The sequence below is a fragment of the Haliotis rubra genome, unplaced genomic scaffold, assembly GCF_003918875.1.
Source record: "Haliotis rubra isolate DU_JTF1 unplaced genomic scaffold, ASM391887v1 Scf205, whole genome shotgun sequence".
NCBI lineage: Eukaryota > Metazoa > Mollusca > Gastropoda > Lepetellida > Haliotidae > Haliotis > Haliotis rubra.
The window spans coordinates 89,613-161,701 of record NW_025766059.1 but is presented as its reverse complement, the minus strand read 5'-3'; the positions used below and the strand labels follow the sequence as shown (position 1 = coordinate 161,701).

At 39.4% G+C, this 72,089-nt stretch overlaps 2 protein-coding genes across 3 annotated transcripts; one reads left to right on the top strand and one right to left on the bottom strand.

Annotated features, from left to right (window-relative positions):
• The first annotated feature begins 13,047 nt into the window (after nt 1-13,047).
• LOC124276026 lies at nt 13,048-24,806 on the top strand. The gene is made up of 8 exons (XM_046711668.1): nt 13,048-13,465; nt 16,366-16,478; nt 17,760-17,845; nt 19,492-19,616; nt 20,187-20,330; nt 21,284-21,419; nt 21,988-23,957; nt 24,554-24,806. Exons 2-8 carry the CDS (start codon nt 16,401-16,403, stop codon nt 24,592-24,594), a joined length of 2,580 nt encoding a protein of 859 aa, XP_046567624.1. The 5' UTR covers nt 13,048-13,465; nt 16,366-16,400; the 3' UTR covers nt 24,595-24,806.
• A 20,624-nt stretch (nt 24,807-45,430) lies between these two features.
• On the bottom strand, nt 45,431-67,810 carry LOC124276046 (mitochondrial ornithine transporter 1-like). Of its 2 annotated transcripts, none has more exons than XM_046711690.1 (7): nt 67,687-67,810; nt 60,053-60,106; nt 52,547-52,650; nt 50,452-50,863; nt 49,782-49,954; nt 49,152-49,327; nt 45,431-47,627 (listed from the first exon to the last, which is right to left on the bottom strand). In XM_046711690.1, exons 3-7 carry the CDS (start codon nt 52,641-52,643, stop codon nt 47,517-47,519), a joined length of 969 nt encoding a protein of 322 aa, XP_046567646.1. In that variant the 5' UTR covers nt 52,644-52,650; nt 60,053-60,106; nt 67,687-67,810; the 3' UTR covers nt 45,431-47,516. The 2 variants fall into 2 exon arrangements, with proteins under 2 accessions (XP_046567646.1, XP_046567645.1); XM_046711689.1 differs by having other exon boundaries at nt 45,431-47,646; nt 49,166-49,327.
• Nucleotides 67,811-72,089: the final 4,279 nt, after the last annotated feature.

Sequence of the window (72,089 nt, the reverse complement as noted above, 5' to 3'; positions counted from 1 at the left end):
CGTTATCAGTATACCCAATAGTGACGTTATCGGTATACCCTGATAGTGATAAAGGTGTTCAAACCTGTAACCAACAAAGAACATGTAACCTTTGAGTAACAACCACATTAACAGTCAAATTTGTAACTTAACACAAACATGATAGCAGGGCCAAACTGTACACACTGGTCCTGACACTTTACATATATGTTCAACAGTTCAATATCTCTGATGAAACCAACTCCAGAAATACTTGACCACCAGGCAGCTTCCTTTAAAGGTCACATGCAACGTAAAACACAACTTTGCAGATTCTGATACCTTTCGGTATTGACTTACCGAACAAATCATCAAAAGTGCAAATTCAACTTATAAAGTTGAAATGGAGAGTTATTCAAATAAGCCATCACGGCTTGTTTACCAATCCTAGTTCAATTTATTTTGAATAAAATATGTTTACACTATATATCGTAAAATCAGGCAGATTTGACGCCCTTTTCTCAAGATAATGATTGTTTACTCTCAACCTATAATGTCGACATACCTCTCTTCTTTCGGACTATGTACAGCGTATACATGACTAACAGCCAAACTATGTAATTATTATTTGTTTTTGTAAGGGAGAGGTGTTCATATAAGCTTACAGCGTGTTCACCGATCCCTATTCAATTTAATTAGAATAAAAATATGTTTAAACCATAAAGTTGAAATATAACGCGATGAAAAACGATGGAGTTCAAACGATTCACTAATTTTCCCCCAGCGCTTGGGGGAATTGAAGTGGTTTCAGCAGCTGGGCTGCGCTCATAGCACATGCGCAGTGAAATAGGTTCGCGCGGCTTTGAAGCGGTTGTCCGGTGAATACTCGGTGAAGGCTTTGGTGTGAGCTATTTTTCTAATGTTTTGTTGATATTTCACAGGCGCGAGCTTTTCATATGTTATTACAGTAGAAAATCGATTTAACTGTTTATATAATTTGTCTATTGCACCACACGTTCTTCTTACCGAGTCATTTTCTTAGTTCTATACTTAAAAGCAATGTCATTATTTAGCATTGACAGAATTTCTAACTGTGATATAGATATGTCGTTGTCACAGACAAAACTCAATGTCTGTTTTATTGACACCTATGTGCCTGCCTGCCCGTCTGCTAATGACAATATTCAGCACACAACTTCGATCACTGACCACATGCAATTTGAACTTAACACCTATCAGGCTATACGCCATAAACAAAACGCATTGATTTATGGCCCGAGTTCTGTCACATTACGTAATTACACAGACAAGCAGGTGTGATACTTGTACACATGACATGTTATGATGTCTGTTGATTGCATAATGTTATACACAAAAAATAAGCATGTATTTACAAAACCCAACATCTCTATATATACACAGACAATGAGCCGTGAGGGAATCTGCAAATGAACCAGCCGTTACACTTGAGTGCACCCACCCGCTCTGACTGGGTTCGGTATCCCGGCTGCTTAGTTTCTTGGGAAGTAACCCCAAGTACAAAATATTGCACTTTTGATTTGCGATTGTACGCTTATAATTTTGTTTATATACTTTTTTATAACCAGCAATGTATATTATATGTCATGAATAAGTGATAGGTGTGTTTTAATTATGTTTGATTTTTTGGTTGCATGTGACCTTTAAATACAGTTTCAACTGTATCACTACTGATGACGTATGTGCGTATTATTATTATTATTATTATTATACTAAGAACGCCATTGTCTTCACACAACCTACTTGCGTTTTGCTATACACAGCATTCACGCTGGTTTTCACGTTTATTCCCCAATAGACCTAACAGATGTTGAGGTTTATTCTTAAGAGATTCAACACTAGAACACACTTCTTAATTGCCGTCTGTATACGCAAATTATGGTGAATCCTTCCTTATGTTATGTCATATTGGCCGCGCTCCTCCGTGACAATATGACCAGTAAAGATCCGGGTTAGAACTGGTCTTCAGCAACCGATGCTTGTCGTAAGAGGCGACTATCTAGTGGTGAGGCTCGCCGACTTTGTTGACACATGCCATTTGTGTAGATCGATGCTCATGATGCTGATCATTGGATTTCCTTATCCAGACTCGATTTTTTACAGAAAGGGGACATGTAGCTCGAATATTGCTGAGTGCGACGTCAAAAAGCAAACAAACATCACTGACAATTTGACGTTAGCACTTACGGCCGCACAACAGCGTGCATCAGACTGATAGAGGCAGTAGTAGGCCTAATGTATGCTTTCTTCTTTCAGCTAAGTAACTCTAATAGTGATTTTCTACAGCCAGGAATCCCGGGGTTGCATGGATTTTAGCGCCCGGGCATAAGGGATAAACTCTCCAGGTTTTCTATGTCCCCAGAAGAATATCACAATAGTTATTACCCTGAGCACTGGTCGGGGAGTGGCTGTGTGACAAGCATAGCAGTAGCCAGGCAAGCGGTAAATATATCTCCCCATGTTCCGTTCTTGAAGTTTGAAGACGCGTACTTAGGATTGTGCATATATGTCCTTAATGGCCTAGTCGACACGGCTTCTGCTGCTACAGAGATCCATGCATACTTAAATCAGAAAATGCATAGGGCAGTGACGTAAACGGGAGTGCATTAAATACAATAGTGACACAGTCAATGGTAAAATGTTTGTACTGAGAATGGGAATGTTGAATAACCGATGTGATATGTATCATCTTAACCTGACTACTTTGGGAGACATCGCTGGTGTGTGATTATTATTATGTGTGTGTGTGTGTGTGTGTGTGTGTCCAAATATAATCACTGACCATTGTCTCATCGTATAGATTACTGTGGCAACCAAATGGCATCACTTATCTCTCTGACACTAAAGTTAGTCAGCTGTGCTTCTAACATTCAGTACACTGTTTATAATTGTTATAACTGACAAGAGGTGGAAAATGATTTGGGAAGACTGACTGACTGAGTTTGGTTTGACGCCGCTTTTAGCAATATTCCAGCAACATCACGGCGGGGGACACCAGAAATGGGCTTCACAAATTGTACCCATGTGGGGATTCGAACCCGGGTCTTCGGCGTGACGAGCCAACGCGTTAACCACTAGGCTACCCCACCGCCCGATTTGGGAAGAGTCCCCTAAACCCCAGCCTTGTGCCTTTGAACATTAAATATATCTGCACTTCTAAATAAAAGTTTTAAAATGTTTGATAAACCTGAGAGTTTTAAACTGTTATCGACTTGTACAATATATTTGATATCAAAAGAGCGATACTCATGATGTTAATCACTGGATTGTCTGGTCCAGATTCTATTATGTACAGACCGAATTAAGCCATATAGCTGGAATATTGCTGAGTGCAGCGTTAAGCAACAAACAAAGTGATATCAACAGAAACAGGGTGATATCCTGTACATCTTCAGAAAGCTTGCTATTGAGCGGTTGACAGTACAGGCATAGCTTCACGGCAATACATAAAATACTTATTCCCTACCACTGAGATTCAGCCATGATTTAATTAAGCTGACATCTAACGTGAAACAACTCATTTCAGCTTTGAGAAATTAACCTCGTACACCAAATCATGGCAAAACGTATATTTCGACATTATTTCTGATGTTTTGTTTTGTCTTGTTTTAGTAGGCGATGTGGTTTCAATGTTTAATAGTTGGCGTTATTTCATTGATTTAATTAGAATTGATTCATATTCTTATATTTTGTTTAATTCATGCTGCAAAGATTCGGAACGCAAGTCTGTACAATCTGATCACGCACACGACACGATCAAGATAGAAGTAATTTAGTACCAGGATGATTGTCCCTGAATTAAATCTTAAAGAACCACTAAACTTTGTTTTTTGTTACTCTTTTAACCATTACATATGAAAGATTTGTGGTTAGTCTTATGCGGAACACCAAATTTATTCTTTAAAAACTTGTGGTTAATTAATACCGAGCGATTAAAAGTGGCCAAAAAGTCGCCTGCTTCCCTCTCGCCCGCCAACGAAACCACAGACAGGTTACGTAACTCTGTCGCCAGAGCACTGCAGTGACGTCATATGAGGAACGATTTTCAGTTAGTTGTATAGAAAGTGTGTAGCACGCTCATCATTTTGATGATTTCTCGACATGAACGACGACATGCCGAATCGTTGCGTTGTCGTCAATTGCTCCTAGGGGTCGGGTGATGGTGTCACCATGCACAGATTTCCACAGGACCCCGCAGTTCGTGCTAAATGGGTTATGTTTGTGAGTGCGAAGCGAGCGTTGTGGAAGCCTGAAACGATATCTTACTTGTGTTCAGATCGCTTCACGGAAGTTAAAGAATCAAAACTACTTACTAGTTATAGTAAAATATGTATATGATTGATGACCATAAAGATTTTCCATAACACAACTTGTAACATAACGATTTCTTCCTCGGAAGTGAGGTTGTGGTCGAAGTAACAATAATATTGTAAAGTAGTATTATATTGACACCCACCTCGCTGCCAGGAGAGAATTGTTATGTTATACGCTATGTCATGCAAAATCCTATTGGCCATCAATAAAATACATATTTTACTACCAGTAGAAAGTAGTTTTGATTTTGTAACTCGGTGAAAACAAACCTAAATAGCATTTATCCTCAGACTGGCGGATGTTCCCGACAGAGTCGCCGCCATTTTGAAAATCGTAAAGTCTGTTAGAATTAATGAGATTATAGTTTGTTTTCATCAAGTTAGAAAATCAAAACTACTTTCTACTCGTAGTTAAATATGTATTGGAATCATAACCAAAAGGATTTTGCATGACACAACTTATAACATAACGATTTCTTCCACGGAAGCGAGGTGGGGGTCGAAGTCACAATACTGCGCGATAAATTTCTTGCTACATTCACATGGTTAATGTCCACTCACCAGTATGTAGATACTAGTCAATGTGCGTCTTTATATTTGGTCTTATAATCCTAATTAGTTTATTATCATACTTTTATGCATTTTGAAACTAAATAAAAAGCAGACGATCTGCTGATACTTATAGTGAATTTAAAACAGAACTGTAATATCTAGACATTTTATAGTTTGCCAATGTGAATCATAATTCGCACACACACCCTAGTGTATGTTGTCTGTCTCATTACACTTCACGGCGAAAACAATGATTCTGTTGAATGCTACGACAAATGAATAAAAACAAAATGCAAATATTAAAATTAAAACAGATTAAAGTTATAGGAACAATATCAGGCCATTACCTTGTTTGAGGAATGTATCCATCAATATCCACAAAACTGTTCCAAATGATGTGTCTTTTAACAGTTTAATATACGAAAAAGTGATAAATCTTTTCAGGTATTGGTGTATACTCTCATTGGTCACCCAAGATAGCACACCTGGCAACTAATTGCATAATGTCCGCCTTTCATTAAAAACAGTAATTTAATTAGCCAATAATGGGCAATCAATCAATGTATTGCCGGTTAATCCTTTGAAAGAAGGACGTTGTTTTTACGCAGACACCGACACGGCAGAGTGTATTCAGTATAGATTAGTAAATCTACATACATAAACACTACCTTTTGATAAATCCGCTGTCTAAGATAAAAGTAATTAATCAATCAGCGTGTTATCGGTTAATCCTTTGATCGATGTTTATAATGTTGAATATTTACTCCAGACACAAGAAATGCCAAATGGGAACCTTTGTCGGGTAATCTAAGTGTGGTACCACTAATTATACCTGTTATAAATTCATTAACTGACCATCAAGTGAATGATGACAAATAACATGTGTAGGTTTATACCACCTAACACGGGTTACAACAAGGGAGTATTAATTGCTGTATTGCATGTGAAAACTTATGGGCCGACACTGTTTTGAGAATACAAACAGATTTTTGCATGACATGATTAAATATCGAGGTAAAAAATCACAGAAATGGGATCAATTTGGATCAGTCATTATACTAATAGGGCCTAACGACACCAATCAATTGTGACAGAAGCGTCTATGAAAACAAGTTGTAACTCGGAAACTAGGCAAAGCAGGAGACAAAATTAAATGCCAGTAGATTGTGAGAACATATAGCTTTCATTTTCCACAACAATTGTCACGATTTCAGGTTTATACAAGCCTGTAAACAAGATAATTTACCCCCTAAAATGTAGATGAATTCTGCATCGGCCCTCAAAGCTATTCCTCATATGACGTAACAGAGTCGCGCCGCTCTGATTGGTTGAAATTTCGTTCGCGGGTGAGAATTGTGCACTGTTGTCAAAAAGGTCGATTTAAGTCAATTAAAGGTCGAAATGAGTAGTTTTAATGACGGGGTTTCATTTATAACGATGCCAGTTAGTGATTTATGTATTTTTACCCCCTAGGGTTTATGTGACCTTTAACAAATAAAAGTTATTGTCCTTTGGTTGAATACACAAGCTTCTGCCTCCTCGTAATGCCGTACTATACTTGTTAGAATACACAAGCTTCTGCCTCCTCGTAACGCCGTACTATACTTGTTAGAATACACAAGCTTCTGCCTCCTCGTAACGCCGTACTATACTTGTTAGAATACACAAGCTTCTGCCTCCTCGTAACACCGTACTATACTTGTTAGAATACACAAGCTTCTGCCTCCTCGTAACGCCGTACTATACTTGTTAGAATACACAAGCTTCTGCCTCCTCGTAACGCCGTACTATACTTGTTAGAATACACAAGCTTCTGCCTCCTCGTAACGCCGTACTATACCTGTTAGAATACACAAGCTTCTGCCTCCTCGTAACGCCGTACTATACTTGTTAGAATACACAAGCTTCTGCCTCCTCGTAACGCCGTACTATACTTGTTAGTCTCTTGCGCGATCAACTACGTGGAAATCTGATGAAGATTTATGGAAACATGAAAGGAGCGTACAAAGCAGTTGACAAACCACCGCTTGGAACTTCTGACCACAATACAGTATATCTCCTACCGTGCTACAAACAGAACATCAACACAGGAAACCGTGAAGTAAAGACGAACAAGTCCTTCGATCCAGATTCGATTCAACAACTTCAAGGCTGTTTCCACCGGTGACCGGACAAAATGATGCATGAATGATTCATAAAAATTTTGGTTGTTTTTGTTATCGATTATGAATGACTGATATGAATAAAATTCATTTCTGTGACTAAACATGTCATTCGGTTTTTTTTCTTAGGGTGGAATTTATTAGGGGTGGATTTTGTCCGGGTGGATTTTGTCCTAGGCTGCAATTTTGGGGTGGATTTTGTCCGGGTGGACTTTGTCCTGGATTCGTTTCCACCAGTGCACGGACTGGGATACACCGATGGACCGGTAGCTTTGACCCTGATCAGATGACGGACACGATTACAAACTATATCAATTTTTGTGTATATTCTGTAATGCCATCTAAACCATTTAAGATTGTTCCCAAAAACATAAACCGTGGGTAACAAAAGATATGAAAAGCCATTAAAACAAGAAAAAAATAGCGTATTGTAAGAAGGATCTTTCAGCGGTAAAGAGTATCCTAAAAGATATTTCGTTACAAATTAAGAAATGTAAAGACAATTTCAAGCGTAATGTAAAGAAGAAGTTTTATTGCGGTAATTCTCGGAAAATGTGGAGGACGATGATTGGAAGTGATAAAAAGAAAGAAATATATATGAAAATTTTCCGGACTCCACCAAAAAATTTCTTTAAGAAACTATCATTAAAATTTTGACACAGTTCACTATTTGTTACGAGGGAGGAGTGCAGAGAAAGGGACAGCCAGGTGTGCGAGAAAGGATGGAGACGGCACAGCACAAGCTAAAGAATCAATAACTTGGTGGGGACTTGTGCATGTGCTTCTCTAACACCTGGCTGTCCCTTTCTCTGCACTCCTCCCTCGTAACAAATAGTGAACTGTGTCAAAATTTTAATGATAGTTTCTTAAAGAGTGAGTGAGTGAGTTTAGTTTTACACCGCACTCAGCAATATTCCAGCTATATGGCGGCGGTCTGTAAATAATCGAGTCTGGACCAGACAATCCAGTGATCAACAGCATGAGCATCGATCTGCGCAATTGGGAACCGATTGTGTCAACCAAGTCAGCGAAACTGACTACCCGATCCCGTTAGTCGGTTTCTTAAAGAACTTTTTTGGTGGAGTCCGGAAAATTTTCAAATATAAGAAAGCTGTTGGGTATTAGTAAATGATAAACGTGTGTTGAACAATAAAGTGACCAAATGACATGTGTGTTGCCAGTGTTTAAAACTCCCAAAATTCCAAGCCAGACCGTCGGACTGGTAACTTTAAAAATTACTAGTCCTGATACAATCTTGCCTGTCCGGTTTTCAACAATAAAAACAAATAAGGTTTCTAAACACTTGTAGGCATCGCAATGACCAACATAGCAGTAACATGCAATGCACCGAGTTTAGGTAAACTGAAAGTACATGTGTTGTGATTAGTTAGTATAAAATGAATTGTCCAATCGTGAATAGTTTAACATAATTATCATAATAACTTAAACACCTCAAACTGACGACAAGAGAACCTGTCTGATATTATGAAATATTTACTGTTAATGGTAAAAACATCTACCAGACCACCGGACAGGCTACTTTTGAAATTTGACTGCCTGAGATAAAAATAGACCGTTCCAGATGGTCGGGCAGGCGTGAATTTTAAACACTGGTGTTGCATGCACAACAAAAGAATGGCATATGCAGCGTCTTATGCAATGCATAAATTTGTGTTCATTATTCACAAATGTTAAGAATGGATGCAACAAAAAAATCGCTGTGTACAGAGGGACAATATAATTCATTGTACCCACAACACATCTATGACTTTGCTAAATGTTTGGTAGTTTCTTTCATAGCAGTTACGTGCATCATTTCATGGCGGATCAGATCAGATCGGCGATATGTCATATTTTTCACACACCTCAAATAAACCCTAACAATTTATTAAAATTATAAAACTATCACTATTACTTGCAAACACCTTTCACCTGATGGTATATTCCCCTCATAAAAATTAAAGGTGTATGTGAAAGAGGTTTTTAGAATAATAACTAGACACACTCAAACAACGCCCTGTAGTATTTCAATGGGAGATCGGCGATATGTCATATTTTTCACACACCTCAAATACACCCTAACAATTTTTTTAAAGTTATAAAAATATCACTATTACTTGCAAACACTTTCCAACTAAAGGTATATTTCCCTTCTAAAAATTAAACGAATATGTGAAAGAAGTTTTTAGCGGTAGAATATAGTCTTTCTTCGCTGTGTACCGAGAATTGAAGCCAGTGAGCTATAACATGCCGACTTGAAACTTTACTACAAATCTACTGTACTAATACCGACACTAATAACAATTATTTGACTTAAAATGAAGTGACAGAATAGGTAACTTGTCTTCTACATATAGAATTTCAGTTGTCACAACACTCAGCGAATGTAATCAGCTGTTGAAAATAAATCGGGCTCAATCTTAAAGAACCACTAAACTTTGTTTTTTGTTACTCTTTTAACCATTACATATGAAAGATTTGTGGTTAGTCTTATGCGGAACACCAAATTTATTCTTTAAAAACTTGTGGTTATTTAATACCGAGCGATTAAAAGTTGCCAAAAAGTCGCCTGCTTCCCTCTCGCCCGCCAACGAAACCACAGACAGGTTACGTAACTCTGTCGCCAGAGCACTGCAGTGACGTCATATGAGGAACGATTTTCAGTTAGTTGTATAGAAAATGTGTAGCACGCTCATCATTTTGATGATTTCTCGACATCAACGACGACATGCTGAATCGTTGCTTTGTCGTCAATTGCTCCTAGGGGTCGGGCGATGGTGTCCCCATGCACAGATTTCCACAGGACCCCGCAGTTCGTGCTAAATGGGTTATGTTTGTGAGTGCGAAGCGAGAGTTGTGGAAGCCTGAAACGATATCTTACTTGTGTTCAGATCGCTTCACGGAAGTTAAAGAATCAAAACTACTTACTAGTTATAGTAAAATATGCATATGATTGATGACCATAAAGATTTTCTATGACACAACTTGTAACATAACGATTTCTTCCTAGGAAGTGAGGTTGTGGTCGAAGTAACAATAATATTGTAAGTAGTATTATATTGACACCCACCTCGCTGCCACGAGAGAAATTGTTATGTTTTACGCTTTGTCATGCAAAATCCTATTGGCCATCAATAAAATACATATTTTACTATCAGTAGAAAGTAGTTTTGATTTTGTAACTCGGTGGAAACAAACCTAAATACCATTTATCCTCAGACTGGCGGATGTTCCCGACAGGGCGCCGCCATTTTTAAAAATAACAAATCTGTTAGAATTAAGGGAGATTATAGTTTGTTTTCATCAAGTTAGAAAATCAAGACTACTTTCTACTCGTAGTTAAATATGTATTGGAATCATAACCAAACGGATTTTGCATGACACAACTTATAACATAACGATTTCTTCCACGGAAGCGAGGTGGGGTCGAAGTCACAATACTACGCGATAAATTTCTTGCTACATTCCCATGGTTAATGTCCACTCACCAGTATGTAGATACTAGTCAATGTGCGTCTTTATATTTGGTCTTATAATCCTAATTAGTTTATTATCATACTTGTATGCATTTTGAAACTAAATAAAAAGCAGACGATCTGCTGATACTTATAGTGAATTTATAACAGAACTGTAATATCTAGACATTTTATAGTTTGCCAATGTGAATCATAATTCGCACACACACCCTAGTGCATGTTGTCTGTCTCATTACACTTCACGGCGAAAACAATGATTCTGTTGAATGCTACGACAAATGAATAAAAACAAAATGCAAATATTAAAATTAAAACAGATTAAAGTTATAGGAACAATATCAGGCCATTACCTTGTTCGAGGAATGTATCCATCAATATCCACAAAACTGTTCCAAATGATGTGTCTTTTAACAGTTTAATATACGAAAAAGTGATAAATCTTTTCAGGTATTGGTGTATAGTCTCATTGGTCACCCAAGATAGCACACCTGGCAGCTAATTGTTTTTCTTTAAAAACAGTAATTTAGTTAGCCAATAATGGGCAATCAATCAATGTATTGCCGGTTAATCCTTTGAAAGAAGGACGTTGTTTTACGCAGACACCGACACGACAGAGTGTATTCAGTATAGATTAGTAAATCTACGTACATAAACACTACCTTTTGACAATTCCGCTGTGTAAGATAAAAGTAATTAATCAATCAGCGTGTTATCGGTTAATCCTTTGATCGATGTTTATAATGTTGAATATTTACTCCAGACACAAGAAATGCCAAATGGGAACCTTTGTCGGGTAATTTAAGTGTGTTACCACTAATTATACCTGTTATAAATTCATTAACTGACCATCAAGTGAATGATGACAAATAACATGTGTAGGTTTATACCACCTAACACGGGTTACAACAAGGGAGTATTAATTGCTGTATTGCATGTGAAAACTTATGGGCCGACACTGTTTTGAGAATACAAACAGATTTTTACATGACATGATTAAATATCGAGGTAAAAAACACAGAAATGGGATCAATTTGGATCAGTCATTATACAAATAGGGCCTAACGACACCAATCGATTTTGACAGAATCGTCTATGAAAACAAGTTGTAACTCGGAAACTAGGCAAAGCATGAGACAAAATTAAATGACAGTAGATTGTGAGAACATATAGCTTTCATTTTCCACAACAATTGTCACGATTTCAGGTTTATACAAGCCTGTAAACAAGATAATTTAACCCCTAAAATGTAGATGAATTCTGCACAGGCCCTCCTAGCTATTCCTCATATGACGTCACAGAGTCGCGCCGCTCTGATTGGTTGAAATTTCGTTCGCGGGTGAGAATTGTGCACTGTTGTCAAAAAGGTCGATTTAAGTCAATTAAAGGTCGAAATGAGTAGTTTTAATGACGGGGTTTCATTTATAATGATGCGAGTTAGTGATTTATGTATTTTTACCCCCTAGGGTTTATGTGACCTTTAAAAACTAAGCTGCCGTCATATTGGCTACACTGGTCACGTGACGAGCCGAGGCATACGCTTAGGGGCTTTTCGAGGAGTGACCACTCCCCCTTATAGTTGTTGTTGTTGAGTTAGATGCTTTGGAGGTCGCCTTCGCCGGTTGGCATGTCGGCAGACCTATCCCTCCTTGGGATGCGTGGGGTGTCCCTCCTTGGGACTCGTGGGTGTGGTGGCGGTGTCCCTCCTTGGGACTGGACCGGGTTGTCTTCGTGGCGTTGGGTCTGGGCGTCTCTCCTGGGGCGCTTGGGTCGGAGTGTCCCTCCGTGGGACTCTTGGGCCTGGACTGGAGCGTCCCTTGGGGCTGGTCTGGTGTGTCACACCTGGTGTGGCTGGACATGGCTGTCCCAGCTTGTGTTGACCCTCTTCGGGTCGCATGGTTGTCCCTCTTTGGGACGCGTGGGTGTAAGTACACGAGTGTTTGTGTGTACATACACTATATATATATATATATATTTTTTATTTTATTTTTTTTTTGGAGTGGACACGGCCGCTCCCCTGCTTTCACTCTGGGGAGCAGACACGGCCTCTCCCCTGCTCACACTCACACGTTATATAGTCTCCCTGCACATATATAGTAGCTGAGACATTTTTTGGCATCCATTTTGAATCCGGATCAGGGGCGGATACAGCTTTTTGAGAAAGGGGGGGTGCACACTATTGAGAAAAGGGAGGGTGCACACTATTGAGAAAAGGGAGGGTGCACGCTTCATTTTCACCCGAGTTTCAATGGTCATTTAATAAAATTTCAGGACAAAAGGGGGGGTGCGCACCCCTGCACCCCCCCTCTGGATCCGCCTATGCGGATGATGAAACCATCCACTTGTTTTAAAACAAAACAAGTAGAAATTCGTTTCACTTTGAAACCATGTATCCGAAACCATATGGTCTTTGCCGAAACTGGACACTCGTTTATAACAGGAGAAACCAGTTTCAGAAACCAAAACCCGCACACTCCGGCACAGCGATGACTTATGCTGGCTTGCCGCATGGAACTCTGGGTAGGAGAGTGCAAAACCAGTTTCGCAAAAGGCGCTGAGGATAAAAGAGACGGGGCCCAGTTCAGAATGACCCGCTTTGTCCCACCTTGTCTGCACGTGGCGGATTAATTAGTTTGTTTACAATGAGAGCATGAAACGTTAATCTAACTTCGGTTCCCACCAGATATATACGTATGACCTATAATCTTCACGTAGTGTATTGGTGCAGCCGTCTTCATAAAAATGTGCGTTTTCTTTGCCTCTGAATATCAACATGGGGGACATGGGCAGTTCAAGTGCTAATGTGATATCAATGCAGTGACTATCTACCAAAGTTGTAGAACAGCGGTGTTGGAATCACCTCACATTATCTGAACACATTCGCATTTAGTCTAGCACAAGCAATCCAGGTATTCCTGTCCTGCTGTCGTCATAGCGCGGGAGAATGGCGGAGAGGAGAAACGATTGAGTGAGTGTTACATTCTGCTTTTGTCTCCAGAGAATATAATTCTTAGTGCTCATCTCGCACTGAATGCATAAGTATAAATCCGTTTCGGTACTGCAGCTAGAAAAAAATAGGTTGTTTTTTTCTTTATTAATGGGGGTCGAAGGGACGGTGGTGGCAGCCACTGGCACTGATCTTCTTTTTTAATTATTTGATTATTTTATAACATTTTTACAGGGCAATGTGGAATTAATTACTTGGAAAGCCTAGGCGCACCCTCCTTTTGTCCTAAAAGTTTATTAAATGACCATTGAAACTCTCGTAAAATGAAGTGTGCAAACAAACCAAACACCCCCACACACACACACACCAAACAGCTGTATCCGCCCTGGAGATTGTGTGTGCCCAGCCAGTGGACCTAGTTAGGGAGAATACTTATGTGCCTCACCACGCTGAAGGTAACTAGATTTACATCAAACTGCATACACTGTTGTGTTTTTGAGAGATGCCCTACCCCATTTGTTTACACTTTTCCAATTCATCTTTGATATGTTGAATATACATAACCACAATTGGTTTATGTGTATTTGCATTTGAATGCATATGATCATGTTGCAAGATGAGATGTCAAAAGACCGATACAGGACCCAACCATCAATGTTGAACAATAAAGTGACCAAATGACATGTGTGTTGCCAGTGTTTAAAACTCCCAAAATTCCAAGCCAGACCGCCGGACTGGTAACTTTAAAAATTACCAGTCCTGATACAATCTCGCCTGTACGGTTTTCAACAATAAAATTTAAAAAATAAATAAATCAGGTTTCTGATACTTTACTGTTGCTTGTAGGCATCGCAATGACCAACATAGCAGTAACAGGCAATGCACCGAGTTTAGGTAAACTGAAAGTACATGTGTTGTGATTAGTTAGTATAAAATGAATTGTCCAATCGTGAATAGTTCAACATAATTATCATAATAACTTAAACACCTCAAACTGACGACAAGAGAACCTGTCTGATATTATGAAATATTTACTGTTAATGGTAAAAACATCTACCAGACCACCGGACAGGCTACTTTTGAAATTTGACTGTCTGAGATGAAAATAGACTGTTCCGGGCGGTTGGGCAGGCGTGAATTTTAAACACTCGTGTTGCATGCACAACAAAAGAATGGCATATGCAGCGTCTTATGCAATGCATAAATTTGTGTCCATTATTCACATTATTGTTAAGGATGGATGCAACAAAAAAATTCGCTATGTACAGAGGGACAATATAATTCATTGTACCCACAACACATCTATGACTTTGCTAAATGTTTGGTAGTTTCTTTCATAGCAGTTACGTGCATCCTTTCATCAATCAGTTCACATGATCAGTGAGTCATTCCAAGCTCTAAAGAAAGTTTAAAACCTACAGTTCTCTACACTAAATCTTCACAGGGCTTTCATATTGCACACTAGGACCCTTAAAACTATTAATTGCCCTCATCACTATATGACTGTAATATTGCCAATGCAAAGTAAACTCACTCTCTATTAATTGCCCGTGATCCCCATATTTGTGAGTTTGGGTTAAACTCTGCATCTGATTTTAATCCGTAGACAATTATCTTCAACAAACAATGACAAAATTTGAGATGACATGAAATATGCAGCTCTGTACAGTGGTTCCAACAGTCATTCAAAGGGGGATCTAGCCAAATGGGCCGATGGAAAACGTCCAATGGGCCGAACAAAAAAAAGTTTGCAAATGTTTTTCATTGTTTATTGACATATATAGCATTAAAACATAAAGCCTAAAAAACAAAATGTTGTGGTTCAGATTACCGAACCGACCCTTGAATTCTGGTGCTGACCCTAGTTTTTTTACGAGGTATGAAATAAAATAAGCAAAGTCAACATAATGGCGGCAAGCGTGATTGAATAAACAATTACACATTGATAAATGTGCTATTAGTTCGCACTTTACTTCTAAAAAAATGTAAACCAAAATTCCTTCCTACCTACCTTCCCTAAATTTAAAAGGTGTAATCGGAACCACAACATTTTTTTTATTTGGCCTAATATCATAGCAATATCAATAACATCCTCAGCTATGGACAGCTTCTTACAGTCTTGGAACACTGCACACTATACAGATTAGTCATGACACTGAGTCAAGACACTTAACAATGAAAACATTTGAGTCACATGCTCAAATTCTATTTAAAATAACAACAACAAACTAAACACTATTTACACTATTTCAGTATTTTGTCATTTAATTTATTAAATTTTTATTTTGGCCCACTTTTTCGGCCTTTTTTACTTTGATGTTGGCCCATTTGACTTTTGGCCTCGGCCCATTTGACTTTTGTTTTGGCCCATTTGACTACAACCCATTCAAAGGAAAGGTCTGCCTGAAAGAGTAATAAGTAGAAATGAGAATTAAATTGTATGTTTTATGTAAACTATTCCACATCTTTTACATAATTTTAACAAATTCACTATTTCCCTGAAAAAATACTTTGCATCAATAAATAAACCCATAATATGCATCTGGCTAAAAGGAAACAACCTTGATGTTACGGGTCGATGCTGGTTAGAACCAGTGCTTGTTGTAAGAGGCGACTAACAGGATCAGGTGGTCAGACTCGCTGACTTGGTTGACAGTAATGACATGTCATTGCATCCCATTTGTGTAAATTGATGTTCATGCTGTTGATCACTGGGTTGTCTGATCAAAACTCAATTATTTACAAACTGCGGCCTTATTGCTGCAATATTGCTGAATACAGCGTCAGATAACAAATAAACAAACAAAATTTAAACGGCATGATCACAGGCCTGTTGACTGGAATATGCATTATATTGAATTATTTGTTCCATTTGGTGCTGATCTGTTTTGGCAGCTACTATCCAACCCTGGTTGTTTCAGGGCATGACGCAGGTGCAGCCATCAACCAGGGCAGCATGAGTGGAGGAGACAAGAGGAGAAGTTATGGAACTTACTCCGTCTTTGTTAGCCGTCTGTGCAGGGAGACCACAGAGGTATGTAACTCTTGATAGTATTTCCTGGGGCTCTAACTGTTGGTTTACGTATGTTGTCACAGATCTAGTTTTAGCACAGGAAGGCCTATAATGCCTAGCAGCTACCTGGCAGAACCAGCATTGTGTTAAACAAGCATGTTACTACAATGCTTAGTTATCCTTTTCTATACAACCAGCCTAGTTGAATGAAGTAATGTTGGCAGTATCATAGCAAACACTACAAATGCACATTTTTGATGTCTTTATGGTGACTCCACCAACAGGCTTTTCATAGCGATTAAATTAATTAGGGTCAAGCGCTTCACTTAGTACCGCAGAGCAGACCTGTATTGCGTACAGGAGACAATAGGTCGTCTGGCGTACACGTTACGTCTCTGACTGCTCTTCATTTGACCTGAATTCAAACATTTCCATCATTTAGCTAAATGACATTTTCCTGACAGAAAGACAATCAGCTGATTTTAGTCACTTTGTAAAATATTCGCATGAGATCTCATGTAAGGAGAAAATAGTATCAAGACATGACTTACTGGAAAAGACAATGGTAATGTATCTGGTCAGTGGTATGATATTACCCCATAACCTGTTTCTAGTTGCTCACAAGTGTGTGTCGCCTTTGTCAGCTTGGCTGTTAAGGAATATATTTCAGTCTATATACAGTACTCAGGGCTCCAGATAATTTTTCAACATCAGGAGTACATACTCCTTATTTGTTCAATACTGAGTACTGGAAAACCTTAAGTGTACATTTAGAGTACTGAATGGAAGTTAATGGACTATCAGTAATCTTGTTTCGTTTCATATATGCACCACAACATTGCTACTTGTGTGTAAACAGGTCAATAAACAATAAAACAATACTTTTTTCAGATAAATACGTCTGTAAATGATTCTAAGACCGTACACCATTGCTGTGGTGCGCATCTGCTACGGTTTTTAAATTATTTCCTACCGTATCGTGCATATTTTTATCCGTACATACGCCGATACAGCCCTTATCTGGAGCCCTGGTACTGTCTCTGTGGCTGGAATATTGCTGTGTCATGAACCAACCAACAAACAAAATGCCGCTGACCAAGTTACCCTCATGAAACGACAGTGGGCACAACACTCAAAGTTTATGCAGCAGAATTGTGTTCTTTTCAACATGCGATCACAGTGAAACAGGCAGTGATACTGACAGGAAACAAAAAGCTAGGTATGAGGTATGTTGGAACTCTCAGTGTTGTTTTGTTGGTCAAGGTAAACCCCTTCACTGTGCATGTCCATTTGTTATTTCAGGACGAACTGTATGAACTCTTCAAGCACTGTGGCCCTATCTCAGGGACATTTGTTGCCAATCATGTGCCAGGTCCATATGTCTATGGGTGAGTAGTTCACATAATCACCTCATTCATCTTCTAATCAAACTAACCGCCTCCGTGGTGTAGTGGTTAGAGTGTCCGCCCGGAGAGCGGAAGGTCGCGGGTTCGATCCCCGACTGCGTCATACCAAAAGATCGTTAAAATAATGGTACTTGTTGGTCCCTGCCTGGCGCTCGGCATTAATGGGTACAACAAGGACTGGTCGGCTCAGAGTCAGTATAATATGTCTGAGTGGGGTATTCCTATTCATGCTTCACTGCGGCATGGTATCTCAGTGAGCTAGCACTATAAAACCAGCTTCAGTCTGGGCTAGTACAAGCAGCCGCACATACACACGCATGCACGTCGTCATATGGCGAAATATTCTCAAGCACGACGTTAAACCCAATTTCACCTCACCTCTAATCAAACTGGGGTGGTGGGGTAGCCTAGTGGTTAAAGCATTCGCTCGTCACGCCAAAGACCCGGGTTCGATTCCCCACATGGGTACAATTTGTGAAGCCCATTTATGGTGTCCCTTGCCTTGATATTGCTGGCATATTGCTAAAAACGGCGTAAAACCTTACTCAGTCAGTCAGTCTAATCAAACTTGAATTAGATTTTCCTTCTAGTTCTCTGTTAGAACTGTGCTCTGGAACAAATGTTTCAATATTATTACGATTGAAGTTTTCTGCATTGTTTGATGCTGCATTGAGCAAATATTCAAGCTATCTGACGACAAACCTATAAATAATCAAATCTAAACCGGACAATCCAGTGATTGATAATGTGAGTAACAATCCACAGAACTTTGACACTCAAGCAGCCAAGACACCAACCCTGTATGTGTGGTGTCCATTACCATTGTGGTTTGGTTGTTCAGGGCTCCAGATAAGGGCAATATTGCAGGGATGGAAATAACTTTAAAATTGCTAGTGTACTCCGGTACAGTGCAACATGTAAAATCACTTGCCCTGATAATTTGTCCACTATACCAGCAGTTTTCTGGTTGATTTTTTAAATAAACAACATTATTAACATTGGAAAGTCAACTGGACACCAGTACAGTGTGATATACAAATTTGCTTGCCCGACAGAAAAAAACACTGGACTCGGACGTTGGGCAATGGGTTATATCCACCCCTGTATTGGTGTATGTACAGATAAAACATATGCTTGATACGGTAGGAAATAATTTCAAAAACGTAGCATATACACACCACAGCAATGGGGAATCATTTACAGACGTATTTATCTGAAAAAGTATACTTTTATTGTTCATTGACCTGTTTACACAAGAGTAGCAGTGTTATGGAGCATATATGAAACGAAACACAAGATTACTGACACTCCATTAGTTGTCTTTCAGTACTCTAAATATACTCTTAAGGTTTTCAAGTACTCCTATATGGAACAAACAAGGAGTATGTACTCCTGATGTTTAAAACTTATCTGGAGCCCTGGTTGTTGTAGACTTGACGTGACAAACTGAGGGCAGTAGTGTTTACTGTAATGGTTTATTTGTTTTGAGAAGTAGGTTTGATCACAATGTTGCACTGTGAAAATGTACAGAGAGGGAATGTAATATTCCCTGTTACTTGAGCATGTTGAGGTCTGACGACTTTCCTCCTGGGTGATGTTGAAGCAGCCTAAATCTTCTCTCTCCACAGGTTTGTGAGATTCACTGACCCCCAGGCCGCACTGACTGCTGTGAGAGAAGTGGACCAATGGTCACTGAAGGGGTGGACGCTCAGTGTTGAACTTGCTTCTGATACTAGGCTCAAACTGGTGGCTGGTATGTTACCTAATGATCACTCTGTGTCGTCCATCAATGTGTTGCAAGAAAAGCCGCAGTCCTGTCTTATCTTTGAGGGAAAACCCTATGTCTTTTCATTTCTGTCCTAATGTGATTAGATGCACAATATGCATAGACCTAACAATAAATGGTTCTTCCTGTTAATCATACCTGTCAAATATTGATGAACCTTGTGTTGAGGCTTGTTTTAACTGGCAGCGATTTATCCAGGATTCTGAACAGGAGCCCAGTAGCCAATTTTGGGAATAAAATTGAATTTCATGCAAGTCCTAAATTTGTAGAATGTATGCAATGCAAAAGTATTCAACTAAGCATTAAACAGCTCTCTGATTATTGGTCATATTATCAGTGAAAACAAGTAATCTCAACAAAGCCATAAAATAAGTAAATTGTGCTTACAATTTGGGAATTTAATGATGCTTTTGTTGATTTTTGATCAGATATAAATCTCCAATCAGGTAGAGATAAATTCCTGTCTGGATCGTGTTAATTATTATTTATTCATTAATTTAGCTTTAAGATATTCATTTACTCACACTCTTATGTCAGAGGGTCACCTGGAAGACTCACCGAATCGGAGGGTCAAACATGCCCCGCCCACCAGACCGGTGGAGATTACCCGCATGTCCATGGACAACTTGCTGAGTGAGAGTCGACTGCGAGACTCCTGCACTGAGATCAACCTACAGACAGGTATGCATTGTCAGACAGCTTACCAAGGCCCCCATGTTGTCGTAGTCATGTATGGAGTTACCTCCCTTTGTTAAGGATGGGTCAATTCATCTGTGAGATTCTATGTTGAATAAGTTCACAGAAAACTGTGCTGGTTGTAAGAGGTGACCAAACAGATTGAGTGGTCAGTCTTTATGACAAGTTTGATAGCATGTTATCATACCCCAACAGCATGGACCACTGCTCATAATGTCTGGTTAGACAGTGACAGCTGGGAAATGAAAGAGTAGAAACACACACTTTCATAGGCTGAACTACCCGTGAAGGTCCAGGTAAGAATGAACCTTCATTAAGCCATGCTTGTCGTACGAGGCAACTACCAGGATTGGGTGGTCAGTCTCACTGACTTGGTTGACACATGTCATCAGTTCCCAATTGCGCAGACCGAAGCTCATACTGTTGATCACTGGATTGTCTGGTCCAGACTTGATTATTTACAGACAGTCGCCATATAGCTGGAATATTGTTGAGTGTGGCGTAAACCTGAACTCACATACTCACTCACTGGCTGAACTTATTACAACAACCAGTTTGGGATATTATTGCATGTGGAGTAAAACTGGTTCACTTAAAAATCTTGAGGCGAACGATAACAATATTTACTGCATTATGTTTACTTAGGCCGCACTTGTACTTTTTGGATGCGGCGTTTTCAGATATTTTGTGTCCACAGAACGCAACCCAAATTTCTGTCAGCGACAAATCATATTTTGATGCGGAAATGCCGCAGAAACACATCCTAGGTTTATTCCTGCATAAGAGGGAATTTAATCAGAATCAGTACTGCCTGGTTTGGATTTGATTATTTACGAGCTGTATTACAGAGGGGAACATTACTGAAATAAAGCACATAACATACAGAAAATACATGGCCGATGCTGTGCTTAACCATGAACTGATGCTCTTAATCACAGGCAATAGACTTGATGTAGAGAAGCTCATGGCTGACATCAACAAGCTGAAGTGCCGCAAGACGTGTGTCCTTCAGGGAGACCTCATAGGTCAGCAGCTAAAGACCATCTCTCAAATCAAGAGGAAGTTATTGAAAAGGTGATGCTTATGAACAAATGTGTCCTGTTTAATTTGTGTACCAATGCTTTTACCCATCTCTATTAGGGACTGATAACAGTCACCACATGGACATGAACTGGAGTCTATTGCAGTGACTAATGCATGCACAAGGTGCTACATCTGAAGTATTCTTAATTAGACATGATATTGCTTTTAAATTATGCAGCTTATGGCATACTTAGAGCTCTACACTAATAGTTACAAATCAGAAGTCGCCTGACACAAATTTAAAGCAGAATTATTAAAAAAGTGTCAACCAAGTGGGACCCATGAAAGTAAATGTATGTTGATAATTTAATGTGGACGATAATTTAAGAATATATACTTAAAGTCTCAAAACAAATTTTGGAGCCTTAATTGACCCCTTAAACCTAAACATTTTAATGAATAGACATTTGTGACATTTTTCACAATGAAAATGATGTATCATGTTAAGATGTATTTTGGTTCTTGTGATTGATGACTTAGCTCCTTCAAAGTATTGGAACATGTGTAGTGATTAATATGTGCCATGGCATAGTTGTCACACTGACACGTTATTTTACAGTGAAGCAAATGGAAGGATTCCAACTCAAACAACTGATACATTTTTCGAGAATCTTGAGATTATCCTGGAAAATGTTGTCTCCATTGCGCAAGAAGATGATGACCTGCAAAGTCTGTCTGCTCCTGACTCAGGAACTTCAGAGGGTGCCAGCTCCCAGCTTAGGGGAGGGAATCAGAAAACATTTGTAAAACATCTCACATATGCCATCCAGAAGACTAAGGGGCTGTCATCGGGCTTAGAGGAAAAGATGGCATGTGCGTCAGATTTGAATGAATCACAGTCAGACTCAAACTTACCCTGTAGTGACAGAACATGTGGCATCAGTTCTGGGGAGGATGAAACAGCCACAGAGTTAGATAAGAGGATCTCTTCAGATCAAAATGAAGGTGGTGAAACTGTGTCGGGGAATTTTATGCAGTCTCATGTCAGACAAAAACAAGTGGGTTTATTGTCAGAGAGTGAAGAGTGCTCAAGAAATGGTGTCATCAATGTCAAGAGAAACCATTCAAGAAAGAGCGCAGTTGATGACACGAAGAGTGAGAGAAATGACACCCCCAAAAATGTAGTCAATGACACAAGAAACAGTGTGATCGATGGCAAAACAATCTGTTCCATGGGGAGGGGTGTTCTTGATGCAATGATGATGGGACCAATGTCCGATCCCGAGGAAAATACAGACTGTAGACATTGTAGTCTAAGTGATGTAATGAGTGGATCAAGCGATGAAGATTCAAGCAATAGTAGTTATAGCTCTGACAGTGAAAGAAAACGACTATTTTTAAGATTTCTTGGATCTGAGGGAGGTCATTATGTGAATGCTGACACCTCTTCTTCAAATCAGGATACATCAGAAAGTGAATCTTCTACCTCTGAAGTTGAAGCAACGACAAATCACAATGTCTGTGCTGAACAAGGGATGATATCAAATTCAGATAACTGTGAAAAACTTCCGCTCAAGGACAGTGAGCATTGTGAACAACTGACTTCAATGTTAAAGAACATGCTTCACATTCCAACCAATGATGGCAGCCAAACAAAAGCTTTAATTGATACTGATGTTGATAACGTCCATGTTGATCCACAATTAAACCAGGCTTCTTATTGTAGTCTTCCAGCAAGTCAACAATCACCAGCAGCATTTAGAAACTCCTCCATGACAATGGATAAACTGACAAATACCTCCAGTTCAATTTCACCAAATCATTCCCTAGCTAGACTGGGTGTTACAAACGGATACAAGCCTCCCATGGGCAGGGGCCTGTCTTCCATTCTTGACAAACTCAGGTCAAAGGAGAGCAGGCCAGGGACTTTTTTGCCTGAAAGTGAAAAACATGCTCATCATAATTGCAGTACTGAGTATGTTGATATCTCTTGTTCGGACCATGCTCATGTTGATTGTTCTCCTGATCACTGTGGTGGTGATGCTCTTCTTTCTGATTCTCATAAAGATGTTGGGACACCCAACTCTGTTGAGTTTAGGGAAGATCAAACATTTCATGGTCCTGTAAGACCAAGAAATGCTCGTCCAAAGGCTCGTCCACAAAGAGTCCCTGGTTCCTCAACACAAAATCAATCTCTTCCTGAAGCAGAGTTAAGGTTCAAACCTCTGAAAGTTCTAGAAGAACACAACAAAACCCCTCCCCAAAACATATCATGTCAACAAAGGACTCAACCCAAGCCTTGTAATTTATCTTCTGTGTTATCAAGTCGGTGTCATTCTTCTGCTGAAAATCACACTGTTGCAAAACCCATGATGGACGCCATGAGTATGCTGCAAGGTCGCAGTAAGTCAGCTTCTTCCGAGTCCGAGTCTGATGTTGTTGCTGTTGATTCTGGAGTTGAGTCAGATTCCTATCAGAGAATCCTGTCAGGCAGAAAAAGTCAGGAGAGAGACAGTGCTAGGTCAGCAGCCAATGGTGTGGGTCACAGTTCAAAGAATTCTGATCAGTTGCACCTGTATATCAAACAAGGTGGGTCCAAGCCTAGATTATCACATCTGTAATGATAACCTGCAACGTGATTGTCATCTGAGGGAAAGTATCTAGAAAAAAACAGTACAAGTATATATATCTTGTATACAACATGAGTATTCTTACTGTCTAAACTGGGGCGGTGGCGTAACCTGGTTGTTAAAGCATCTGCTCGTCACGCCAAGGACACGGTTCGATTCCCCACATGTGTACAATATGTGAAGCCCATTTCTGGTATCACCCGCCGTGATATTGCTTGAATATTGCTGAAAGCAGTGTAAAACCTGATTCACTCGCTTACAATCTAAACTGATTTTGATGGACACTAGGCCACTTGTGACAAGTATTAGAAGACAAGTTGGTGGAATGACTGAAAGAGTTACCTCCCTTGGATGACTTCAAACTTTGCACAAATTTGCTTACTCATTAGTTGTCATCTTTCTGAACTTAAAGCTATTTTACATCTGATAATTGTCTGATTTCTGTGTCTTTATTACAATTTGATATATAACTTCAGTGTTGACGTTTGAAAGAAAAATATTTTTTACGTTGTTGTGAATATGTTAAGTTGATCAAGTTGCAAATATTTCTTTCAGTTGTTGGCCGGGGTAGAGGACTACAGGGGAGATTCCAGTGACCAGAGTAGACCTGACATCAGGGGCCACCATTCCTCATTAATCATTTATATTTGCCATATCAGTCGAAATCTGTCACTTTTCCTGCAATGTTGTTATGTCACCATCGCCACTTGGCAGTTACTGGTAATTATTAGCGAGTTGCACTATATTACTGTCGGAAATAGAAAAAAACTGTATTTTCTCATTTATCTCTACAATTTATGGAGTTGATATGTGCAAGTGTGAAATATCTCTTACACTAAGTTCGGCATAACTACAGTCTCAATGGTAGGGACACAAGAAACGTAGAAAAAGGACTTTACTGAGGAGAGATTAGTGCAGAAATTAGCAATGCGATTTTTTTCTAAGTCCAAAACGAATTATTTGGAACAGACCATGGCTGTATGCAAATTAGTGTGCGACGATATTGTATTATAAAGGACACTTTTTAAGTGACCATTTGAAATTAGACGCAGCTTCATTATAAACGGTAGCTGGCGTAAAAAATAATAACTTTCATGCTGGAACTATTAAGGATGTAGCTACCATGGAGTCTCACTGTCACTATAAAAAGAAACAGATAGGTGGGTTCGTCTCAAAAGCAAAACCTGGTCAGGTGTCGCAGACGATCGTTGGGGTCGGGCTTGGGGATAGAGATATCAGCTAAGATACGATAGGGCAATTATACTGGGGAAGTACACGGCATGTCATAACAATTTACAAATAATATCCAGTCCTGTCGATCTTCGCGATCGGGTGGTCATGCCACGTATATATTTTGAGACATTTAATACGATGCGTTTCTATGGTTATCAGGTATCAAACTATTTTACATATCTCAACATAAACTTTATGAATGAAAGACACTTAAGCTGTTAATCAATAGATGAGACATAGTCAATGCACATGAAAAAGCACAAAATATCTTTGAGATGACCCCTTGGACGCCTGTAGGCAGCACATGCATTTCATGCCAGGTGAGTCGACGATCCGTCGTCATACCTGGCTGAGCGACCTAATTGCCATCTATAGTCTGATCTATTGTTTTCAGCAGCTATTCGTATTTTTTCTAAGTTTTGCCCGAGTTTACGAGTAAAAATTTTTTCTGGATATCCTATTACGCATCCCACTGAATGCCAAGTTAGGCCGAAGTGGGTTATTTCGACATATGCTATTTGCAGTTTTGTAAATTTTAGGGATACAGAGTAAGAGCCTAAAAACAGTTTTTTTCTATTTCCGACTGTACTATAGAGTTATAGCCCTTATATATCAGCTTGTTTGGGCTGTCTGTATGTTGCCTTTACTTTGACATTTAAGTGTTTGGACTTGATCTCACATGTCCTGGCTGTTTATCGTAGAGGCAGAACATTCCATTTTGGCGCATGGCAACATGTTTTATTATATTGCTTTGAATTGTTTGAGATTAGTATGTATGTTAAGGGTTATTATACACCTGATGAAGGAGTAAGAGTGGGCATTCATTTATTTTCCCATTTTTGGGTATCTCTTCTAATTGTCATTTAAAGAAATATGTATTTATCAGGTATATGTGTTTCCAAATCGAGTGTTTTGTGTTTAAGTGAAATACTGTATGGTTTTGTATAAATACTGACAGTGCTAGACCTTGCTACAATCTGTAACATATAGAAAAGTTTTGGTTAATAACCAAGACAACAATCTAGACTGGTTTCGATAAGCTGGAGCCAAAGGCATTAAAGTACTGTCGGAAATGCTAGAAAAATGCTTTTTAGCCTTAATATCTTTATAAAGGTGATAAATATACTATGTTGTCAATATATCAACTCGCCTATTGTCTACCTAATTTTTATTTCAATCGATTTAACATTCCCATGCATTTAAAGGGCAGTTTACAGGATAGAATTTGGTACCAAAACAGCAACTTAAGATTTTTTCAGAGTTCAACAACAGAAATCTGAAATAGTCTTTACATTTATGCTAATAATACAGGTGGTGTAAAAATATGAATTAACGTTTTTCCTAAACAAATAAATGTTGAATGTTTGTGTTACTTTACTAAATTATCGTTTTCTTTATTGAAGAAATATTAATATAAATGTTAAGTCTTGATAAATAAGTTTCCCCGTCATGCATGCACACCTTTATCACAGCGTCCACTATGGCCAACGATTTGCAGTCGATTGTTGCAAAGGTTTATAGTTTTTTCTGCTTAAAAAAGACAGAGGTAAACCTTTCATTAGTTTAGAAAGAGTTAACTACAGAACTTGTAGAGCTGTTGGCATGTCTTACCAACAAGTTTACAATATTGTAAACAAATCAGACAAGACAGGGACCGTCTCAAATGCAAAACCGGGACATTAAACCATCCTTGACAACTTTGACAAGGGAGTGCTGAGACGGGCGGTCTACAAACTTTACGAGAAGAAAAATATATATATTCTAAAGAAGCTACACCAGTGACTTCGTTAAATCTTTGGCCAATGTTCACAACTAGATTAAACTGACCGAATTACATCCATATTTTTTCATTGAAATATACTGTTGACATGCAAAACATTTATTAAAACGTTGCACATTTCTACAATCAATCGATAAGATAACACAAGTGATAGGATTCTTTCCAATGTACAGTAATTCGTATGTTTATTTCCAAACAAACACACATACACAAATGATCCCTTACATAACTGATACGTATACTACACGTACACATATTCAACATTTTGCAGAAAACATCTATTGATATGACCCTAAGCCCGTGTGTGCTCAGGTGTCAATTTCACCTGTCGATAGCGTGCATGCTGATGGCGTAACACAGGCAGTTAATGTTTGTTTCAAATAACGTCCAACTACCCTTATTTTTCTAAGTTTTGGTATTTTCATCAGTAAAACACAATTTTTCTTATCCTGACTCATGCTCTTTTGCTTGTCTTCTTCTTGCGAACTTAGCGTGGAAAGCGAGAAGCCACCTTCACCCATGTGCCTCACTCTCTCCTTCTTAAGCCCAGTGAGCTGGGCGTGAGGCTTTGTGTCTCCCGACACTATATCCTTTGATTTATATTTAGTTAGTTACCTGCATTATAGACATCTATAGAGTTTAGCTAGTATCCTTCAACGATTATATATTGATATTTAGTCGTTTTCTACAGTTTATTCACGGGACGCGTGTTTGTTTCAGTGGATTACGTTGATGAAAATTTTGTACTATTGCAGATTACGGTTTTATTCTGCTGCTGATCCACTTTTAATATGCCTTATTGTACTGCGCCATGTTCAATTTATTCACATTGCAGTTGCGGTACTAATTTATCCAATTCTACCTTTTATTAATATTTACTTTGCGTTTGAGGGCGCAGCAGATAGGTCAGCGTATGCAGAGTCTAGTATGACTGATACACCTGAACCCTCGCCAGTCTACTGCTGTTGGCGACCCCTCCCGTGTGGTGTTCGCTAGAGTGGTGGAGGCGTGGGGCGTAGTCCGCCATCTCCAAGAAGCGTCCTGCTTCCCCAGACATCCCATCGTCGCGGCCGTAGACTAGAGGTTTTCTACTACATCTCTACAGCGGTTTGGGCCTGTATGATGATCAGCCGATCATCATACCTGATGTTACATCAAAGAATGACCGATGCGGCAACCAGTGATGTCAAAGCAGATCAGCATGCAGCCTGATGTACCAGCGCTTTGATATTCGATGATCTTCCTGAGGGTCCCCATCAGCTACCAACACTCAAGCGCCAGGCGTCGCACACCGAGGGCAGCGTTGACATCTGAGGGGAAATCAGCGAAGTCTACTAGGACTTTCTCAACGAGAGATTGTTCCAGCCGCGAGACCTGGGCGTCTTTTACGATGATCAGCCACGATCATCATCCCGACATACGCCACAAGATTTTTATACAAGGTTTTTTCCTGCTACACCGGGATGACATCACAGGCGGGTATTCTACAGAATCAAAATGCCTTGTTCTGATTGGACCACGATGGACAGCGACCTCACGCCACGAGGTCGATCTTAATTCACAGTTCAAGACTTACGTCACAAGTGACAACTATATATCAGTGAGCGAGAGCAAGCCTCCTTACAGTCCAGTTAACCTGAACCTTCATGATTGGGCTGCTTTCTTCCAGGTTAGAGGCCTCCCCTGTCAAGTTAGGGCGGTAACACCGCAGAATAAGGCACCGGCGACCTTTCGTGCAGATCCATCCCTGAGGACCTGATCGCGTAGGCGCAATTACTGACCATGATGGAGGATAAGCTACAGACTGCAGAAGCAGGGACCGGAGCCTTAACCGAAGGCTCCAAGCGTGGAAACAACACCCCAGAGGCACCCCCCCTCAGCGTAGCAACCAGGACTGATGTCACCTTAGCGAAGAGAAGTCCGCGGACCACCTTGACGAAAGGACCTAGATGTACAGCCTTCGCGAAGGCCTTCGAAGCGGGATAGATCATCACCTTCTTCGCGGTTTCATCCCTTGATGTGGATTCGGACCATCAGACATCACGGAAGCCTTCGCTGGCGAAGGTCATATCGTCGTTCCCGGACCGGACGAGGAAGCTTCGAAGGCATTCGCGAAGGACACCTGAATCAGATCATCATCATCTAGAAGGACATCGGGGACTACACACCGGAAGCTTAGCGGAAATCTTTCGCAGGAAAACTTCATTTTACTTGTATGGTTATACAGTCCATGCATTGTTTCAGCCCTATACAGTTGCTACAGTCCACTATAGCATAATAATGGAAAATTATTGCATCCTTGAAATGATTGGTTAATTTTACACAGTTTACTATCCCTTCCCACAATATCAACACACTTGGGAATTAACTCGGAGGCAATGGTTGTTAAGCTGAAGTTAGTCCTTGGACATCCCGTGGGTGACAACACGAGATCTGGATCATGTGACTGCTGCCATCGCTCCCGGTGGTGAATATCTAATCACGCCCGAAGACTTGGGTAGAGTTATTAAGCTTTTAGGCTCTTGTTCCCGTTCTGTCCATCCTTCCAGGCGCGAAGAATTGGTGCAGAGGTTATTCATCACTTCTGTAGGTCGTACCTACACCCTGCTTTTCAACAGTCACCAACTCGAACTTGGAAGTATTAACATGGATGTATTTTCCTCCTCCTAATTCTTTTGGCAAGCCAGGGTTTGATAATTGTTTAATAGACAGTAACCCGACTTACTATTATCAATGCAATTGCCTGTAAAGGACCATATAAGTAGTCCCCAGTTCGATCAATTGTATCCATTGACTGTAATTGTTCCATGAAGTGATCCATTGGAATTTGCATCGAGTGATGTCTTAGTTTTCTTTGGTATTCTAGCGCCTTTGTGAGAGGGAAATGTTCTTCTTTAAAGGAGGTTCAAAGCGGAGAGCATTAAGCGTAATATTCAATGTATTGACCCGGTTTACTGATCATTGACAACTAAGATCCTTAGGTGTCTAGGTTATATGTCATTTTCAAAGTATTAATTAAGAAAAGCTGCTTACCTCTTACCTTTAAACAATTGGTCATAAGGGGTTTTGTTACGCATGTCAATGCGGCACCTATCACTATCCACTCCACCAAATGCCGGATCAAATGATTCTTGAATCTTTACAGCCACTCTGGCTATCTTGAATCTTACAATCCCTATTTCTATGCCCTGTTTGGGTTGCATTTAAAAGCATTTCCTATGCCCTCAGGTGGTCTATGTCCATTGCTTCTTCCTTTCATTTGTTACTCGGGCTTCTATATCTACCACTTGACCTTTCTAACCTCAGTTCAAAAGCGAGCCCCTAATGCGTTTGCTCAAGTATTGATAGTATTGAGGTGACAGTTGTTATATACCAAATTTGGTGGGTTTTCTCTCATTGTTTTCTTACTGCTAGTTACTCGAAAAACAAATCCATCTATAAAGAAACCTACAAGTTGCCTGTCTATGCCATAGTAGTTGCCATCCTGGCCTAAACCTGCAGATGCCTTCTGCTATATATTTAGTAGGCGTTGAATATGGAATAACTTTATGCGGCTTTTACCATGTTTTAGCGAGGAGGGATCGAAGTAACATGAAAGCATGCTGTGGATCGGTTATTTCCTGCAAACGCCCACCGGCTTATTCTATTTATATAAGTTTAATTCCTCCCACACGCCTGCTTTCTGGTGGGTGGCTTTCATGAATCTGTGTATGAGGAAATCACTGGCGGCCATTAGTACTGGCTTGGTTGGCTATCATTTTTCTTCTGGTTTGAATATGAATTGGTCAATGCTGAATACTTTTCAATACCTTTAATCCATTCCTTGTACCTTTTGGATCTCCGGTAAAACTCCTGACTACAGAGGATATTCCCTGTGTCCCTATTTTTAAGGATAAATTGGATAACTGTCACACAATTTGGTTTGCCAAACCTGAAGGAACTCTCGCCTAACTTCGTGGCTAGCCATTTTGAATATTGGTGAGTACTAACAACAAAACTCTTGTCTACTCCCTCGCTTTTCTCGTCGGGCCAGTCTCCGCGTAGCAGCGATTTTCCTCAATAGTCCTCTTCGAGACGGAGATCCACCCTGATCCACGACACCAGTTGAAGAACCCTATCATCACCTTTGCAGGGAACAAAGTAAAAGGCAACAACAAAAGGTTTGCAAGATATGAAGTTTTAATCAGTCGTGGTTCCATCACTGATTCTGCGGGGAAGGTCCGGGCAACCCACCACTCGAATCTCTCCCTAGTTAATGGGACATTCGTGTATGTCTTCTTAAGAACCTATCTTGGCTTGTAACTATACCTTCCCAGCAAGACATGCCCCCTCAGCCGGAGTGGCGAGGGGGACGCGACGTCCACAGCTGGATTAGCGTCCCTATGCCGATCACATGACCCTATTATTGTGTAAGCACATGCCTTCAAAGAATAGAAAGTCTAGCTGGGACTTCTGAATCAATGCATGAAAGCATTTCAGGGGTGGTAACTCCGCAACATCGCACTTCTCTAAGTGTGATCTGGACCCAGTTTATTCAGATGAAGCTACCACCGGGTCAGGGCCTCAAATCTGTGTTATATTTTTCAGACAGGTGCTCCAGTAATTTCACCCGCTGGATTTACAACTGCAAGGTTGACAGAAAGGTAGCGATATAAGGAAGTAAGATGTAGTATATAAGGAATTCTACCCATGACTTCAGTAAACACTGGATTGTGATTGGTTAATTAAAGTCATTCAGAGGTATATAATCAATGCTATACAGGTTCTCTGTTTTCGATGGCGCAATCATACATGGTTTTGCGGTAATGCACTATTTTTGTCTGCCCATCATGGCGGACACCGAACAACCTACCGATGCAATCGATAAATTGCGGGCGATTTTGCTACCGGAAATTACACATATGTCTTTAAAGATGGATTTATCGTATGACCAGACACGACTTTCACTACTTGGCGTAAATCCGCAGCAATAGGTGCTTTATACATACAAAAGTACTTCTCGAAGCATGGAAACAAATATTCAATTGAACAAGATCAAAACATCGTGTGCTTTCCTATAAAAATTCAGCAAAACAAATAATGTTTACGCTTGATTCTATGTTATGTCCAGAATAGATCCAGCAATAGACTGCTACAAAATTTCCGTGGTTAAATTTATGTTATCAGCTTTAGAGCCAACGAATATCGCCAGGGATCTTGATCGGGTAGCGGAGGATGCATTAACATCGTAGCGAATCTTGAATTTTAATGCCTTCCGTCCACATAAATAAACAGTTTGGTTTATCTTTTTCAAACAAAATGATATTTTGAAATTTCTACTGTTCCAAATATAGCGGTAGTATATACAATTAGATTCACAGAAGCTGCAAACCGCTTCTGTATAGCCCAACATATGTATTCTAAATGTATAATAATCGAGGAGGTTAAGTGGCTCAAGTCATGATCTTCCTGCCCATTACAGGGATTGATCTAAAGTAGTCTATTAAAGCATAATTAATTATCTTTTACTGTTTATGTGCCAGAGGTACACCCTCGTGTCCTGATCCATCCTTTTCTCGAAATATCTCCACAAATCTGGCCCTTTGTCAACAGATCATAACATAAAGCATCCGATTCAATTTGAATTCGTTTCTTTGGCAACCAACAGGTTCACAAAACACTCTTTCCAAATGTAGAAAATACCATCCCAGAGAATCAATTTGAGCGATCAGTACACACATGCAGTGTGCTAGAGTCACAGCAGCTGTCGCGTCGCTGACGATAAAAGCGTGGAAATCGCCAAGTTGACAGGGCAAAAATTCAACAGTATCTAAATTCCTCGTACAACACGGATCTCTCGCTACAGCAAATGCTCTACTCTTAAATTTTGTACCAGTACCAGTAATTAGATATCAAAGACTATCTCAGACATACAATCACGTTAACCTTATGCTAAACTGTCAAGTGGCTCTCCTGTCGATCTTTCCAAATCTGCAATGACTTCGAAAAAGGTCAAGGCCATGAGGCTGCTGCCAAGTGGGGAAAGAGTCTACTGTGGAATTTTCTTAAATGTGAACCAAGTATAAACTTATTTGATATATGTTTTCCAGCTTATGGGTTAGGATCGATGATGGATGCATTGAAAACAAACGTGACGGTTATTACTGGAAGAGTTTCATTAGTCACTGAGGACGTGCCACCAAACCGCGCTTTCGCTTATACCACTTGAGATTGGAATGGCGCAGGGCTGCCAATGCATTGACTCCGGGTAGAAATCCAAAAAGAAAAGTTCTCCACCTGAATGGAGAGAAATAACATATCGAGAATTTATTAGGGATCAGTAGAGAGACCAAATTATACGCTTCTGAATTGTTCATTTAAAACCCTCACGCCATGCCGCTCGGGTTTTAAATGAAATTTAGAGCTATTATAATTTCAGTATAATTCTTGATTTCAATAGCAGAAGCCATTCTTAATTCTACCATGACTTCAGTAAACACTGGATTGTGATTGGTTAATTAAAGTCATCCAAGGTATATAATCACGCTATACAACTCTCATGCATAGCCTACGGCGTCAATCATACATGGTTTACGGTAATGCACGCATTTTTGTCTGCCCACTAACATGGCGGATGCCATCAACAACCTGCGCATCGATGCATCGATAAATTACGGCCATTTTACTGTCGGAAATTACACATATGTCTTAAAGATGGATTTAGCGATTACGGGCTCGACTCACTACTTCATGCAGAAATCAAGCAATAGGTGTTTATACATACAAAAGTACTTCAAAGCATGGAAACAAATTCAGTCAACAAGATCAAAACATCATCTGCTTTCCTAATAAAAATTCAGCAAAACAAATATGTTTACGCTTGATTCTATGTTATATCAGGAATAAATCCAGCAATAGACTGCTACAAAATTTCCGTTGTTAAATTTATTATCAGTTGGCCAATGATATCGCTTCACTCTATCTTGATCCGTAACGGAGGATGCATTAACATCTAACGAAGAAATTTAATATTCTAATGCCTTTCCGGGCCCACATAAATAAACAGTTGGGTTATCACTTCAAACAAAATGATATTTTGAAATTTGTACTGTTTCAAATTTAGCGGTAGTAAACCATAATTAGATCTACAGAATTCCGCAAACCGCTCTGTTTACTCCAACATATTTTTTTTCTAAATGTATAATATCGCTTGAAAAGTTATTTAGCTTAGTCATGATCCTCTTATCCATTACACTGCTTGATCTAAAGTAGTCTATTAAAGTATAATTAATTACCTTACTGTTTATGCCAGAGGTACACCGTCCTGATCCATCCTTTCGAAATATCACCACAAATCTGGCTTCTTTGTCAACAGACTAACATGTTTCAATCCGATTCAATTTGAATTCACTCACACTTCGAAGGCCACTAGGGTCACAAACACTTTCCAAAAATGTAGAAAATATCCGTGAGAATCGTAATTGAGCACAGTACAATACATGAGTGTAAGAGTCACCACAGCTGTCGACGCGAGACGCAGAGGTCTCGTGGAAATCGCCAAGCGATGAAGAAAAATTCAACAGTATCTAAATTCGCACAACACGGACTTCTCGCTACAGCAAAATTTCTACTCTTAAATTTGTACCAGTACCAGTAATTAGATATCAAAGACTATCTCAGTCATAATAACTGTGGTTAACCTTTAAGAACTGCCAGTGGCTCCTGCTCCATCTTTCCAAATAGCAACATCTGTTTATGTTGCTGCCACTATTCTGGTGGGGAAAGGGTCTTACTGTGGAATTATCAAATGTGAACCAAGCTTTTGAAACTTATTTGATATATGTTTTCCAACATATCAATTAATGATAAGTGATTGATGCATTGACTCTACAGAGTTTGTTATTATATATTTACCTTAAGTTAATCATATCTCAAGAGTAGTACTATGGTAACATGATAATGCATTAGCTAACAAACTCTACAGAGTTTTTGGCTGTGTAATATATACGTAGCTTAAGTTATTTATATCTTAAGCATAGTACTATACTCATATTATAAAAATATATTAGGCTATCAAACTCTACGGAGTTTTGCTGTTATATATAGGTAGCTTAAACTTATTCATATCTTAAGCAGTAATACGTTTATATCATATAAGTATATTAGCTAACAAACTCTAAAGAGTTTTTTGCTATTTGGCTTAGTAAGTGTCATCATATTCTAAGCAATATGGTTTATATTATAACATGTATTAGCTAACAAACTCTACAGAGTTTTTGCTATTATATATGTAACTTAAAGCTTATTCATATCTTAAAGCAGTACTATGTTATATCATATAAGGTATATTAGCTATCAAAACTCTAAAAGAGGTTTTTGCTATTATATATTTGGCTTAAGTTTCATCATATTTTTAAGCTTTATGGTTACATTATAACATGTATTAGCTAACAAACTTTACAGAGTTTTTGCTATTATATATGTAACTTAAGCTTATTCATATCTTAAGCGCAGTACTATGTTTATATCATATAGGTATATTAGCTATCAAAAGCTCTAAAAGAGGTTTTGCTATTATATATTTTGGGTTAAGTTTCATCATATTTTAAGCTTTTATGGTTTACATTATAACATGTATTAGCTAACAAACTCTCATGGAGTTTTGCTATTATATATGTAACTTAAGTTTTTCCTTCATAAGCTCAATACTAGGTTTATATCATATAAGTATTTTGGCTAACAAACTCTAAAGAGTTTTTGCTATTATACAATTAGCTTAAGTTTCATCATATCTTAAGCAGTATGGTTTACATTATAAAATGTATTACCTAACAAAACTTCGATGGAGTTTTGCTATTATATATATAGCTTAAGTTTAATCATATCTTAAAGCTCAGTACTATGTTTATAACATAAAAGTATATTAGTTAATAAAATCTAAGGAGTTTTTACTATATACATTTAGCTTAAGTCTAAATGTATCTTAAGCTTAGTACTATAGTTACATTATAAATCTATTAGCTAATAAAGCTCTACAGAGTTTTTGTATATTGTATATGTAGCTTAAGTTAATTATATCTTAAGTACAGTACTATACTCATATTGTAAAAAAGTATATTAGCTAACAAACTCTACAGAGTTTTGCTATTATTATATGTAGCTTAAGTTAATTATATCTTAAGCACAGTATTATACTCATATTATAAAAATATATTAGCTAACAAACTCTACAGAGTTCTGCTATTATATATGTAGCCAAAGCTTATTCATATCTTAAGCTCAGCATTATATCTATATCATATAAGTATATTAACTAACAAACTCTAAAGAGTTTGCTATTATATAATTAGCTTAAGTTTAATCATATCTTAAGCTTAGTACTATGTTTATATCTTAAAGTATTTTTAGCTAACAAACTCTAAGGAGTTTATACTAGCATATTAACAAATTTAAAATCTATCAGTCTTAAGCATTGTATTAATGTTATATATACTTTATCATAATAAGTACATTGTAATAACCTTTATATGGCAGCTGATAAAGTTAGCAGCAGGAATTCATCAGTTCAGTGCCTTTATGAAGTTCCCATAGGGTTATTACAATCATCACAGATCAAATCACTAATTATTAAAATCCAAAGTATTCTATTACTCCCACCTCCGTTCAGTAGGATTCTACAAACAAAAGAGCATGAACAGCTTTTAGAGCATGTCTCAAAATTTATTCCCTCGGTCTACATTAGGTAGATGTTGATCTTGAAGTGATATTTGTTATTTAAGTAACTGTAATACCTCTGAATTTTAAATATAAGTCAAAAAGCATTTTCTAGCATTTCCGACAGTACTTTAGTCAGTACATTATTATGTATATGAATATCACATTTGGTTAACCCACCACATGAATCTCTCCCCTCGTTAGTGTCCAGTGTGACATTCCTTGTATGCCTTCTTAAGAACCTGTCTTAACGCGTTGTAAATATACCTTCCCAGCAAGACCTGCCCCGGTCAGCCAGGTTGCAGGGGACAGTACGTCATTTACGCTGGATTGTGTTACATTAGCTCCTCTTTACTTTGAAATCTTTCGCAGGAAAACTTCATTTTACTTGTATGGTTATACAGTCCATGCATTGTTTCAGCCCTATACAGTTGCTACAGTCCACTATAGCATAATAATGGAAAATTATTGTATCCTTGAAATGATTGGTTAATTTTTACACAGTTCACTATCCCTTCCCACAATATCAACACACTTGGGAATTAACCGAACAATGGTTGTTCACTAGTTAGTCCTTGGACATCCTGTGGGTGACAACACAGTCTGGATCATGTGACTGCCATCGTTCCCGGGTGGTGATTATCCAGTCACGTCCAGACTTGGGTAGAGTTGTCGCACTTTCGTCTTGTTCCCGTTCTGTCCATCCTTCCAGGCACGAGTGGTGCAGAGGTTATCTGCGCCCTGTCGGTGGTACCTGCACCTTCCCTTTCAACAGTCACCAACTCGAACTTGGAAGTAACATGGATGTGTTTTCCCCTCCTAATTCTTTTGGCAAGCCAGGGTTTGATAATTGTTTAATAGACAGTAACCGACACTATTATCAATGCAATTGCCACAAAGGACCATAAGTAGTCCCCAGTTCGTCAATTGTATCCATTGACTGTAATTGTTCCATGAAGTGATCCATTGGAATTTTATCGAGATGTCTTAGTTTCTTTGGTATTCTAGCCTTTGTGAGAGGAAATGTTCTTCTTTAAGGGGTTCAAGCAAGAGCATTCGCGTAATATTCAATGTATTGACCCGGTTTACTGATCATTGATAACTAGATCCTTAGGTGTCTAGGTTATATGTCATTTTCAAAGTATTAATTAAGCTGCTACCCTTACCTTAAACAATTGGTCATAAGGGATTTTGTTACGATGTCAGTACGCACCTATCACTATCCACGACCAAATACTGATCAATGATTCTTAGTCTTTACAGCCCACTCTGGCTATCTTGAATCTTACAATCCCTAGCCCTATGCCCTGTTTGGTTGCATTTAAAGCATTTCCTATGCCTCAGGTGGTCTATGTCCATTGCTTCTTCCTTTCATTTGTTACTCGGGCTTCTATATCTACCACTTGACCTTTCTAACCTCAGTTCAAAACGAGCCCTAACGTTTTGCTCATGTGTGGCTGAGGTGACAGTTGTTGCCAAATTTGGTGGGTTTTCTCTCATTAATTTCTTCTGCAAGTAGTCGAAAACAAATCCATCTATAAAGAAACCTACAAGTTGCCTGTCTACTGCCATAGTGTTGCCATCCTGGCCTAAACCTGCAGATGCCTCTTCTGCTATATTTAGTAGACGTTCGGCAAATAACTGTACGCTTTTACCATGTTTTAGCCGGAGGGATCGAAGTAACATGAAAGCATGCTGTGGATCGGTTATTTCTGCAAACCGCCTCGCTTATTTTATTTATATTAGTTTTAATTCCTCCCACACGCTTGCTCGTGGTCGTTCATGAATCTGTGTATGAAATCACTGACGGCCATTGTACTGGTTTGGTTGGCTATCATTTTCTTCTGGTTTGAATATGAATTGGTCAATGCTGAATACTTTTCAATACCTTTAATCCATTCCTTGTACCTTTTTGGATCTCCATTGAAACTCCTGACTACAGAGGATATTCCCTGTGTCCCTATTTTTTAGGATAAATTGGATAACTGTCCCACAATTTGGTTTGCCAAACCTTGAAGGAACTCGCCTAACTCGTGGCTAGCCATTTTGAATATTGGTGAGTACTAACAACAAAACTCTTGTCTACTCCCTCGTTTTCTCGTCGGGCCAGTCTCCACGTAGCAGCACAGTTTTCCTCAATAGTCCTCTTTCGACGGAGATCCACCCTGGTCACGGCACCAGTTGAAGAACCCTAAGCATCACCTTTACTGGGAACAAAGTTAAAGGCAACAACAAAAGGTTTGCAAGATATGAATTGAAGTTTTATTCAGTCGTGTTCCATCACTGATTCTGCAGGGGAGGTCCGGGCAACCCACCACATGAATCTCTCCCCTAGTTAGTGTGACATTCCGTGTATGCCTTCTTAAGAACCTGTCTTGACTCGAAAATACCTTCCCAGCAAGACATGCCCCCTCAGCCGGGTGGCGGGGATAGTACGTCGGTCACGCTGGATTAGCGTCCTATGCCGGCACATGGCCTATTGTGTTACACATGCCTAAAGAATAGAAAGTCTAGCTGGGACTTCTGACCAATACGCAAGCATTCCCAGGGGTGGTAACTCACAACATCACTTCTCTAAGTGTGATCTGGACCCAGTTTATTCAGATGAAGCTACGACTGGGTCAGGGCCTCAAATCTGTGTTATGTTTTCAGACAGGTGCTCCAGTAATTTCCTACCCACTGGAGCCCTGACTGCAAGGTTGTGACAGAAAGGTAGCTGATATAAGGAAGTAAGATATGTTATATAGTAACATAAGGAAGTAAGATATGTTATATAAGGAAGATTTTGTGTATTAGTAAATATGAAGAGTATTGGCAAGATTAAAGTAGAAAGAACTACAGCCATTGATAAAACTGTCAGTGATCAGACTAGTAGGTCTGATTAGGAAGGTCAAAAATATTGATGTTGTTACTGAAACATCATACCCTGGTGCTGTTGTAAGTTTTACACTGTCCGGTTTGAGATATTATATGGAGGGACAAGGAGTCTCTTTACAGGACTCGGTTTACACTGTTTACCAGTGGACTGTTCTCACAGTTAAAATGTCTTGTCCCCAGATTTAAAATATGTTGTACACAAAAGCCTTGCAGAATTGTATGATGGGCCAGGTATAGTGATATGACAGGATAGGTGTTCTTTAACTTCTGTTTGTTTGTAATTATTGAAATATGTAGCTACGAAAAATATTTCAGTTGAGTTTTGCCAGTTTAAATGTCAGTACCTTGTCTGACAATTCAAATTATAGGTTTAAATATACTTTTTGTTGCGTTATGTTCTGTTCAGTTTTGTTTGAATCAGATACATATTGTATTGGCCTTAAGGAAAAGCAATTTGGTAGCCATATATCATGTATGCATCAGCTTTATTAGCACTTGTATGTTTTGTGTTGATTTTCATGCATTTTATAAAATGGTTTTGTTTTGTTGAATATTTAGTTTCATGTTAGTGATGACAATTACTGTATGAATTAATTTTTATAATTAGTTGCCAATTGTATATTTTACTATATGTTATAGTTTCATATAGTTAATTTTAGGCCAGTGTTTTCCCCTTTTGTTATGAATCCCAAGAACTTATTTTTCAGACTTAATAAGAAGTTTCAAGACAAATAGAAACAGATAGCTTAGCATACAGTAAGTACGGTACAACTGACATTGTAAATCATCTGATCTTCATGTCAAATATTCACAACATTCCGGGTCGTTTTTTAATTGTATTTTAATTAGTTTACTGTCTCCAGTAAGTTTGCTCCAAAGAATCCATTATGCCCTGATTTGGCCTTGACATTATCATTTTAGTTTTAACAGTAAATATGAAGATGTTTGACCTCAGTAATATCAGTTTTAACTTCACAGTTGTAACTTGGTCCATTCCAGGCAGTCCATCCCCATGTTCTGATGTACTACATCACCATGTTAAAACATGGTGTCCTGACATATTAACATTCAGTATTGCTTTGACTGTTGGATGAGCTGTTGCTTTTTTGACAATATTTACTATATTTTACCTCAATACAAAGTTTTAATTATCTGTACTGTTTTGGTTAGGTTTTTATTTTATGTACGCAATAACTGTATGCTTTAGTTTCAGGTACTTCATTACCATTATTCGTATTTTAGTTTGATATTTGTCGCATGTGGACCAATGTGTGAAAGTCTGTACACAACTGAATACTGAAATACTGAATCATTTATAAAATGTATGTCTTCAGTAGAATCAATGTACAGTTATCTGTTCAAGGCAGTCCAGCCCCAGGTTTTAAGATAACCACATGACTTTGTGGGAACATGGTGTCCTGATTTTCCCACTGATCACTGTGTTTGCATTTAAGATTTTACTATTATATACTGGACAAAATAAGTTAGGGATATTGGTATTTTCATGATTGGTATTTTATCATTGTGTCAGTGAATAAATAGATCATTATTCTTAATTTCAACATTTACATATATCCCTAACTATTTTTGTCCAGTATATTGTCTTGATTATTGGAGGAGTTGTTGCATTTCTTTACAATATTTACTGATATTTGATATTTAGACACAATTTTAAACATATTTATAGGTCCAAGTTTATATAGGTTGTTGTCTATATATTACACATCTACTTACAAAGCGAGCTGCTATGTGAATTTGAAGGTTGTTTGAAATTTGCCACGACTGCATGTAAATGTTTGTGTAATTACGATTACCAAGCTTATTCTCTTTATTACCCATTGCCATGCTTAACACATGAATCTGAAGATACACCGCGGGATCAAGCAGATTACATGTCTCTTACTGTCTGATTCGGAATGAGCTGCTGAAACAGTTAAATAATAGTTGCTATATAACCAAATTTCATAGTAGGAGGACATTTTGCATGTCGTAATATATGCAATTTCAGTCTAATATTGATATTGGCACCTATTTTTAATTTACGTGAAATAAAGACACTATCAGTTTTTAAACATCATTTTAGGCAATTTTCAAACCTTATCTTAATATATTGTCAAATTCTTCTGTCAGATAATGGCCCATGTTCCTGGTATAGTGCATGCAGCTAGCTCTCACAGTGACAGTGTATATATGTGAAGTAATCCTGTACATGTTGGTGTGTTATCATGATGTGGACAAATGGAGGTATTCAGATCATATATAAGTGGAGGTATTCAGATCATATATAAGTGGAGGTATTCAGATCATATATAAGCATTATGCAAACAACAAAACGTGAAGCTGGAGCAGCTTCTTTTTGCAAGGTAGAGTTTTCTAGTCATAATTATCTTTTATATATTTAGTTAAATGTAAATGTTTGTATTTAACCAAATATATATTTTCAAGGCAAAAGATTTTCAATAAATCAAAGTTTTATAAAACCTTGTATTGTGTTGTGTAGTACCTCATTTCCTCCTGACAGATTACCTAGTTGTCCGATGTGCCACAGTTACCTGCTGGGAGCTGGCCACCTCAACAGTCTCAGGATGTGTGTTAAATGCCACTCGCAAATGTCCAATATTTGTCACAGGGGTGGTAGGGTAGCCTTGTGGTTAAAGATTTGCTCGTCTTGCTGAAGACTCAAAGCCCTACATGAGTATAATGTGTAAAGCCCATTTCTGGTGTCCACCTTTGTGATATTGTTCCAAACTGCATATAACCATGCTCAAACTCTCAAATCACTGAAAAGCAGAGTTGAAAGCTGGCAAGAAGTCTGTGTTTTAAGCTGGCCATCCCATCCACACAATAGAAGCAGAATGATGCAAGTGAGATTGTGGAAGGAGGCCTTGAATTGGAATCACCTTGCTCTTACATATGTTGAGACGCCCTTCCAGAGACTGTCACCTCAAGAAACAATCAAATCTATTGTTCAGACAACTACTGTAAGCAACTAAGGGAGATCACTCTAATTTATGGGTTCTTGAGGGCAATACCAGTGACATAGTTTTGATGAGGTGCAATGGTTGATGGCATAATATCCACTCTGGTTTGATCAACAGGGAAAGTTCTATGGATATGCAACTTCCTTATTCTTAATGTAAGCAACATTTCAGCGTAGATACTAACATCGTTATCAAGCAAGTGCTTGATTTGGTTTGTCTGGTTCAGATTTGAACAGATACTGGTCAATGTCACATTGAGGGAATACTGTCTACAACCACACCTTCAGGTACACTGACATGCAATCAGTGACAACCAGGACAAGTTATGAGTAATGGACAGGTGCTTTGACCCAATCATAAAACAGACAGTCACCATGGTCTGGAGGATACAACATCTGCCAATTACCTTGACATCCCCTCTCATTTTATAATTATAATACATATTCTATCCAACAGATCTGGGTAAGAATCAGTCTTCATCAACCCATTCTTATCGTAAGAGGCGACTAACGGGATCGGGTGGTCAGGCTCGCTGACTTGGTTGACATGTCATCATGTGTAGATCGATGCTCATGATGTTGATCACTGGATTGTCTGGTCCAGACTCGATTATTTACAAACCGCCGCCATATAGCTGAAATATTGCCGAGTTCGGCATTAAACAACAAACAAACCACCACAATGGCAAAGGGATTGTGTCTCCAGCAATAGATGCTGCTCAAAAGCTCTTGGTAAGAGAACATTTAATGGACCAGTTAATAGTTCACTGCATGTCATCATACCTCACAGGTGTGAGTAGCAGTTCATAATATCTATGCCTTGTTTTCCAGGTCACAACTCTATATACAGGCAGCTGTTATACATCGGTAAAACTGAAGGGTGGCATTACACACAAACACTGACATACAGCCTCACCAATCTGAATACAAAAGGGGCGGTGGGGTAGCCTAGTGGTTGAAGTGTTCGCTTGTCACACCAAACACCTGGGTTCGATTTCCCACATATGTGAAGCCCATTTCTGGTGTCCCCCACCATGATATTGGTGGAATATTGCTAAAAGCGGCGTAAAACTAAACTCACTCACTGAATACAAAACATACCACGTTTGTGAGAAAATGTGTATTCCTTGTTTTCAATACACCAAGATCAGCAAGTAGAAAGGGGATTATGCAGAACTGTGAATCTTATTGAGAACACATTTACCAACAGGCTGCCTCAAACATACATTGGTGCTCTTGATTATATAACAACACATATAGTGTAGTCCTGAGATGTGCATCCTGATGAAAATTCAACAACAGGAATTTAAAGTCATATATGAAGTATATACAAAACATATAGGACTAAAAATATGTTGGTTTCTGGATATGTTATTTATCAAATCATCGAGACTATTCATAAATTGATAATCAATTTTCATCCCTGACCCATAACAACAGAACACCACACTTTGCGTCAAAATATTTCTCTCAAGTACATACAGATCAAAACAATCGCCATACACGTCCCTTCTTTTCATGAAACCTGCCATATAGCTGGAATATTGCTAAGTGCGGAATAAAACAACGAACCAAACCAAATCGTCTCTTGAAATACATCATATGCTCAGTCGAAAGGTTCATGAATTTATTTGGTGAATAATGTCCATCAATCGTTAATGAACACAGATTCCTTGAACAGCTTATTTTTAGAACAATCTACCTAATTTAGTTTATCCACAGGATAACTTAAAACACTGTATGGCAACAGGGCTCTCTCCCCACAAATTCAAGTGCCTCACACTTTAAATGTCATGGCAGGCTGGCTGTCGTCCATTGTAAACTCCTGCAGTCAACATGTCAACTGAAACTACAATGCCCATGGAGTGAAACTCGACGTGATCGATCCCATCATCACAAAGGTCCACCAAAAGTCATGTGGCTGAATTCTTCTGAAAATCTAATACATGTACACCTAATTTACCTTATCCACAGGATAACGTAAAACACTGTATGGCAACAGGGCTGTTATATCCTTAGATGTAAGATTACATGAACATGTCATGAACAGTCTAAAAATTACAACTGTCGTGGGAATACTGCCAAGAGCAGTAAATATTACCAGCAGAACAAAACTACATGCATTCTGAAAAACACAAAATCTCGAACAACTTTATCATAGAGTTACACGTCAATCCAAGATTAAATTTGTATCTTGTTTATACATTACCTGGTTCAATATGCCATGTTGCAGAAGGCAAAATGAAAAAGTATATATTGTTCAAGTACTAAAAAGAATTCCTGAAATAAAAGTTATCAATAACAAAAACGATATATATATATGTATGTTTGTTCATTCAAACAGCATTATTTTTCAGTTCAGAAAGGTCCCTTCTTAAAACAGATGGTCTAATAGACAGAGTGCCTGTCCAGAAAGCAGAAGGTCAGAGGTTTGAATCCCTGACTTCTATGAAATGTTATGAAGAAATTACAGTTAAGAGATAAAACAAGACCTGATTGAGAAGCACACTTTACTATCTGCTGATGCGACACACAACCTCATTCAACCTCAACCTAAACTGTACATACAAAGGTTATTAGTGTGCACTAAAATGTAGGTAGTTTCATTAGGCCAGACCAATTTTATTTCTTGTTTTATGGATTTTTGTCCTCAGAAAACATAAAGGCAGGAGGGAAAAAAAATAAAAATAAAATCACCAGTCAAAGTAATATTCCTTTTAAATACTAAAAGTATTTACTTTTGGCATTTATGAAGTATATATGGGGCAAAAAACAATATAAAAACATTTTCTTGCACATTTACATTTTTGGACAATAAAAATATTAAAAGTTTATTTTTTGAGCGGGGAAAATTAACATATTTTTTTTATTATTCTTGAAAAAATACGACTGGCAGATCCGTAAAACAAGAAATAAAATTGGTCTGGCCTTATGAACATTATTTCCTCACAAGCCCAGCATCTTCTTGGTTACAATTTCAATGGACCACAGAAACACATTTCCACTATCTAACGTACGTCATGAAGAATACTGCTGTAATAGAAATATGTAATGCAACACATTAACGTCAATGTGGACTTCATGTGTTTTTCAAAGTCATCAGTAATTCTAGCCATCTTTGTCTTAGCATTATAATAGTATTACTATTGACATTTCAAGTTTCATTGAAAATCTTGCATTTTGATACTACTACTCCAATTTTGACAGGGATAAATCAGACATGTCATTATATTAACAAATACACTCCATATATTATGGTACCACTTTTGTGTATAATGGAAAGATAAAACAAATCCCTGTCAGAAGGGGAGTTACTAAGTGCAAATGAATCCATCCTTTAATGGATCTGATAAACCACAACTGTGTCAGTGCTATATCACAGAATATCAGTGTACAATAAATTTCACAATTCAAACACGCGAGCCAGCCATTATAATGCATGAGCTCAGAGGAAGCAATTCAAAACATTCTGTTTCCGATAAATAAATCTAATCTTGCAAGTTTGATTTGGGGTTTCCATCGATGAAATAGCCATTGAGGGATCAACCCCTTACAATTCAAAGCAGTAATCAGAGCTCTAATTAAAAAGAATATGCTTGAAAAGGAAGTCAAAATGACATCCTCACAAGCTCAGCTTTCCCAGCTGTATTAGTCATTGTGAAGAAAGATTCACTTTTTTCATCGCTTACATTTTTACAATTGGAATTTAGGGAAGTCAGGTGTAAATCCTACATAAAACTTTCAAACTGCTTCAAAACTGTCATATCAATATATTAGACAAAACATGGCAACAGAATATCAATATATGTTTATTGTAAAAACTCTGGTGTATATTGTCAAACATGAGATTCTTAACAGACAAACTGAATGTATTTTCAATGGCACCAACAACTAAAACAAATGGAGGGATAAATATTCCATGATCCATTCTGACCATGCCAGCTGAATAATGCCTGTACCAGCACCAGAAATAGCGCTACCTCATCAAAGTGGTGGACAAGACTTTACCAGTGATGCCAGCTGTTTCTACTCCTGTCTCAACAGTCTCAGCAATAGCCAGACTGGATTAACAAGATTGATAAAACGCACATGGTGAAGCCAAGGAGGAAACAGATGATGAAGAGAAATTAAGGGAATATGTGACAATTTATTCCATTCCTTTGGAAATGTTTCATCTGTATGGATATATATTACTTTTCTCATATGCATTGGCATTGGCTAGTGGTATGCTCGCAAAATGGAATATCCCCTACTTTTTTTAAATGGTATATTATAAGCACTTCATATACGAAATCTACTCCATAACTTAGGTGAGGATCCACGAGGTTACAGTCATTATGGCCCCAGCTTACTGATTATTTGTCAGTCTGATAGATCCACTTCCTAATTCCTGAATCAGCATTTTGTGTAAACTGTTATTGAACAAATGTGGAAAATAAAACTTTCATTGCTGGAATATTCAAGTTCTAATGCTTGGTTTTCAAAAATGTCCCTAAAATAGCTGAATTTCTAACATGGATTTTTCCAATATGGATATAGACATTGAAGAAATCTGTACAGTCTATATCACAAAATATGGATCTTTAAATATTGTTGAGGACCCCAAAAGATTAATGCCCCCTGTTTTGTCATTGAGTACACCCAGTGTATCAAAATTTTGACCAAAGTTTTGTTTCTCAGGTGATGTCCATATCCTCATCTCTCAAAGCTGATTTCGTGTACTGGGGTACTTTGATTGTATGACTGTTTTCGCAATTGTGACACTCTAAACAAATTCAAAATATAGCTCCATGAGTGCTTGGATCCAGGGTAATCAAGAATGCATATCTATAACACAGCATCCTTCTTATGTTTATAATACTGCTTGCACTCGTGATTCAAAAACATCCAACCAGATTCTTGCCTGTAAAATATAATACTGTGATATGTACACTGGCAACTAACAGTCGCTAATATTATCCTGAGACTTGGTCAGAAAAGTAGCCCAGCCATTTCTTCGTTGTTTCATAGGCAAGGAAGAGAGCGCCGGTAGCAGGGAAGGTTCTCACAATGGTCGGACCCAATCCCTATACAGTGCCAACACTCCTGGAATACATGGGGAAAGAGGTGCACGTCATTCTGTGATTCATGGTAGCAAAATTATTTCAAATCTTCAGATTCTTTAACCACTTAACAACCAAATATTGGAGACCGCCTCCGTGGTGTAGTGGTTAGAGCGTCCGCCCGGAGAGCGGAAAGTCGCAGGTTCGATCCCCGACTGCGTCATACCAAAAGAAATTAAAATATGGTACTTGTTGGTCCCTGCCTGGCGCTCGGCATTAATGGGTACAACAAGGACTGGTCGGCTCGGAGTCAGTATAATGTGCCTGAGTGGGGTATTCATGCTTCACTGCGGCATGGTTTCTCAGCAGGCTAGCACTATAAAACCAGCTTAAGTCTGGGCTAGTACAAGCAGCCGCACATACACATACACACGCATGCACGTCGTCATATGAGTGAAATATTCTGAAGCACGACGTTAAACCCAATTTCACCTCACCTCACCTCACCTCACCAAATATTAGCTAAATCTGAATTACACATAGTACATACAAAATGCAGTTTTGACTAATTCTTGCCATCATTCATTGCAGGAATATTTATTATACTTTCCTGTATTCCATTTATTTTTTATATTCCCCAGAATCATAAATCAATAAAATTCAAAATTTTCCTTTTACTTCCATACACATGTCCATCACACCGTATCATAATATTTAATTTGATATCTTAATATAATGGTCAGGTAATTGAGCAGGAATTGGAGCAGCCATTATCAGTATAATCTTTTGTATTCACAAATAATAGAGAATTTACACATGCACATGGAAATGATTTTGAATTAAGTGTGCGTTTATGTCATAACAACCTCGTCTGAATAGGAAATTTGGAAAATATACTCACTCACTCACTATAAATAATCGTGTCTGGACCAGACAAATCCAGTGAGTCCATCACGAGAAATGAGTGAGTGAGTGAGTGAGTTTAGTTTTACGCTGCACTCAGCTATATTCCAGCTATATGGCAATGGTCTGTAAATAATCAAGTCTGGACCAGACAATCCAGTGATCAACAGCATGAGCATCGATCTGCGCAAATGGGAACTGATGACATGTGTCAACCAAGTCAGCGCGTCTGACCACCCGATCCCGTTAGTCGCCTCTTACGACAAGCATAGTCACCTTTTGTGGCAAGCATGGGTGACATGCATCAACCAAGTTGATGAATCTGACTGCCTGATCCCTTCAGTCGCCTCTGATGAAAAACATGGGTTGCTGAAACCCAAGGTTAACCACAAGTTTCACGAGTCCACTAAATGTGTCTTTGAGACCGATATTAAAACAACTGTATATGAATGAAGGGCAACAGGAAACAGTTAAGTTTGGATCCATCTCACCATACCACAACTTGTCTCACATTGTGTCCAGTACAAAAGTAACTGAATGGACTGGAACCAACAGCATTTCCAAAAGCAAAGTATGTCCGTTTGGGAAAAAGTAAGCACCTATTGTCTAACATCAGATCCATGAACTTTGCTGAGTGTACCCAACACAAACAAGCGTACCTTCTTCTCTGAAGATCTTGAGTACCGTTGCTATAAAGGTGGGTGTCGCAGACCCTGCCACACACTGTACTTGAATGCGGGATTTGACAACATCAGCGGGGAAGATGGCCGTCCACAGTGCCACCCCACCAACACCACCACACACAATCGTCCTCCAGGCTCCTGAAATACCAGGAATGAGTGAATGGGATGTTTAGTGATTTGGGTTTTAGGCTATGCATGACAGTAATTCAGAGCAAAGTCCCAACATGGCACAAGTCAGCAATTACGACTTTGGTGAAACCATCCAACAGGTAAGGTAAATTTAGGCATGGAACCCATTCAGACAGTTGATATTGTCTGAATACATGTATCTATCCCCACTGTTTGCATATGGCTTCCAGGTCTCACCTATGATTCTTGGTTATAACACTGTCAACACCTGCCTGAACAAAACATATGATAAAAGTGTCCGACATCAAGCAAACAATCATGGCCTCATATTATGTGACCTTGAACAAGTTGGCCGAATGCTAAATGACCCTGACCTCATAAGTGACATTGAACTCTTAGTATTTGGACTTGACCTTGAATAAACTGAACTTGACCCTACACTAAGAAACTTTGAATTACTTACCTATTTCATCTTTTGTTTTCCCTGCTGGTGTGAGGAGGTGGCGACAAATTTCGTAACCCCCAAAGAAGAAGAAATATCCTGGCATTTCCCTCATGAAGGTGCTGGTGAGCCCTTTGAAGAGACCCCGGAAACCCTCTTGCTGGAGGATCTCCTTGGTCAGACCCCAGGGACCTCTGAGTTGGAGAGATCTTGTTATAGCTCATACTGACAGTGGTTAACGTGATATAGTGAGTGAGTTTAGTTTTACGCCGCTTTTAGCAATATTGAGCAATATCACGTTGGGGGACACCAGAAATGGACTTCACACATTGTATCCATGTGGGGACTCGAACCAGGGTCTTTGGCGTAATGAACAAACGCTTTAACCACTGCGCTACCCCACCACCCCTATCGTGACATAGAAAATATTATACAATATTATAAGTGCCTATTACAGTATGCATTGATTTTCAAGATGTAAGTACTGATAGAAATACCTCATTTATTGTAATATGAACACACCAAGCCATTTGAAGAGATATTTAGTAAACAGGAATAAAAATATTTTATTGACTATTAATTGTTTGAAACATACTACAAGTATATTATGGTTGTTCTAATTTCATTACATTTACATTTTGAGTCTCTCCAGCTGTTTACTGTTAAGCATCAGCTAGATATATGTCCTTACATTTTGAGTCTCTCCAGCCCTCCTTCCAGCTGGCCTTGTGTGGCCATCTCCCTCATGGCCTGCAGACGACACTTGACCAGCTCTGTTGGGCACAGCGTGAATGACGAGAAAAATGCAGCACCACTTCCTGCCAGGGCATTCTGCAGGGGCGTCAGCTTGTCTACACTTGGCACAGAAATCACCTTCGCCACCATCTTCTGGCAGATGCCATAAAACAGGAACAGGACCGAGTTCTCTGAGATCTGAGCAGCGAGGGACGGGATGGTGCCTGCATACAGACCTCGTACAATGCCATCTTGTTTGAATGTTTGTAAAGTACAGTCCATGGCATTAGTGTAGAGAGTAGGAAATGTCTGCATCTTCACCTTGACGGTGTCCAGCGGCTGACCCACGTACACAGAGGCAGTGCCACCTGCAGAATTACAACATTAAAGGTAATGAAACTCTTTCACTCACACCTTTAGTATGGTGATCAGGGGGCTGATCTTGTTCCTGTTATTGAAGTACAGTGTCCAGCTAACAAAAGTCGTTTGGAGCTCTACTCCACACAACCTACACAGAGTGAATGCTAGGAACATCCAAGAATGAAGTTTCATAATCTAACTATTACTGAGAACTTCTGAGATGACGTACCAAACACAATCTGCATATTCCATCCAGACTTAGGAACATTCTGGATTCTAATTGGATAGTCAGAGGTTTTCAATCACAACTACATGCCTGTGATTTGACAGCTACATGCTGAAGCAAGTGCTTGTTTTCAGACAACTTAATTTGCTCCAAAATATATGTAGCATCATCTCTGCTGGTTTTTGGCTTGGTTTGTCTGTTTGTCTGTTGTTTTACGCTGCACTAAGCAATATCCCACTTTATGGTGGAAATAATTGAGTCTGGACCAGACAATCCAGTGATCAACAGCATGAGCATCGATCTATGCAACCGGATACAATGACATGTATCAACCAAGTCAGCAATTCTGACCACCCGACCCCGTTAGTCACCCCTTACGACAAGCATGGGTTCCTGAAGACCAATTCACTGGTATCTCTGCAGGTAGTATCAGCTCTACAGTCAGCCAGTCAACATGAAGCCATTATAATACTTCAACAATCAGACAGTAGCCAATGCGCTCTAAGGTATATAATATTTATCAACTGTGAGCAAGAAGTTCAAGTTAGACAAATAGTTGAGTACATGCAACCTAACGGGAACTTCAAGGTCAAGGTTAGTAAATAATTTCCACGCTGGTACGTGAAGTGTCATTTTCATCTGTTTGAACACCTATGCACATGATAATGAATACCTTGGCAGGTGCATTGTAAGATAGGTGATTCACAGATATGCACACCTGTGACTAACAATAGAGCTGGTGAGTAAAACTGATTATGTTTCCAATATGAATGCATCATTTCAGCTGCATACATTTGTTAGGGATGAACAGCTTTCATTCACAAGGGATAGTCCTTTTGGAGTATTTACTGCTAAGAGCTATATATGTTTTACACTAAAGACACTTTTTATCATCGTTTACAAACTGAAATGGTGAAAGAATGATCTTAGATGACAAACATTACAAGTAGAATCTCTAATGTCTAATCTCTGAGTGAGTCAGCGAGTTTAATTTTACGCCGCTTTTAGCAATATTCCAGCAATATCACAGTGGGGGACACCAGAAATGGGCTTCACACATTGTACCCATGTGGGGAATCGAAACCCGTGTCTTCTGTGTGACGAGCAAACGCTTTAACCACTAGGCTACCTAAAGTCATCTGAAATAAAATATTATTACTCATAGTGATATATTTGATATTTAAAAAATTTAGGTTGAAATTCTCCACCTATCACTAATTGTCATCTTATGAAGAAAATACAAAGGAAAAACTTGAAAAATCAATCCTTCAGAGAAACCTTACTGAAATAAGGTTACGTAAAGTTGTCTGCTTATGACATCATAAACAATGTAGCATGTTGTATGTTCACAACAACATCTATCAAGTCAGATGATGAATCAGCATGGTAAATCCCTAAACTGAGTATTAAAGTTATTAAATTGCCTGTTATCTTCACGTGCAACACTAGCTTGTGACGTACCCACCTGCTACACCCCCCATGAAGTCGATGAAGGCATCTGTGGCTGTGCTCCTGTTCTTCTGACCAGCCTCCGTCTCCACGAGCTCCAGTGGGGGCTCCATAGTGCTTCTGTAAGGGAGTTCAACACTGTCACTGTATTCCAGGTTCACCAGAAGTCACCCTGACAGGCAGTTCAGGATATAATACTCAATGCCTTAAGTCCCCTCAGAAAATTGTAACGCTGAAACTGCTAGCATCTTCAAAGACATTTGTAAGCAATGTCCTACTGTGCAATGATTAATAAAATTGTTGGTGGCAGTTTAGAAGCGTGACAATCTGAAAGTTATTTCACAAACACAAATTTTCATACAAATTTTCATACCTCTTCATTCCCATTGTAGTATGACTTTGTTACAACCCACAGGAGATTACAAAGGATCACAACTAGATTGAAGCTTATATTCTAGCCCATGATCAGCAGATCCTGGAATCTAGGGGCCATAACTCTGCCCAGCTAATTAACAATCTGAGTCATGTAACATCTGCTTACATTCACTTTTAAAATCATGTTGAAAATTCCCCTATAAACATTATAAAACTGTTTGAACATCATATATATATATCAACCACAGGAATCTGCCGAGATATCTGTACTGTAATTCAGAATGTATGGTAAAATCCCATCAAATCCCACATAACAGTGTGGTTTGTAATTCAGGATCCCTTGATTTGTGGAACACATGAAAAACTCTTCATGCTGAAAACTAAAATACTGTATTATAAAATACCATTTCCTAACTGTTCCAACATGTGAATGAATCCATAAAAACTTATCACCCTTTATTGTCAGTGGAAAATCAGTTTCTATCATCTACAGATTTGTTGATAAGTCATGGGCAATGAACAGGCTTTCACTTGTCACGTTCAATGATTCGATGTCTTTGTAAACACAATGTATATCACTGGCCCCTGTATCGTCTTCTTATCAAAATGTTCTCAAGATCAGGGGTAAATAGAGTACAACCAACTCATATTAGCTGAAAGTGTTTTGTTATAATATCTATCACAATTAGGATAAATTGTACCATTCCAGCATTTGTCAAGCACAATACATATTTTTTCCCCTCCTATCTGATATTTACTATATAGAAAAATATTAGGGTAATAATCATTTTATTATCTGAAAAAATTCCTAAAAAAACATCATAATTCAGATATGTCTTTGCTTTGAAAAGTCTTACAAAACTGTGCATGGATGTATGGTCGGTGTGAACCACTCCATTACTCATACACAGTGTTGTCCGCGATCAAGTGTAGTGCAATTGGTGAAGCAAGGCGTGTGCAGCTACTCGTGAAATCAATTTCATTGTCAAGCAATGGTCGTGCACTTGCCTACATCGCTCTACCTTTCACAAACCAAATGGGTTTGCTCATTGCCGGGCACCGCCTACTTCTCGTAAACGCGTTCTCTGCGCCGTTATCCTTGTTTGCCAGTAACACCATCCAGCAAGCCCTAGACTGGTTCAAATTTCCTAGTTTGATTGCATAACGAGGATAATTTACCGTTACCCATTTTAGTAAAGCTTTAGAGATTAAGTCCACCCTGATAAGGTGTGAAATCATGACGGTCTACAAATTAGAAAACAATTTTTAAAATCTGTATGGGACATTAGTAAATAGTTTAATGAGCAATCAGACACTGGGTGGAGACTAAAAGTATGCAGTTCCTGTCGGTGTCCACATATTTACTTTATTACGATACCAAGTTTATTGGACTGGTTTATCAAATTACCAATAAATATTAAAAGTCCTCCAAATAAAACTCAGCTAGCCACCTAAATATCATACAGCATTAAAACAATGGAGGTTGTGTTCCCTCAACAATTTGATGACAGTACTTGAATAAACCTTAGTCATAAATCTAACACTTGTCATGTGTCTTGCCACTTGACCTTTCAAACAGTCATAAGTGCATTTAGCTGGACAGTCTGTTGTGATGAAGTAAAGCACATAAAACTTTAAGGACTAATAACATTTTGTGTGGAAACAATGTTTATCATCCAAAGCTGTGTTCCACAGTAGATATCGCTTGTGTGAGATCAGACGATATCTCCTAGGAGATATCGTTTTGACCGTAGATTTTGTACAATGCCCTGACAATGCTATGACGTCATGAACTTGTTGACGTCACAATGTTATGACACCTCTGCACTGCAAATCTAATGGCAGTACTGTAGTAGTAGACAGAGTGGGGCTTTTGGACCAAGGTAGCTAAAGCTTTATTACATAGATAAAGCTTTAGTCGGATACCTTATTTTTACTGTTATTACCTATACAGAAAGCCTCATTTCCTAAATAATGCTTTAGTTGGATCAAGCTATGAAAGTGTTTATTTGATCTATGTCGTGTTGACGGGAGGTAATACTGTGTCATACGGTACGATCAATAATTCTTCTCTCACAAACCCCCTCCCTGGCCCATCCATCAAGTAGTATATCATCTGATTTCATCTATATCCATATGCCTCTATGACACTATGTCACATTGACCTCAACGAAACAGTTTAACGTGAATCGCCTAGGATCTCTTTGGTGTTGGTAATAAAGGCTTGCTGGGCCTTTTTCACCCCTTGTTCTATGTACTTTTTTTTCTCGTCCTCACTGATAGCAGCAGACTTACGAGACTTGGATCGAATCTCTTGTTTCATTTTGTTATATTTTGTGAGTTCGGATAGGATCAAACGAAACTCCTCCTCTGAGATTTTGTTGTCAGTGAGTGCCGCTGAAATACGGTCGCTACTGTGTTCAGCTTTGCTTCAGCTAGAATTCTAATTTCATCATGCTTCAATGCCTTACGATGCAGTCTGTTGATGTGTATTTAAGTATCAACCCTAACACTCCTGTCACTCCAGCCGTTATTTCGAGTCCCATCACTATAGGTACAGCCACGATGGTGGTTAATAACCCAACACCTGTCACCCCTAGACCCATGCTGGTTGTCATAAGGGCAGTGTCAGCCCCGTCCCACGGCATTGAAAACTCTATGGTATTTCTTATATAATGCTTTACGCTTTGTCGCGGTCTTGTTCTAGTTGGCGCCTTACATCGCATAATTGTCTCAAAGCGGAACCCGCCTACGGTTTCCAGGGTCTTCGCTACTTCATCTATGCCTGGATACAATCCCATCCTATAATATATATTACTTAAAGATATTTTAATTGGGTTTCATTTAACCTTCGATCAACGTACTTGAGACTTATAAGGTGTGAATCCTCATGTAGGAGAATAGTGGAGAAGTTAATAGGTAACTTTGCATCCACACTATCCCCCTCGGAGGGGATTATTGAGGGGGTTATAGAACCCGTTGAGGGGTCCGGTTGTATGACGATGGTGCGGTAACGTTTACTATAGTTCTGGGGATTCCAATGTACTGTCACCCCGGGTACAAGTTGTTGGTCTAGATTATTATTATTAACTCTATCGAGATAGACTTCTATTATGAGTGTGGAGCCTGGTGACACAACTGGAATATTCCGTCGGGTTCTGTAGCATTTATACTGTAACTCACCCCCTCGGAATGATAGTAACATATTAGGTAAACCCGGGTTTAGTACAATCTTTGTATTAGGTCCCGGAACGAAACACCCGAGCGCGGTACCGCTATTCTTAATTTCATAGATATACCCATCTTCTTTTGATGTGATATAAGGTGAGGCGAGTGTTAAGTTGACTATCCATTTGGGCTCTTTAAAATCTGATAACGACACCCGCCTATACACGTTGTCTTTGAAGTGCAGGACGTACAAGGTGTCTTCCTCACCAGGTTGATCGAATCCCTCCGTGTCCCCAAGGTCGTTAATCGTAGTGTTGGGTCGAAGCCAAGACATTGCTATAATACTATTACAATATAATTTCCAACTGGTTTTCTGATAATAGTTCAGGGGTGCACTTCACCCCCATGAAGTGTATGTTGTCGGGTAGGAAGATCTTGGTTAGTGATATAGTGTCTTCCACGATCACGTTGACTCCCTGCAGACTGGTTTTGAGTCGACACCCACCCGCACGTAAACGTTGCAAACGTGATACTGTTGTTGTTTCCCCACCGGAGTTTGACCCCTTCACGATCTCTACATCATCCCGCGATGGTTCCCTAGGTAGACTTGGATGATAAGTGTTGAGTTCGCCGGTAGACTCTCCAGGATCCTGACCACACCTTCGAATTCAGACACCAACTGCAATACCACGCTTTGCATCCCCGCTTTACTCGATAGCATGTGGGCTGCCATACTGGCGAGTGGGCTGATGACTACGCCACGCCTCTGAGTCGGGATGTAAGCCACGAGCAGGGTTCCGTTGTTCACTCTTACTTTGTTTAGGTGGTTGTCTTTATTATCCGTGAACACGTAGGGGAGCCGAGCCTAATATTGAGAAACCAGTCGACTTTACCCGGTAATAACACCCACTTGTCATCATCGGTGAAGACGAAGCGATATGGTTTGTTTCAGGCGACGGTAGTGCTCTCAACATCGGTTAAGTCGAACAGTTTGCCCCCTAACGATGGGTATATCATCCAGGTATCACCGGTGTTGACAAGGGTGTACTTAGTGTTGATTGCCGCTCTTGAGGTATCTACTATATCGCTTTAGGTTGCTAGTACCACCGAGGGGACTTCAACGCTTTGTAAATGCTGTTTTTAAGTTGTAAGGCGACACTTTACCATCTACCCGGGTCGTCGAATCCAAGGTGGTGTCCCCGGATCGGAGATCCCCACATTGATGCATTTTTTCAACTTCATTCCGGACCTTGTGCCCTGGTCATTTTATGTGCAGCGTTACGCTGAGGTATCCTATATTCACGAAGATTATGATTTATATCTAACACCGATATTATCAGCTCAGGGATGTTGCCCTGGGTTAACCTCTTATACTGCGCGCGTGAAAATCGACTTCGGTTCTGCCGCCGCTGTATTTCTCCGCTTTCACCGGTACGCTCTCAGTATAGTGGAAGGGTGACCCCTTGAATGTTGTCCGTTGTGCTAACCTGGCTGAGATGAATGCACAGCCTCGCACGGTACTAGGTCGGTAACTTCGTGCCTGTGGCGGTAGTCGCTATTTTATCTCTTCAGGCTGTATACCGAAAGTGTCCTCGCCAGTGGTCGCGATCGAGCCCTCAAGGAGTTTCTTCCGTTGTTGATTAACACCACTGTACCGCTTTGAGTCGCTCATCTTGAGTTCGCCCCAATGGTTTGAATACCTCGCCGCCTAGAGAGCACACGCTGTAGTAACCATCAATTATCTTGTTGCTAGCCACCCTACTGCAACAGTTTATTGTTGCTAGCGCTGATGTTAGTCCATCGGTAGGTAGGTTATATCGCGACAGTGCTATTTCTCGAAAGTTGACCGGCGTGTTATCGATCGCGTATGCCAGCTGAACGGCCTCGCCGCTTAGCTATTCCTGGAGTGTTATGTACATGTTATATAAACTCATTATATAATAGTTTTAAAACATGAAGATCGGGTCGCTGATGGATTGTATTTCGAATTTCCAGTTCATAGATGTGTTCGATAAGTATAAGTTTTCGGTGACTAACGCTAAGACAGTGCACGCTTTGGTTCAACAACCCGATGCAGTTCTGGCAGAATCAACTCAACTTCGCCGTGGTGGTGCGCCACAACGGGTGTGGTGTATCCGGACACTCAGGCGGACCGCTGAGTCAGTCTGTGTTCACGCTTCACGGTACTACCAGGTCAGGCGTATCCTCAAAGAGATCAGCCCCACTCCCACAAGAAAAAGGCGGAATGCAGTAAACAACCAATACGATAGACGGGCCTACTTAACGATTTGCAAATCTAATTCGAATCGACACTAAAACGGATTGGCGCTGCCGGACCGAACCACGGATTGGGTATTCCTATCGCTTCATTAACATGCCTCGCGGAAGCCAGCAAGAAGCTGCAAGATTAGGGATACAAGTCGTATCATCATATCACCTAAACTAACGAGTGGGGATGACCGCTACATGGCATTCGAATTTTACAGCAAGGGATTACCGAGTTTGGAGGTTCGAGCAGGGTGGTGACTGGGAAAAATTCATGTTGGAATCGAAGGGTATACTGCGTACGGCACCAACGCTTTGAATGACTCGATTCGAACGCATCGCGGTGGGCACTGTTGCGCGCAGACGCAAACGCTGCTCCAATATCCTAGGCAAAGGGACCGCTTAATGCACGCCATTGCAGAAACAATTCGCTGTCAACGAGAGGATGCTATCAATGCTCCAGTTGATCTCCGAGTGCCATCAAACGCTACCAAGACGTGTTGGAATATGCCAGGTCGAAAGTCCACTACGCGTTCGGACGCGGGACTGTACATGGCTCCGAAAGTGATATGCAACTGAGAGTAAAAGTGGTGGGCTACAACAACGAAATAGTTATAGCCACGGGCGGTCAAAAGTTAAGCGCCAACCTCGATGTCAACGCCCCCACGCCCCACCACCCACTCAACCGTGAAACGGTATAGTGGCACCACCCCCGAGCCTAGGGTTCAACACACACCTACAGCCCCAGTCTGCAGCCTCCAATCAGCAGCACATCGACCGTGAAACAGCCATGGTGGTTGGTGGGGTAGCTTTGGGGCTCATTTGGTTAAAAATTCCTTAGCCGCCACGCATACACCAGACCCACGCCGACGCTTAATTTATGGCTGCCCACAGGTTTTGACTAAGCCACGGCAGTTTTAGCCAGAGCTTCAGCGCAACCACGACGATGCGAGGGAGATGGCAACTCCGGGAAAACGATCGACTGAATGGGTTGAACGGCTCCCTAAGGTGGTGTCTGCCATAAACCATGAAATCATTGACGACTCACCGGGTAAGAAGCCGCAGACGCTATCAAATTAAAATCAATAGTTGCAGAGTCAGATTGCGCGGGAAAGTTACCAGACATCAAAGCCGGGGTACACGAACCCTCCTATATGGTCAGTCTTGATACTACTTGATGGATGGGCCAGGGAGGGGTTTGTGAGAGAAGAATTATTGATCGTACCGTATGACACAGTATTACCTCCCGTCAACACGACATAGATCAAATAAACACTTTCATAGCTTGATCCAACTAAAGCATTATTTAGGAAATGAGGCTTTCTGTATAGGTAATAACAGTAAAAATAAGGTATCCGACTAAAGCTTTATCTATGTAATAAAGCTTTAGCTACCTTGGTCCAAAAGCCCCACTCTGTCTACTACTACTGTGTTCAGAGATGTACATTTTTCATTGAAAACTAATGAAGAGTGATTTTGGATGATAAATAGAATCTCACCCTCGTGTCTTCTGATATCAAATATATCAACACTCGTTGATAAAAGTAAAAATATCCTCGGCAAGCCTCGTATATTTGTTACTTTATCAACTCGTGGTGATATATTTGATATCAAAAGACACTCGGGTGAGATTCTCTATTTCACAGCTACTTCTGGTCTCTACATGATCTGAATCTCCAGGTCTACTGGTGTGATAGGCTATCAAACCACTCACCTTCCACCCTTGGGGCTGGGTCTCTCCACTTCTCCAAGCAGGCAAGAAGATGCACTGAAAAGTCAATACTGTTATGTAGTATACTCAGGTGAACACTATACTCAAGAAAATGCTGTAATCTGATGAAGGGGAGTGAAGTACTGCTCAAATGTTATTATCAACAATAATTAGGACTTTATGGTATCACCAGTACATAGGTGTACTGCAATATGTTTCTGCAACAGTAGTTCCTTGATATTTCATCTCTGTTCTGCTCTATTAGAAACAAAATATATATGGTTTCATTACTATTTGTATTGTTTAACCAAATTTCATTCACAAATGATGTTTCCCTTCAAAATTGACTGATGAAGTGGTGGAACCCAAGGAAGTGATTTTCTTTGCATGGCACCAACTGACAATCCAGACTTTGACATCATAATATTCACTTCTTATGTAGATAATAGGATTTGCATATGTACAATCAGTGTCGTTCACTATCAAACACTTAAGCTCCAAATATATCAGTCAATCAATCTTATCTCAGTACTTAAAAATGTGCAAAAATCTAATATGCAAACTAGGGTGCAATCTAGTGTGCGATCCTGTGTCGCTGATTGTTGGACACTTCAAAGGTCTGGGCGAGAATGACACTGTAAACAAATATTCTCAAAAGACTGTAGTAAAAACATAAAATTCATATTCTGGAACATTTCAGGTATTACTCAGAAACTTCATGACAAGGACTTTGTTAACTTTATCAAATCATTTGATGTCATTGGTTTAACAGAGACTTGGAGTAATGATCATTGTGCAAATGATGTATTTACAGATTTTGACTGTTTGAATAAAGATAGAGATAAGATAGCCACAACTGTGTAGAGATCTGGAAAATGGTATAACTGTATTATTTGTAGGAAAATCACTAACTATAAATATCAATCTTTATATATAGCTGTGTACATATATGCAATTTTATCTTCTTGGTATGAGAAGTGGACTGTAAATATACATCGAGAGGATCTTTGTTCCATGGCTATGTATATGATATCTCCTAAGATATCGTTTTGACAGCAGATTTTGTACAATGCCCTGACAATGCTATGACGTCATGTACTTGATGATGTCACAATGCTATGACATCACCGCACTGCAAGTCTATTGGCAGTACTGTGTTCAGATATGTACATTTTTAATTGAAAACTAATGAAGAGTGATTTGGGATGATAAATAGAATCTCACCCTCGTATCTTCTGATATCAAATATATCAACACTCGTTGATAAAAGTTAAAATATCCTCGGCAAGCCTCGGATATTTGTAACTTTATCAACTCGTGTTGATATAATTGATATCAGAAGACACTTGAGTGAGATTCTCCATATATCACAGTATGTATCCCATTATGCTGCACTACAAACCTGAGAATACACAGACCTAACAGGAACCAAATTGGTGTTCTTCAGACTTCCAAATTCCTACAAGTGTTAATTAATTAAAAGTCCTGAGCCTTCAACAGAAGGAAATGAGTAAAGTGAAATCTTTTGTGAGTATTATACGATGTCATGGAAACATATCCACAATTACTTTAAATTGAGCTAATTGCTTCTCCATCTCAGCAAAATATTCCAAGGTCTGTGATTTTGTAAAAATTGACAAATTTTAGGAACATGCAGTGATCAATATTAAGATTGTTGTTTGGCTACAAGAATAAAGAAAACAACAGAAAAGCTTAAGAGAAAGTCACATTTACAGAGGAGAGAATTTACTTACAGAAGTTGATAGCTGAGTAACAATCGTAACAACAACATGGTCGGCAATGTCCAGGGATCTCCCCAAGAAAACTGACTTATCCAATACTAATATACATCAGTTGGATGATGTTTCTGTCAGTGACACAGCAATCCATATCTCCCTGCATCTGTGCAAACATTTCCCCATCAGTGTTAGGCTTGTGTGGACAGCACACATCCATTGAAACAAGTATGATATGTTAACCTAAATTATTTTCATTTGTAATGTTTTCCTGGTCAATATTCTAGAGGGAGCCAAGTAAGAGCCATTGTCATCAATATCCCCCAATGGTAAACACTAGTAAGGAATAAATATATTTATCTTACAACCTTGGAAATTCAAAACTGAAATATCTTTTAAATCATTAACTCTCAAAAAGCACCAGTTCACTAACAGAGTAATGTAAAGAGTTTGGTAATGAAACACTCTACAGTTTTCGAGATCAGAAAGCTACAGAAATAATCACTACTGGCATTCTACATTGGTCTAAACCGAAGTTGCTGTCACGGAACCACCCCAAAAAACCCACTTTTTTCCAAAATATGAAACTATCAAAAGGCACCAGTTCACAATATACCAATCTAAGGAGAAAATGCCTCTCGACATATCACACTGAATCTCCATCTTGGATGAAATTCACACAGCGAATGCAAGTACCGGTAGACAATAAACTACAGAAAATGGACGGGTTCATCACAAAAGCATGTAAATCTAGAAACATCTAAATACCTATTTTTCTTAAATTGAATTGTTAAATACTTTTCTGATTTATCATGCTACCTCTACAGAATATGGGTCAGCAGGCTGCTTAACTGAATATATTGTCTGGCCTGCTGTCTGTCAGTCCAGATGACACAGAACAAAACCAGTTTCTGCACAACTAAAACCTTATTGTTGCATGCAGGTTACTAGATAATTAGTCCAACATGTTACCATATTCAATATGGAATGTGTTATGCAAATTTAGAGCAAATTCAAACATGTTTTATCAGGTGAGATCTCATATTACTCATAACATAAATAGCAACATGACAGGAGAATGTGAAAGAAAGTTGAATATTTATGATGCATTTCCCCCCTTGATATTTGTCTTATAACAATAGGGTCTGAGAGGCAGAAAGAAAGTAGTTTTGTCAAAGTGTGTCATTTCACTAGAATATAATAGTAATTATATTTTTTGACAGATACACAAGTTTATCACTATTTGTCAAATACAGAATATATAGTATGCATTCCAGATATTTGCCATACATCAAAATTCATAAAGGCCAAAAGCTTTCAGAAAGAGCTGTATGATTAATGGGCAAACATGACAAAGAGAAGCACCACATGTTGTTGGACTCATCTGCCAAAATTCAGCTTCTTAACAGATATTATGGCCTCAGACGTTAAAAATTCACACTGTTAGCATAATGGAACCATGTTATGTTCACCCTCAAGTCATTGGGATAGCATAGTGGTTAGTACTATAGTAGTGTTCACTCATCAAAGGTCTGGGTTTGATTCCCAAAATTGAATACATTGATCAAAGTCCCTTCCTGTGATCACCTGCCTTGATATTGCTGGAATATTGAGAAAAGCAGCATAAGCCTCACTCAATAACCCTAAATTCAATACTACTATCAAAATACATTTGCAATGTTATATCCAGTAGTATCTAATTGAAAACTTAACCTACCACCAGCTGGTTATAATGTTGCAATCTTGGAAGAAATATGGAGTAATGTCATTCCTGCTGTTGCTCCATCCATTAATATGTCTATGCTGCAACGATGTGGGTTTCAGGCACAGGGTTTATGCTGATCATATGTAACATGACGTGAGGTGAGGTGAGGTGAAATTGGGCTTAACGTGCTTGAGAATATTTCGCTCATATGACGATGTGCATGCATGTGTATGAGTGAGTGAGTGAGTGAGTTTAGTTTTACGCCGCACTCAGCAATATTCCAGCTATATGGCGGCGGTCTGTAAATAATCGAGTCTGGACCAGACAATCCAGTGATCAACAGCATGAGCATCGATCTGCTCAATTGGGAACCGATGACATGTGTCAACCAAGTCAGCGAAACTGACCACCCGATCCCGTTAGTCGCCTCTTACGACAAGATAATCGCCTTTTTATGGCAAGCACATGGGTTGCTGAAGACCTATTCTACCCGGGATCTTCACGGGTCTCATGCATGTGTATGTGTATGTGCGGCTGCTTGTACTAGCCCAGACTGAAGCTGGTTTTATAGTGCTAGCCCACTGAGATAACATGCCGCAGTGAAGCATGAATACCCCACTCAGACACATTATACTGACTCCGAGCCGACCAGTCCTTGTTGTACCCATTAATGCCGAGCGCCAGGCAGGGACCAACAAGTACCATATTTTAACATCTTTTGGTATGATGCAGTCGGGGATTGAACCCGCGACCTTCAGCTCTCTGTGCTTGTGTAACATGGAATCACAGGAAATTCAAATAGCTTCCTTGGTCATATGCTTTTTGAGTAAATCTAAGAGCATCACAATGCCAGATTAAATAACCATGCAAACAACAGCAAATCTATGTTAAACACCACTGTGAAATACACATGTGCCAAATGTCCTTACATTCAAAGCAAAAAGTAATGTCCATAAGAGTGAGTGACTGCAGGAGTGGTATCAGGTCACTAACAGCATCCAAGACGGTCCAAGCAGTGGGTGACCTTAAGTAACATCACAACGTCAAGATTGACAGATTGTGCGCCACTATCTGCAGGATCGCTTCCCCAGAGCGACGGAAACAGCACGCCAGACCATTGTGACTCACAACAGACCGATCAGTGCCAATACAGTGCATTGACATTTGTGCGGAAAAAAACCTCTGCTGTCACAGACCATATTGTAGTCCTGTCCTTACCGCTCATCATCGCCAAAACCGACTACAATGGGCAACTCAGCATCGAAAATTGGCATAATGGAGAACTGTACTTTTTTCTCACGAAAGCCGATGTTGTGTTTCGTCAGTCGATGGCGAGTATGGTGAAGGCGTTGGGAACTGTTTTCAAAGGCGTGTATTGTTGAAAGAGACTCATGGGGTGGTCCAAGCATCATGGTGTGGGGTGAAATCGGTCTGAACCAGATTGTTGAATGTTCCAGAATCTCGGTCAAGGATGAGGAAATGACGTAACAGTTGCTCGCTATATTGACCAAGTCATGAGGCCCCACGCTGTACCACATTTTGGACATTAAAGAAATCACATCTTCCAGTAAGACAAAGCTAGTGCCCACACTGCAAGAGTAACATTGGCTTCCTAAGACAACATGGCATCTAAAACCTACAATACCCTGCACTCAGTCCGAATTTGAGTCCAGTAGAACACCAGTGGGACAAGATTCAAAGAAGACTGAATGACCTCTAACCAAGGGCGACAACTGATGTTGGACTCGATTCAATTCACAGAGTATGGACCCAAGCGCCTATGGCCTTCATCAACAGGATAATTCATTCCATGTACACACAATGCAACGCTTTCATCGATGTCCATAGTGGCCACACACAATACTGACTTTGGGCTATCTTCATGGTACCATTTTTGGTGATTTTGTATTTTTTAACTCTAAATGTGATTCCCAAAAATGTGTTGAACACAATTGTTAAGTCTGAACTCTATCCTCCGGTTTGTTTGTTAATTAGAGTGAATTATAGTGTGTGCTTTCAGAAACCGCTATCAGTGCGACATTTGTTTTGTGGTTCAGTATATTATGAGCAAACTGGAAATCAAATGAAATAGATTCTGCTGGTTCTATACCCAAGGCATGTTACTCTACACAGCGAATTGGTGTCCCTTAGACAACTGGGCCCCCAAAATATGCAGGGATAGCAATATCGTCATCATGTAATGTCATCAAACAATGAAAGAATTATTACACATTTACATGAACAAAACACATGTGTGGATTCTGGGCAACGACCTGTCAACAGTAATCAGTATTGGTTTTAAGACTCAACCATTATCATATTCACATTAACGAAAACGCCATGTGGGGATACTTGGTAAGCACTGGACCACAGTAACTAAAGCTGGTTGAGAGAGCAACCAAACAGATTAGTCAGTCAGGCTCAGCGACTTGTTCATTGTGTTCACTGGATTGTCTGGTCCAAACCCGATTATTTATAGGGTGTGTGCATAACTGTCGTATATTGGGTCAGGAGCAAATAACAACAGGAACCTGTGAAGGCGGTAGATGATGTACTGATGATGGTGTGATGCATCATATATGTATATGCACCGATGACGTCACACAGTGACATAGTTCACTCACAGAAAAACGTGGCACTGCTGTAATCTAATCCTTACCATGTGCATCTACAGCACCTTAAAGACTACAGTAATAATAGACTACAATATGGACAAGATGATTGTCCTGTACAGAAGTAGATTTAGTCCACAAGAACCTATGATTATGTTTATGCTGATCTTTCTGTGGGGTTTCCAAGGTAGAATAACACCCTTTGGACTTACACCTGATCTTGCTGAGGGATTGCCAATGTGGAATACATCCCTTAGACTTTACGCTGGTCTTCCAGTGGCTTTTCCTGGCTAGAATACATCCCCATAACTACCTGCTGGTCTTGCTGAGGAGGGTAGGACAAAATCCCACCCAGACAAAATCCCATAGGACAAAATCCCAAAGGACAAAATGTCTGCACATTGCGGATAAAATCCCAACAGTGTGAAAAATGACATACAATTATTTTGAAATAGAAATTTTTATTTTTCCTCATAAATAAGCAGTATTGATCATAAGCACTAATAATATGATTCGATGCAATCTCATAACATAATTCATCATCCTGCTATATTTTCATGATACATGTACATGTAATCATACAAAGCATCATTCAAGAACATCATCTTTGTACATCTTAATTGATGTATGGCTGGATGACCATGAGATGTAACAAGAACCGGATTATCCATTGTCAACGATGTCTTCATGGACCCACGACATTCTAATGCAATTTTTCTTGAACATTCCCACCTAATACTACTCTTATTTGAAACCTTCTTACTGTACAAAAATCCATCTAATGCTATTTTAACTGCTCTCTTTTTGCTCTTCAGTACTTCCATTTTGACCCACTGATAAAAACTGTCATCATCACAGACACATTTATACAATTTATCAATGTTAATACATGCCAATCGACTTATCCCATATTGCTTCTGTCATGAAAACATGCTAATGTTTTACTGGTGAAAAAAGGTAACAATAACATAGAAAAATGGGATTTTGTCCTATGTTGGTCATTTTGGTGTGGGATTTTGTCCAAAGAAATTTTGTCCTAAAGAGGTTTGGTCTGGTTGGGATTGTGTCCGGTTGGGATTTTATCTGGTTGGGATTGTGTCCGTCCCCCTTGCTGAGTGGCTTTCTGGACGGTAAAATACTCCATGACGCAAATTTCGTCACAGTTTAAGTTGTTCATGTCGTAATCGAGACGATAACGTACGTCCTTAAGTGTCCATAAAACACACAATGATAAACAAATTTGTTTATAAACACTTCATTGGAAAACGATCCGTTTTGGCCAATATTTCGGATCCGTTTTAATGCTTGCCCTTTTGGACTGGCACAACCTCTTGCATATTCGGCCACGTATGAAGAACATATTTCCAGATGCAAAAAAGAAACGAGAAATTATAAAGATCTCGACATATAAATGGCAGATAAACAAAACTGTAAGACACAAATCATTTAAACGACACTGACAATCTAGGTACATTTAGCACTTCACGTTGCTCGACGAATGAATACTGACAAATCCGTTGACACTCGCAAAGTAGACTTGTTGCCATTACACTGCTAATAATTGTACTGCGTTTGCTTACAAACCTTTAGGATGGTCAGATTGTCTTCTCACGTCGTATTATGTAGTTCTTATTCCGCTTGATATCTAAGACTCACATCAAAACATATCACTTGCGTGTAAACACCAACAACCTCGTGGTGACCTTTACCAAGGCCACAGGAAGTGCACACCTCCACTTTCTGCGAATTTCATTGGATGAATTGTATGCTGGTTATAAATAGCTCTAGTAAACAAACCCGCGTGGTAGAAACCTAACATCAGTTATTATTCGCGTATTTTACAATTAGTTTCATATCTATTCTTTCTATTCTATTCCACAAGACAGCTCTTTGAAATCTTCGTAGAAAGAACATGCCCGATCGTAGATCCCAGGTTATGAAATGTGGACACGAAACGCTGGTAAGGCTTGGATATTGCTCGACGTAAGCGGAAAGATGACTATCGGAAAGTTGAAGTCATCTCTTATGACCCACGAACCAAACTAACTGTAAGGGACCGTTCATAGTTTATGGCGTGAGGGTGGGGGGTGGGGGGTGGGGGTTTGATGATGATGTTTATGGAGATGCATGTACAATGTGATAATTTCAGACTGATGGAAATCTTTATTATAATCTTCAACTACAAGGTTCATCTGAATTGCTTCTCAGACGAGCAATTTTGTAGTGATTCATTCTTTGATGATTACATTTGACAAAAGAGCAAAAGGATCACGGGGATTCCCCGTTGTCGGCGCTGCGCATGGAAGTGAGAAAACCTGCTGGGAATTATTGAACACGTCACTGGTTATTTATTCTGTGGTTGTGAAAGACCTCTTGCTGTTGTTATGATCAAGTTTCCTTACATAATGCATGCCGTTGACGATATTTCTCTCAAGGGAAACTCTTAGGCCAAGACAGGCTGAGGGAGGAATTAATTCATTTGTGGATATTCAGGGGAGATCGACATGGTTTACCAAGGGATGTATAAAAATAATTCTGGCTTCCTCTGTCGGTTATTGAGCGACAAAAAAGAGATTTATTTAAAATGCACATTTTTGTTTACAGCTAAACGTTTCAAGGTCCATCTAACTTCACTATTAAAGTTTTAAAGTATCTTTTTTTAATTCCGTGTTAGTATTGAAAAGTATTCCTCACCGTAATGTGTGTATTTTACAAAGCCAGATTTTCAAGGACATACAACTCGAATCTTATTCAATCTTGGTAGTGTTCACCAAACCAGTCTATTTTATCAACAACTAAACGAGTAAGGGGGTAGTTTAGACAACAAGACTTTCACCGACTTGAGGTTATTTGCAGCAGAACAACCCAGGAAGAGGAACTCATCCTGAAATTAAATCGTCTGATTCGCTTCTGAGACAGCGGTGGGGTAGCCTAGTGGTTAAAGCGTTTGCTCGTCACGCCGAAGACCCGGGTTCGATTTCTCACATAGGTACAATGTGTGAAACCCATTTCTGGTGTCCCCGTCGTGTTATTGCTGGGATATTGCTAAAATCGACTAAAGTCACCCGCTAATGTCTACTTCTGCCACTGGATGACAGTTAATCTGTTTTGCTACAGAGAAGTCTTGTGACTTCGAACTGTCCTCATGTGTAACAGTGCAATAGCACTGAATACACATATGAGGCTGTGGACGTTTATACTGATATAATGTATACTGGATTTGAAAGATACATTAATTAAGCGTCGTATTTAGACAGACAGACAGTTATACTCACTATAAAGGCATGTGGCCAAAAAAACATTTATACAGATATTTACCCGGGCACTTTAATAGGGCTAATACATACATTTAACAATGTGTTTTGAAATCTGATATTTCTTTTTGAAACAATGCATAGCCGTGGATGTTCAATCCGTTCCACTAATAGCAGTACGTATAGTATTACAGTATACCCTAGTTATAATGCCACTGTTTGTATATGATTCGCACGGAAGCAAAACTGGGCATATCATGGTATCTTCCGGTATTTACAGAGACTTTAAAGTACACTCTTCAAAAAAAGGAAACGCATGCACAGGCGTTTTCAGCAGTTCATTTCGATATATTTTGACAGCAAACGTCATTAAGACATTTCCTATGTTTGAATCCCGTTAATCATGTCGTGATTGTTGTGTAATGCGCGCACACGCATCTCAAAATGTGTTAGTGAACGTTTGTCATTAAAAATGGAAAACTATACATGAAAAGTGCATGCAGAAAATGTTTTCCACTTAACGCACGTGCAATGTGTCGGATAGAGACGTCGACTATAAAGGCCAAACCAAATTCTTCATTTCATTACGAAATGTACCAAGACCAAAAATACCAAGATTGAATGCTACTGACCGGAATATCGCCATTGGACGTTTTGGAAGCGGTGTGTGTGTGTGTGTGCGTGTGCGTGCGTGCGTGCGTGCGCGTGTGTGTACGTGTGTGTACGTGTGTGAACGTGTCTACTCTGCGGTTGCAAGACACTTCATCGTCCACTACAGCACCATATCTCGATTATGACATCGATATACCTGCTTCAATTCGACCCAAGATCGTCCCAAAGTGGAAGACCAAGAGAGACCACTCATGCTCAGGAGCGATTCATCCGAGTGTTTCGCACATGAGGCATTGTCTGAAAGAAGTGGGAATTCGAGCATATCGACCAAAAGTTGGACCTGTTCTGACACGACTACACCGACAACGACAACGACGTGTCCAATGGCGCAACAGGGCACAGGCATGGGGGCCAGGGGAACGCGTTTGGTTCAGCGATGAATCCCGTCTCCTCCTGCAAATGGAGTCTTTGGTCTCTGATATTATACGTTCCGTTTAGATAACATGTAGAATATGAAGTTGTGTAGAAGGGGCAACTTATTTCATACATGTCATGATGTCCTTACGTCGGAGCTGTACATGTATTCATGGAAATGCAGAGGTGTGCACCCCCCCATCCCCCTTCTGAAGAGTGTGCACCCCCCTTTCTAAAAAAGCTGTATGTATCCGCCCCTGGGTTCTCAATGCCAGAGTTTAATCGTCTTAATCGTCATTTCTTGTGCCTGGAGGGAAAATAACGGATTCGTAGTTCGATTCGCACGGGTAGATTCGTCTCCGACAATACTTCATATAAACATTACGTTTAGGCCTCAGGCGTGGTATTATCAATGCACTGCGTAAAATAACGAAACCCATCTAGATGAGACGGAGACAGAGCGAACATCAGGGGTTAGATCAATAATTAACGGACAGCACGGTGATTTGTTCGAGCGTGTCTGCACGAATCTTGCTCTGGAACATAAAAAAGATACGTAGGAAGTATTTGTCAGTACTGACATTGAATAATATTTAATTATTAAGGTTTATATAAGAGAGGTTCTAACGTTCGCTGTTAAAAATAGATCTCAAGACGCAGTTTTTCAATACTCGACATCGGAGACCGGAGACAAATGGAGGTGCACTATAAAGACATGTACAGGAAAGTGCACAACTGTAGTAGAGTTTTTCAGAGATTCTAGTGAACATAATCATCCGCCACCAGACGAAACACGACTCGGTTTCATCAGCCCCTTCGTAAACGAGCGCGAGAAGAACCTACCATGCCGATGCCATCTCTCACCACAAAATTCACCTTATTCTATCAGACTACAAGGCTATCAGTTGGACTAGTCCATTATCGTAAAGGGTAGCAGCCTTTGCTTTTGTTTTCACTCAACCATATAATTTTGTGTATTGGACTGTCTGACAAATGGGGGACACCTGTTAAGGGAGTACAGTGTATTATACAAATTTTGATTCGAGGCATCAGCAAATGGGCAACACAGGATTATGTATTTATAAACATGGCATTACAAATTAAATGTACAATAAAACAATCCAAAAATGTTCAGTGAACACAGGCATGCTTGGAACAACATGAATAATAGTCATTACCTGTTTTACACATACACCCTGCTTTTGACTGAATTTGATATACTCCAGTAATTTGACAAATATAGTAAATGAGCCAGATGATTTAGGCCACATGATCGCCGCGCTAATTCTATACACATGGGCATTGAATAAACACCACCTGAATCCACGATCACTTTTAGAAGTGTAGTCCAAATTAACAGCTTATTATACCCTAGCATAGTGGACCTGGGCTGTACCTTGTAGTGGTGTAGAGGCTTGAGTGTTTCCAAGATCCCGAGGGCTGTACTGGCTGGGGTCCATACCCCTGGCAGGTTCAACCAAGTCAGGGAGGTCTTGGGGGAGAAACCAGACTAGAACAGTTCCAAATGTCCCAAATGCACTCACTTGGTTGGGTAGGGGACCAACGATCCTCTACTGTAAAAACAGATTGCTACAGAAACCATAACTAGAAAGCAAGATGCTGGGAGAAGGAGGAAAGTTACCCAGGCAACTGGGTTAATGACGGATGGCAGCCAAACCACCCAAGGAGCTGGCACCCAGAGCTTCA

Excerpts from the sequence above, each read along its gene's own strand:
- LOC124276026 (XM_046711668.1), top strand. The coding sequence starts at position 16,401 with ATGAGTGGAGGAGACAAGAGGAGAAGTTATGGAACTTACTCCGTCTTT. Across the intron at positions 16,479-17,759 it reads TGTGCAGGGAGACCACAGAG|GACGAACTGTATGAACTCTT; the intron begins GTATGTAACTCT and ends TTGTTATTTCAG. Across the intron at positions 20,331-21,283 it reads TGAGATCAACCTACAGACAG|GCAATAGACTTGATGTAGAG; the intron begins GTATGCATTGTC and ends TCTTAATCACAG.
- LOC124276046 (XM_046711690.1), bottom strand. The coding sequence starts at position 52,643 with ATGGAGCCCCCACTGGAGCTCGTGGAGACGGAGGCTGGTCAGAAGAAC. Across the intron at positions 50,864-52,546 it reads CTTCATGGGGGGTGTAGCAG|GTGGCACTGCCTCTGTGTAC; the intron begins GTGGGTACGTCA and ends GTAATTCTGCAG. Across the intron at positions 49,328-49,781 it reads GAAAACAAAAGATGAAATAG|GAGCCTGGAGGACGATTGTG; the intron begins GTAAGTAATTCA and ends CTGGTATTTCAG.